The sequence below is a fragment of the Scomber scombrus genome, chromosome 6, assembly GCF_963691925.1.
Source record: "Scomber scombrus chromosome 6, fScoSco1.1, whole genome shotgun sequence".
Classification (NCBI taxonomy): Eukaryota; Metazoa; Chordata; class Actinopteri; order Scombriformes; family Scombridae; genus Scomber; species Scomber scombrus.
In genome coordinates this window covers 6,432,442-6,500,029 of record NC_084975.1, presented here as the reverse complement: position 1 = coordinate 6,500,029, position 67,588 = coordinate 6,432,442, and the positions used below count along the sequence as shown (strand labels likewise).

The 67,588-nt window shown below is 38.5% G+C and overlaps 4 protein-coding genes across 4 annotated transcripts; 1 reads left to right on the top strand and 3 right to left on the bottom strand.

Annotated features, from left to right (window-relative positions):
* Positions 1–318: 318 nt before the first annotated feature.
* LOC133982194 (calcitonin-1-like) lies at positions 319–2,687 on the bottom strand. The gene is made up of 3 exons (XM_062421136.1): positions 2,584–2,687; positions 1,424–1,558; positions 319–569 (listed from the first exon to the last, which is right to left on the bottom strand). Exons 1-3 carry the CDS (start codon positions 2,667–2,669, stop codon positions 380–382), a joined length of 411 nt encoding a protein of 136 aa, XP_062277120.1. The 5' UTR covers positions 2,670–2,687; the 3' UTR covers positions 319–379.
* Positions 2,688–26,212: 23,525 nt separating this feature from the next.
* psma1 (proteasome 20S subunit alpha 1) lies at positions 26,213–32,164 on the top strand. The gene is made up of 10 exons (XM_062420368.1): positions 26,213–26,273; positions 28,820–28,864; positions 28,965–29,066; positions 29,768–29,871; positions 29,960–30,048; positions 30,621–30,691; positions 30,835–30,964; positions 31,221–31,300; positions 31,527–31,631; positions 31,837–32,164. Exons 1-10 carry the CDS (start codon positions 26,271–26,273, stop codon positions 31,900–31,902), a joined length of 795 nt encoding a protein of 264 aa, XP_062276352.1. The 5' UTR covers positions 26,213–26,270; the 3' UTR covers positions 31,903–32,164.
* Positions 32,165–33,640: 1,476 nt separating this feature from the next.
* ric3b (RIC3 acetylcholine receptor chaperone b) lies at positions 33,641–39,727 on the bottom strand. Its single transcript, XM_062420813.1, has 6 exons — positions 39,610–39,727; positions 38,156–38,379; positions 37,771–37,849; positions 36,741–36,834; positions 35,960–36,090; positions 33,641–34,134 (listed from the first exon to the last, which is right to left on the bottom strand). Exons 1-6 carry the CDS (start codon positions 39,725–39,727, stop codon positions 33,641–33,643), a joined length of 1,140 nt encoding a protein of 379 aa, XP_062276797.1.
* A 2,546-nt stretch (positions 39,728–42,273) lies between these two features.
* LOC133981599 (rhombotin-1-like) lies at positions 42,274–53,605 on the bottom strand. Its single transcript, XM_062420375.1, has 5 exons — positions 53,521–53,605; positions 52,681–52,894; positions 48,096–48,221; positions 47,633–47,741; positions 42,274–42,968 (listed from the first exon to the last, which is right to left on the bottom strand). The coding sequence occupies exons 1-4, from the start codon at positions 53,540–53,542 to the stop codon at positions 47,636–47,638; spliced, it is 468 nt and encodes a 155-aa protein (XP_062276359.1). The 5' UTR covers positions 53,543–53,605; the 3' UTR covers positions 42,274–42,968; positions 47,633–47,635.
* Between the last annotated feature and the right edge of the window lie 13,983 nt (positions 53,606–67,588).

Here is a 67,588-nt window from a genome sequence, read left to right as displayed (position 1 = left end):
CAGGGTCTTTGGAAAGCCATCAAATGACTCCACGTACAGTACACAGAGATGGATGTCTGAACCGGCTCCTGAATTACATTTATGAAAACTGAGTCTGATTGTCTGAAATGATAGGGATAAATCATTCTCTGCCAAAAAATAAGGGGGGAAAGGAGATAAGAACTGAAAAGTTGTTTGCAGGTAAAGGTCATATTCTTCACATGTCAATCAAGCAGGTACAGTCAACATGCACTTGCCAATCCAAGAATGATAAGGAAGAAACTGGGATGAGGAGAGGGAAAGGACAGGAGAGGAGAAAGAGGGGAAAGGAAAGAGAAGGAAAGGGAGAGGAGGAGATGCGGCAAAGGTAGAAGAGGGGCTGAGGGGGAATGGGGAGGGCTTAGATGCTGTCAAACGTCTCGCCGTAGCTTGCATAGCTGTCACTCTCAGGCGCACTGCGCTTCTTGCCGGGCGTTCCTGCTCCCACGTTCGTGCGAGGGAACGTCTGCAACTTGTGCAGCTCCTGAGACAGTTTGCCCAGCACACAGGTGCTGAGGTTGGAGCAGCGCTTGGTTAGGTGCCTGTCCATGCTGTTGGGGAGGGGACACACAAAACACATGCAGAGAACAGGCTCATAGATATGGGAAAACATGCAAGCATCTATTTTTTTAATTTCTTAATTTTTCCTTCCATTCACACACTTGAGCAATTTCCTCACATGCATTTCCTTCTCGTGCCATCACAGGTATCAAACAGTACAAATAAAAATCCCCCCCTTCTAGCATCATGCTTTTTTCCCCCCCCATCCCCACCATTCAAAGAACCTGTCATCCATCCCTTCATGCGCCAAACCTTCATCCCCACCCCCCACCCCGGTCCTTCCCATCTCGTTACGTCTTTAACACCCACCCAACAAACAGAAACCAGTTGCATCCCACTGTCATGCAACTCCAGCTAATTGACATCATGCACACTTATTCGTTCCATTAGGCATACACTGTTCACATGCCCGGCAGGCAGGCTCAAAATAGTAGTCTGTTCAAACAAAGTCAAAATCAAACTCATCCATGCAGGAGCACGGTCATGACAGAGAATAGGGATTTTTTTTTTCTTTTGCGAATTCATTTGTTTGTTCTTTGTCTACTAAGAAGTACATACCTCTACGCCTGACTGAACCCAAGGGGGCTGTTAAAAAGACGCATCTTCAGTGGTTATAACGTGGAACCAAAAAATCTGGTACGTTCCCTAAAGAAAATTACACAAGAAGCCCCAGAAGGAGCTTTTCATTTTATCTTTTTTGTTTAGTCAAAAGAAGTTTAGTGTCACTAGTTACCTCTCCATTCTGTCATTAAAGTCAAATCCTTCATGGGCTGTTTCTGCGTGGGGAAGAAATGTTAGACTTTTTCTTTTTTTAAGGGTTCAAATTAAAAGGAGTCGTCTGTACCTGTTTCCTTCAGTCGCCTGCTGCTCCAGCTCCTCTGCCGTCATCTGCACAAACTCCTTGACGATGGCGTTGAGTAACCTTCGCGCCTCGTAATCCGTGAGCGTGACTCGGTCTGACATGGACTCCATACCCGGTCTGTGGCAAAGGGGTGAGCGAGGAGGTTTAGGGGTCAAAGGGGTGAAGGGAAAAGGTGGGGGCAAGGAAATCAGCATTAAATCCTTTGCTAGAATTATCACCTGCAGTTAAAAAAAAACGAGGGGTGGGGCAGTGTCAGGGTGGGGGTAGGGTTGCTGGTGGAGTGACTGGATGGATAGGAGGGGGTCAGGGGGGTTGGCTGGGACGTCACCAACTCTGAGAGGGATGACGTCTTAGTTGGAGGGCCCCCAGCCAACGCGGGGAAACAATCTGCAGAAAGTGCCTCATCTGAAAGAGGAGCTGATGTGCAACTGGCTTTAGATTTATTACAAAATCGATAGCTTCATGGGAACAGTGTGCAGAGTGGCTTGAATGGGGCTTCATATAAATATATAGACCTCATTTATCTCCCCCTGAGGTAAATTACACTTCTTCTTTTTTTCCCCACTTTTTCTTTCCACCTTAAACACTTAAAATGAGACATTATATATAATTAAATTAAAGATTAACATTAAGATATACAAACTTAAAGTGTATGGAGTTACATCATTTTTTCTAAAATAAAAATATGCATATTTATAATATTACATATATTAAAGAAGTCTAAAAAGCCCAAATTAAGCACTATATATTACTAAGATTAACAAGAATAATTATAGTTACAGTTTATACAGGTGTCAGAATTGTAGCCTTATATTTTTTGAATTCCTTTGCAGCTTTTTCCAACTATCCTCATCATCTACATTTCTTCTAATTTTTCTAGTAGCACAAAGATTTTTGTGATTATGATCTAGCAGAAAGATTATTTTTAAAAACCCTCAAACCTCCACCGGTGAAAAATATTTGCAGCATCTTTTCAACCCCTCAACCGCACCACTCTTCCCACTGGTTGCTTGTAATGTTACCATAAATTTAGAGATTTGAGTTCATGCTACATTTAAACAAATTTTAAGTTTCTGGAAATATATGAAATGCATGTCAGCTGAGAGCTTGAAGTGTAAAATGTGAACTTTAAAACATCTCACCTGGCAGGGGCGGCTTGTGAGCAGTACATCTGGCAAATGACCAGGGCGTAGGCAACGAGGAAAGCAGAGATCTTCAACATAACCATGGTCCCCTACACAGCAAAACAGACAAACCCATCAGCTCGATGTGCACAAAACTACTGTAATTTACACTCACCTATCCACAAAAATAGGTTCTCAAATCACCCAAGAATTCATCTACAAAGCAAAAACCAACATACATGTAGAGGATATACTTGCTAGAGTCTGGTCCTCTTTTGCTGTTGGGAATAAGTTGCAACTGGAAAACTGTCACTTTCCAAAGAGGTGAGCTCAACCCGACCCACATCTCAGCTTGTTACTCTTTAGCTCTGGTCTCCTGCTGAACATCCTTTCTTTTACTTCCACACAACACCCCTTCAAACCGAGCCACATAACAATCCCCCCTACTTTTCTTCTGCAAAATGCACTGTTCCTCCAAAACATCCAGCCGAGAGCACAGGACAGGTAGTTCTCGCATGTCACACACCGCAGGTCCCGGAGTGTGACATGCCTGTGGGTGGGAGCGTGTGTGTTTGTGTGTGTGTGTGTGAGTGAGGGTAGATGGGGGTCCTAGACTGTGCAATGCATGTTGCACTTGCTCTTGCTGGAAGAGGAGGGGTGAAAAGAGGAGGGCGGGGGGGCTGGACTCCAAGCTTGCCAACTCCCTGAGGGACCAGTGCATTAGTGTAATGAGCTAGCGGCACTCTCTCTCTCCCTCTTACAGTCACACACACACTCTCTCACTCACACACACATTTTCAAACCTGGTTCCCCCTGTCCATCTCTTCTTCCTCCTTCATTCGCTGTTCTTTATGTCAGCTTCTTCTAATTTTTGCATCCATTTCTGTCTATCTTTCGCTCTCTAGTTTTCTTTCCTCTTCTTTTCTCCATCTTTCTCTCTCTTCGGCCTTCAGGTAGCAGACTGATCCTCACAAAAAAGGCTGGTGGTAATACTGGTGACCCCTGTGGCCACACTCCAATCCCATTACCAACACTATCACGTCACTGCACTGTAACGCAGTTACGACTCTGTATCCATTTCCCTCTGATCGACACAGACATGCAAACAGCTTATCACAAACATTTAGAGAGAAACTGCCATTCCAACGCATCGCCCATCATTAAAAGTCATCACTTACCTTCAGTGATAATCACCCAGCAAAAAAAAATATATCTCTATGTATCTCTATGCAAAACACAATAAGTTGACTTTCTCCCAACTTGCAGAACAACTCTTGAGTCTGTTGCATGCAGCGCCAACGCACCAGCCTATATATCCCACCACTTGGATTTGTGCATTGACTGTGTAGGTGTTTAATTATCTGCCTGCAGCCAATCACATTGCTCTGATGCTACGGGGAACCAATGGGACGCCTCCCCTCAGTCTTGGCTCACTAATAAGGGATATGGCTTTGCGCTGACGTCATTCCTCAGTCACTAAGTGCTCCATTCACAAAATCCACCAGTCATTTGGACCATTTGCTATCCCCAATTTGCATTGATGTCATTAATTAAATAGGAGGCAAACCAAACTGGTGGCCATGGAGAAGCATCACCAGCAATAAATATTTTAAGAACCTTCCAAAAATGTTACATTGCATGCTATATCTCAAATGCCAAATCGATAAGGGCCCCCACACCCCAACACCACCACCCGCCAAGCTAAGCACTTGCAGGCGGGGCCATCTGCTGGGGAAGGATGTATACTACACAATGACGCACTCCCCAGGCTCTTCATTCATAATGCTGTTTGGATCGCACCAACTCAGGCACGACACCCACTATGCTTCAGCTCAGTATAGACCATCTAACACACAATCAGCTTACGTAATCAGCTTGTTATTGATTTGATTTGGAGCTATATGATGTGATTCATCACAAATAATGAACTCCTGGCACTTTACATATCATCTACCAAGCCATACGAGTCAACTCTGCACAGAGCATCCATGAAATTACTTTCAGGTTGCAAAGTATTGTGCATTTTTTATCTCCCACAACTTAAACCTTGTATTTTTTTTTTTTTACATAATTCATATTTCTTCCATCACAGCAGCCACAGTACAATCTAAGCTCTGTATGATAAAGCCGTACTCCTAACTACAGTGAAACATCAAACCATATTGAGTTAATAAAGTGATACCACAGTCAGTCCAGTAATGGTCACTGCCGCCTGGGCCTCCTCCCACACACTGAGAAAACGAGTTGTCCTCGGCAAAGACCAATCGATGACAGCCTCTGACAAGAGCCGTTTCTCAAAAGCAATTACACAACTGTTTGTCGTGTGCCATCGTCTCAATTCCCTTCCTTTTCATTAGTGTGCAGGAGAGCATGTGTGCGCGTGTGTACAGTATGTGTGTGTGTGCACAGGCAAGTGTGTGTTTGATGTGTGTACACATCCGTGTGTGTCTCTGTGCACTCAAAGTCTCTGCACAGTGGACAAAATGAATGGCTGCACAGTCAGGATGTGTGCTTTTCGATGTGTGTAAATCTGTGTGTACGTGCTAGATTATATGTCAGAGTAAAAGAAGGGGAGGGGTTGCCTCTCCTTATCTGCGTCATAGAGGAACCCCATTAGACAGAATGAGCCTTTTAGTGCTATTGAGCCACAAGGCTCACCCATGTCAGATGCTAAATCACTGCTGAATAGACAGCTCTGGGGTCTCAAGCTATTTCTCTGTACTTACATTGCTTTTCTACCTCCATATCTACTGTCCTGCCAGATGAAAGTATGACATTATGGGCCAGAAGTCTCTAACTTATTTGAAACTTTCTCTTAAGATCTTATAGCCTTTTTATAGATCTTTCAGCCTTTTGACATTTCTCTCAAAACTTAAAACATAGTTCTTTGAAGTACAGGGGAAGACCTGTACAACTAGTGAGTCATCAAAGACCATGAATGGTTTGCTATTGGGGTCAGTAATGAAAAAAACTTGAATTATTTGTTAACTAAGACAGTATTTCAGTAAAATTCCATCTCTGTAACAATTTCTCAACAAACTTTCAATGCAGCATCAGTTGTGTTATTGCTGCACCACAGTAGAACTTAACACATAAATGCTCAGTATAAAATAATGGAAATGTTCTGAAACTGTTGGTTTCCCCAATATATCAAACAAGGAAATTTGTAACATATATTTGTAATTGACATCAGATTCCAAGGCTGAAAGAACAATAATTTGTTCCCTCAATATTCAGTGTACAACTGACTCCAAAACATACTGGAAATATATCAGTCACAGAAAACCTCCTGCATCACATTTTTTAAAAATATCAACAGGCCAAGTGAACACAGCAGCTGTGAGCTTGGTGCCAAAGCTTTAGGTCCCGAGGGCTGCCTCTGCTTCAGCCCTTCATGTTTTGAGCCTATCCTTGCATATGTCTGCTCCTCCAAACTGGTATTTTAATGTAATGGAACTTAATTTGGAGTGGCAGGGGCAGGAGGAGAAATATGGTGCTGAACATAATCAGATGCATACAGGTTACAGGCATACAGGCATTAAAGTTACTTTTTACAGTGAGCAGAGCAGTTTCCATTTTTTCATGCTTTTTCTCCACATGTCAGCACACAAATTGGTCCATAATGAAAACAGCAAAAAGCCCAAAAGCCTCAAATTGGGTGGCAATACTTAGCACAATACAGAGCACACACACAGAGCTCTCCTATATCACAAACCAACTTCCATGTATTTTTAATATTTTACCTCTCTAGTATTTTGCATCTATAACTACTGAAAGGTAGCTATTAATGTGACTCAGGCAAGTCTGAAATGTGTTAAATTAATGTCTGAATCTTAAAATAAGGTTGTTCAGGTGTCGCTGAATGTATCCAGGGTTTCACAGAAACATCAGTACTGATGTTGGTGCGTTTCCAAACTGAGTAAGAGGCTGTGCACATTTATGCATGCAGCACAGCAGTGGTAGCTTCATTAACACTAGATCAGTCAGGATCTGATGGTAATTAATGATCTGTGTTCTGCTACACATCAGGTCATTTGGGATTGTTTGTATTAAAGCAGCCCTTACAACACATACCGAGCTTCGTTTTTCTTCTTGTCAACAAATGTGCAGAGCCAAACCAAAAATGAACTCATTCTTCTCACAAGCATTGTTTAAAAAGTCATTGGGTGAAATGTTCCTTCACCACAAGGTATACGGTTATATTAGCTTGTTAAGAAAAAACTCAGAAAGCTTATAACAGCGGCCATGTTTTCAGTCTATGAACAGTAGTTCAGTGCAAAGCAGATCTAAAAATCTCTTGACTTTATATTACATTGTAAATTTCTCAAAGAACTGAACATTAGTTTCTAAACAAATTACTGTGACTATATTCTGTGTCAAAGGTACGTGACACCCAGTGTAGCAGTCTAGCTCAATTACACGTTTTTAATAGTTTTAGGACAACAACAGAGGTCTACAACATAGAAAAATAAGATCTACAGTACCAGGCTTTGGATACACACACACTCAATATTTGTAAGTTGGACGTGTTCCTTGCTGGCTTGGCTCTGCACATGATTTGTTGACAGTTAGACAAATATAGAAATTGCTAGCCATATCCTTTAAATCAGAGATCATGAGTGCTGAACCTTCAAAACGAAGGTTAATATTTTATTTGTTAATTAACGAAGAATCATTCACATTTAGAACTGTGGGTTTGATGTGCAGTTGTTATATAACACTGAACGCTTAATTGAATAACAGATCAATGTCTCTGGGAACAAGGTGTTGAGGGCGCCATGAGAATCTGAATATTTCTTGATCTTGGGTTGTAATAACATAAAATTACAGTGGCAGAGATAAGTGCATGACAGTAATAGGACATCAGAGACACCCAGATACAATAACACATGCACCTCACCAGCTTTGCCTCGTTTTTCAACATGAGAGTAATTTGTAGTGACTGTACCTCAATTATTATTGGATTGTTTTGGCAATGTAACTTGATACATATGAATACTCTTCAACAACATACATATGTATCGGAGTATAGTGGCAAGTTTAAGTATCTTTATATTATCAGCTTGTATGAAGTGCCAAACCACTATATAGTTTTTGTTCATTGTGTGTGTGTGTGTGTGCTCTCGTTTTTCCATCCTGGTGGGGACCACAACCTGACATATTAAATATCCGTGGGGACCGATTCCTGGTCCTCACAGGCACAAGCATTGGAATCAATAGCAAACAGCCTCCTGATAGGCCTGGTGCAGTTTTTTTTGAAAAAACAAAAAGGTACCCACAGGGTTGTTTTCCTGACTTTGTGTGAACCCTAGAGGTCACACACAGTACTGCAGTGTACGAATTTCCCTGGTGGGCACCTTTTCCTGACAAAGTGTGTATGTGTGTATATTAGCATATTAGCTTCGTATTAGCATATTAGCTTAGCGATTAGCCCCCTGGCTAACTGGATTATTAGATGCAGTGTTAATGGTTGGGGTTAGGGTTTCAATCCAACATTCGTTCAAATACTGCATATGAATTGTACTGTGGCTAACAGTGATGTCAATTGTATGCTAATAGGTGTTAGCATTACGAGTCCCAACGAGGGGGGCAAAATTCAGGTTTAAAATTTATGTGAGAGTTATTGATATTTCAGGTCATTTTTTTGTTCTAACAGAATTATGATGACGTGGAAGCCACGTACATCACCCAGTCATGAGTCCCCACGAGGTAGTAAAAACGGGTATTTGTGTGTGTGTGTGTGCATGTATTTCTATTTTTGAAAGCATCCATTTCAGTTGAAAAACAGTATAGTGAGGACACTACTGGGTTGTTAGGACATTTTGGCCGGTCCTCACAACTTCAAAGGGTTAATTTGAGGTTTAAAGCTTGGTTTAACGTTAAGGTTAGAATTGGGTTTAGGTCCAGTTGAGGGTAATGTGATGGTTAATGTTAGAATATGGGGTTAGGGAATGAGTTATGTAAGTGAGGATCTTCACATACACTTCTGTACTAAAAGTCCTGTTAGAGATGTATTTGAACTTAAATTGAAGGTCTATGTGATCTTCTAGTTGGGTGTGTTTGCACAACCCTATGGCCTTTCAAAATCGATTGGACAGACACTTAAGCTAAAAAATAAGGTTCATGTTTCTACCTGACAGCATACAGTATGCGTAACATAGCATGTGTGAGCGCAGACACATATCCTGTATGCCTGCGTGTGGGTGAGTGTGTCTGTACTGTGTGTGCCTGCTTACATAGAGACAGTATGTGCACACATTTTTTTCAGAGTGGGTGTTCTTTTCAGATCATCAGCGTCACACCTTACCCCAGGGAGTTGAGCAGGTCATCCTGACTCCTCCAAAGTTTTCCCTGACTTCCTGAACAAACTTTGGAGCATCGAGTCAATACGGTAACCTTTGAAGCCAGCTGAGATCAACACGCCCACCCTAGTGTAACTTATTACTGGGGACACAGTGGCCACTATGTCTTCCTCTGCTGCTGCTAAATTATTGGATGTGCACAAACGTTATGGGATATGTCATCTTAATGGCTTAGCTCTACCAGGTCAATCAAGTATCTCATGTGTGAACATAAGAGAAAATACACACCTTCAGAAGTGAAGCTAACACACACGAATGCTGTTATTGACATTACTGGACATGTAAAAATGCTGTGCCATATGTCTATGTAATGACTGAGCTCATTAAAGAGGCGATGCAGAGTTATTTCTCATGTCCGACGTACACACACACGTACATTAGTCATACACACAATGGGATCATTTCACACTGTGCTGTGTGTCAACGGCTCAAGTTTGGATCGGGATGAATCTCATGTGGAAATGAAAGTTCAATATGTGCAAAAAGTATGAAGGTGGACTCTGAGTTCTACCTCTATACACTAGCATGGCTGTCCACTGGAAACCATGTATCTCCAAAATGTAAACTTTCCATTAACCAAGAAAACGTTACATATTAAGATCTGTATAATCTATTTTGAAGTAATTTAATGGATTTTAAAGGTTTTTTTTAGATTAGAGATCATAGGGAATTGTCTGTATTCATAATTCCCCCCCAAAATATGAAGATACATAGTTTTCATTGGACAGCACACAACTGCTGCAATAAAAGGTAAGTATTTACTGCTCTGTTTATGAGGTTGGCCGAACAGAACTTATATCTTATTTGGGGTGAGAAACAGTACAGTACAAGCTGTGTCCTGCTAATGTTGTGCTCCAAGATGCTCATCGACCATATCAAATTTATTGTGTCATAAAAAAAACAGTAGCTTTTACAATAATTGTTGTTTTCTCAATAAATTGAGGTCTTATGCCATTATAATATTCTCAAGATCTAATTTTTAATCTCAGCATTATGAGACAATGATCTGCTAATATTAAGATAATAGTGTATTGAGCTGCCAAAGATGTCCAGTGTGTACCCTTCTGAAGCCAAAATAATTTAGTGTTGGTGAACAATAAATGTCTATCTGTCTATCAAAATGTCTGCTGTGAAACTTCCTGCTCTCAAGACTTTACAATCAACACTGCTCGCAGTAGACTGCACACAGCAAAACTGATAATTCACTCATGGGTAATATAATATATACCAAACTGTGCAATACCAACATTTTCTATGTGCAATGGTTTTAAATAAACAGTAAAGTCTTTCTAATTATTACCTTTTCTTTTGTTACTGTTTACTTATTTATCATATCTTGCTTTTTTTTAATTGATGCTTCTTGTCATTGCGCTATGTCCTTTGCTGCAATAAGGGATTATCTTATCTTAAAGAGGTATATTTTTGTCTGTTTTACTTTTGTCTCACTCCAAACTTTACATCTTGTCATGCCAATTCTGACCCAGACCAGTGATGTGATTCCTAGCTTGTGAACCTTTAAAGCAAAGTTACAATTTACCTGTGAAGCCTTGTCACAGGATGCATTGGGCGTGTCTAATGGTGGTGACCAGTTTGTCCAAAAAACCCTCTTTGTCTTCTCAGATGGTTTTATTTGAATTATTATTAGAGGCCACATCACAAGAAACATCTATCTAAATCTTAAAACATGTCTAAAGATGAAAAAGAAACAATTTTGTGCTTGTGTTTTATGTTTTTTCCTCTCTTTTTTTGTTGGTTTTTGCTTTCCTATCAAAGTCAATCATGTCATGACCTTAGGATTTAACTTGCACCCACTTTGCTCACACCCGTTGGAAAGCACTGGCCTATAAACAATGTCATACTAAAGGCTCTGCTCTAGCTCCACAACATGTTTGTGGCCATATAAACATTTTATTCTGGCTTCAAAGTGACCAGTCAGACAATGAATGACCTCATACACCTAAACTGGAATATTGAGGCGACCGACAGTAGTCTCTATAATCAATTACGTAATGCAGCCACAATACAAGTGATGTTTGTTCAAGAGGCAGGACTCTCAGTATTTCTCGGCTGACAGCTGTTGTAATCGCTCTCTCCACCTACACAAAACAATGAGAGACAAGTAAGCCTGACATTGGATATCGGATCTTCAACGGATATTTGTTGCTTCACTTTCAATAACTTGTAAAGCAAATGATTAAAACCAGACAAATGAGTGTATCTGTGATTCCTAGAAAAGGAAGAACAATATAAAACCATTTGTATCAATACTTGAAGTGCCAGTGTCACCAACAGATGAACGGAGAAAGTTCATGCCTTTTTTCCCGGGCTTAATGAAGGATATTCAAGGAAATGCTGCAAATCATTAAGTAAAGTATAAGCAGCCACTGGACATTGAGGATTCACTTTATGGATGTTTTGTGTGGTCCCACTATGATTTAACTCCATGATACTTAATATAATATTCATTGTTCTTCATGTTACAGTTATGTACGTTTTATATTAAGTATTAGTAGTTCTGGTGATCAACCGGTGTTTATCTTTCCTAAATAATTGATTAATTATTCAGTCTATGAAAAAATACCAGTCCCAATTTTCCAGAATCAAAGGGGATATCTAGAAATGTCTCGCTTGAACCTACCAACAGCCCAAAACAGATATTCACATTACTATGCTACAGAGCAGAGAAAAGATGGAACACGATAAATGCTTGAAAATGGCTTAAACTATTAATAAATTATCAAAATAGTTGTTAATTATTTCTGCAATCGACTAAACAATGAATCAACCAATTGTCTCAGCTCTGACCTTATAACATGTCACTCAAAATTATGTACAAGACAATTGTCATATTAATGAAATACGAGATGAAGGACAAGAACAAGTGAAAGCCAGATCTCTCATCTCACAAGCTGTGATTATAACCAGTATTATAATGTCATACTTTTCCATGTTCAGAAACCATAAATCACCACTGGGAGTACAGGGAGTGTTGATAGGGTCAGAGCAGGGTGATATGATCTATGAATGGCACTGTTCACCGTTGGGCACCTCACAGTCAGTTAAGGCCAGACCAATCCAGATAAATCACTTCCTGAAGAGAAAGGAAGGCGAAACAGCACTTAAGTCATTATCCAACTGCAGCCTCCTGTAATGGCTCTCAATCTCCAAATCTAATCAGTGGCTTGCCACCACAAAGAAGGCTCGCCACCTGATTAAATGCAAGTTCAAGTGGTGGAACTCGTGTCACTTTGTGGTTTTACATCAAGGAATCGAGGGACTGTGTTTAAACACCTGGGATGGTGTGTTCACTGGGATTAGCAGGAACAGGAAGGATTGGAGGAAATGTCGTGTCTAACAGGTGTTGCACACTTCAACATCCGTTAAACTGGTGGGGCAAGTGGCTGGGAAAAGGGGTAAAGCTAACATTTTGGACAAGCCATTAGTTAAGGAAGCATGTAAAATGTCAAGGAGCAAGCAGTGTGGTCTAAGTTTCAAGGCGTTTGCTGTTATTCATTCCCAGACATTAGGGAGATTACATTCAATCGTTGAAACCTCAACGCATCAATCAGGGGCCTTCAGCATTGCAGCGTGGGAGGGAAGTTGGCCCCTGGCTCTGACATCACTGTCTGAGCTGCATTTGCTTGTATCCACTTCACATTCATTCAAGAAAAAGGAGCTAACGAGAAAAAGAGACCTCTCAGCAATCGATAGCTGGACATTTACAAATGCTGTGGACGGACTGAGCAACACAAAGAAGAGTTTGTGTTTCCGAAAAGTGCCTGTTGGAAGCCCTATTTATCATGATTACACGAGAATGAATGAAGAGATCTGACCAGCAGAAATGTAGTGAAATTGGATTTGAGTTGTTCAGCGATTATGCTTGCCAGCTCAACATAAAACCTTATGAGATTCCTTCAATCATTTATTTCATCCACTTACATTTTTTCTAATAAGGCTGGACCTCTTGAAGTCCTAGACGCTGATGCACACGGCTAAGCTAAATATGTAACATTTCAATTTTTTTTTTTTAATTACAGAACAACTCTTAAGCCAGTACAGCATCACTTGACAACAAGGCGTTGAAAAAAAGATAGAGTAATTGTAGCAGAGCAGTGTCCAAACATGTGCCATCAATAATACTGACTGAAGTGCCAGCTATAGACCTATTACACTGAATAATGGACCCTTCTCTGAATTTCTCTCCCTAATAGAAACTGTCCAATCATGGCAACCATTTCTGTACCCTGGATTATATGTTTTTTTATGCTCTAACATGAGCTGCAATTATTATCATGTCTAACTAGTACCTTCAGTTGTAGGCTAACAAAGAGTGCATCTTTAACTAACTACAGGTTAAATTTATATACAACTAGTACATCTACTGTGCAATATTTACCCACTTTGTTAGTGGCTCCTGCACTTTGTTGGATTTGGTTTTAAAACTCCAGCAAACCCAGCCAACATTACACCATAGAGTTACATTTGCCAAACACATTTGTTAGTCCTCATCATAAAAGCCCTTTTCTCACAAGCCTCTTCTCTCATAACATTAAAATGAAAGCACATGATTTGAAAAGGGGAAAATGTACTCTAAGCAGCCAAAAAGGGTTATGTTATAACTATAAATGTGTGAGGTGGCCTTGCTTTTACACAAGTTTGACCGCTGGACCATTTGCGTTTATTCGCTCCAAACACCCAATAGCCTTTAACAACTGTATGTTGGCTGATGTTAGCTCCACATATCGCTTGAAATGGACACACTGACCGACCGTGTCTGTGGCTTTGTACCTGTATTTGTGTCTAACTGAACTACCACAAACTGGTTCTTTCTATTATTTTTATCTCAAGTCGCTCTTCTTTTGTACTTATGTGTCATTATGTTTATGAAGCAGTTGAATAAAGCTCCAGGATACGTTGCAAGTTTAATTCAAGTTGAAACATTTTGGGTGCATCTTTGTGTCAATTCCACCTGGGAAAATTCACTTTTACTCACATTTTTCCACTGACTTTTTAGAACTGACCAGATCTACACTGCAATACAAGTGCAATCCAGTGATAGGACATGTAGCTTTAGCCTTCTTTGAACAATATTATGTTTGCAGGCATCAAGTGCATACGTAAGACCTCTTTACAGGGTTCTAATTTGAAAAGAGTCAGATGAAAATGTTAAATAGGCAACCAAAGTCAGTGTTTCAACTAATGGAGCTGGAGTTATCTTAATTAGCAAGCTAGCTAAAGCAATAGTTTTTAGCATTTCTGCCGGTAAATTGACTGTCACAAGAAACCTGTTTCTGTCTTACCTTTTCTGAAATCAACCACTACTTGTTTAAAAACTTTAAAAGAATATTGAGTGATAAACTTCAACATTATCATTGTAAACCACATATGAAAGGAGTTTGACAGGCGTAGCAACAGTGGAGATATTAGCCCCTTTAATTACACAACTTAACTAATATTTCAGGACATCATCCAATAACTAACTTGTGTGTAAACTGTTGATCAACTACACTTACGCAACGACAAACATAGCTAGACTGCCCTTTTAAGATACCAATCCCACTTGAGATTTTGTGCATTGCAATGATTACTTTTGCTTGAATTGCTCAGAAACCGTGGAGTGACTCAGGCTGGTGCCCTGTCTAAAGCTGGGCAGAGGCAAGCAGTTCCTCTGAAGTATCATAAGGAAACTTGGCTCTCATCTTTGGAGTCATTTCAGATTCAATCACACTTGATCAACTTGGACCGCATCCCGTGGTATTTATAGAAAGTTAAACGTTATGCGGTTATAAAGCCTGGCCACGAACCAAGAATTTGCCTTCTTTTCTGCCTCTGCAGCAAAGCTGAGAGATGGAAATTTTTGGCTCTCAGTAGTATGCTCAAGTTACAATGAAAGTGAGTAGGAAAATCTTCATCAACAGGCAAAAATATGAAACATGAGCGTTTTACCCAAATCTAAATCTATTCAGCAAATGTCTCAACCATCATCTTTTTTTTTAATCAGAGTGCACTTAAAAGTATTTTCTTGCATCTCTTGTAAAAAGTTTGTTTTGTCAGTGAGGCCTTTTTGCATTATCTTCTTTCATTACATCTTCTGTCTTACTTTGTCATTCGTCTTTTACCTTCTGCTGAAAAGTTTGCCACGTGTCTCGCCAAAGAGTACTCATCAGCCTTTGGAGAGCCTTGTTCTACCTTTCAGAGGAAACGATCTCAAATTGTGAACCATCAAATTCCTGACCCGTGAACCTCTTCTTTCCCTTGTTATGTCACCCTCATTGACGTAATTGAGTCTACCAGTTAATGGTTCGACTAGCATGGCAATGAAATTAATATGGTGTGTTCAACCGTTGCATTTTTTTGTTCTCCACCACCAGAAATTGTGACGTTTTTTCCAATCAGTCAAATGCAGTTAAAAGTGCCCTTCACTCATAAAAGCGATTGTTGTGACATGATGGGTCCTGAAGCACAAGAGGCCATTAAGAGGGTTTAATGAATAGATTAGCCAGAGCAGCCAGGTGTCTCCACACTTGATCACACGCCCACCTGAACGTTGCCATCAAAGTGTCCTGTGCACATTAGGTGACAAATCAAATAAATGTTTCACCAGTGGGCAGGATTATGAATAAAAACCTGCCATGTTCTTCTAGGCATAAAAACTTTTTTTAAAAATGGTAAAACATTCTTTCCTTATTATAAAAAAGGATTATTTGAAAAAGAAGACGTCCCTCAAGACATCCAAATATGTCTAGACTTGAATTTCATTGGATTTCCAAAACAGACAAGCCCAAACAGCCAAATAGCATAAATATCAAGCTGAGCTAACCTTTTGCTGTGACCTAGTATTCCTCCGTGTATAATCTTTGCTGGACTACCTCATCTGTGAATATTGATTGGCAGGTCTTGCCGTCCTCATTTGCCGCCATGCTTGGTTCGCCAACCAATGTTACATACTTAGACAATGCCAGAGTAAAGCTGATGACATAATCACATAGCCATGGCTCTCACAAATCAGTCAATGGCTTTTTATAGCAACTTGTACTCATTTTAATCCGACACACATGGCTATAGTAAGCCACAAGCGTCCATATAAATTCCACATCAAGCACACAAAGGTCACGTCACATGAAATTTAAAGCAGGGGGATATTGTAATTAATTCGAACAAAACCTATTGATTGCCTGGCTGTTGTCTGTTGCACTGCATATTAAGTTTCTAAGGAGAAATTCACTGGATTGCATAGGCTTCTTGAGCTAAGTTGAATAACTTCTTTAGCAATTCTTTACAAATGTTACAACCAAATTGTCTATTGACTGATGTTAAAAAACCCTGAATAACTGTTACATTATCCAAGTTAGCATACCACAGATTTGTTGGATACAGTCAACGAATAAAACACGAGAAAAATAAACTTACCAGTGGACCAACATGTTGGCCCATGCTCGCTGTTTCCCCAGGATAAATGGATGGTACAGCATCAGGCTTTCCTATGTTTTTGTGCAGCACTCTTGAAAATGGCAACTGCAAACTTGTGTTTTCTCTGGAAGTCTGACCGGGACATTACGATTTTTCCAAAACAACTTCACCAATTTCTCTCGATTATTCAGAATCTTTTGGTAATACATGAAGGCTCACTGTTTCTTCTTTTGTAAATTTGCAGCTGAAAACAGAACATGTCTCTGCTATTGTTTTGAAGAATTAAAACTTCAAATCAAAATCACAGTAAGTAGCAAACGGTTACATACACCTGGTTTTAAAGTAGCTAACGGTTACACTGGTTACACAACATGACGAAATTAATTCGTTTTCTGTAATAGGCTGTTTTTTGAGAGTTGGAAGGATGCTTAGGAAAATTTCTGGTGAGAGAGCAAGCTAAAAGAAAGAGATTTGCGGCTATTTGGTATGCTAATAGGTATTTTCCATTTTTACCTTGACACCATTTGAAAAGCTTGTTTAACTTACCTGCAGTGCTTTAAAGGATAAATTCACATTTTTCAAGTTTGTCAAAAGTATTTTGCACTAAAAAGACCGTAACTATGGAGGATAGCCATTTGTTTTCACCTGTGCTCTCTCTGTATCCTGAAGCCTCTTTTTTAAAACTTGTTTTGGAACAAAGAGTGAGGATATTGTCTCCCATCTCTTACATTGAAATCACATCAACATAAGGCATGTGAGTACTGAATTAAGACGGAAAAGTGTAAATCAATTCTTCAAATCAAATCAAACTTTAAGTGTACAGGTGCATCAGAGTACACTTAAAACCGCACCCAAACACAAATTTGGCGCACTTTCACGACCTTTCAAATTGGCTTGAGCTTTAAATGCTGTTACATGTAGGTTTAGGGTATACATTTGTGCCCACATGAATATTAAATTACACAATTTTATCAATTTATAGCTGTTCTAATTAATATTTGTATATTAAATATGGATGAAGGACTGTGTGTAATCTGAAAGTAGGAGCTTTTAGTAATAACCCTACTGAAATTATTACTGGACAGTGTTGCTCTCTTTAGATCTATGGAGTGTTTTAGTGTCTTTTTACAGCCTAAAACCTCACTGCTCAGATAAACCCACTCGTCATCTACCCAGCACCAAACAGCAAACAAAAAAATGTAACCACTTGTCACCTTCAAGACGTGGCGGAGACCAAAAAAGAGCTAAAAGCATGAACATTGGACCTACATTCATCAGGTGTCCAGAAACATGACTCTAAATTAATGCTAATGTTGTCACATATCTGCTGGATGTGTAAATACGCAACTGTCCACCATCTTCGACTTTATAAGGTTAACATGCCCATGTTGATTACAGCTTGTTGTGCTGCCCACAACTGGCCAAAACAAAAAATGAATATAGGTTGAAGTCTTGTTTTTTGTTTTTTTTAATTTGTCACTTTACTGGCCAAAATTCTCTTAATCAAATATAGTAGTCCCGGATGTATGTCAGTCTTTTAAATTCTTTGTCTATAATTTACTACAATCAATCAAATCATTGTGTTGTGTGACGTCAATGTGAAGCTCTTTGAACTGAAATCACACTGATGTATCACATGGCAGACTGGCTTTTGTGTCATTCATCTACTATGAAATACATCATTGTCTAGAAAAATATGATCTGGACCTACAACAGAATAAAAGGGTGACTCATAATGAAAGCGAGCTGTAAATCCCTCCCAACTTCTTCATCTTCCAGCACTTGCTTGTCACTGAGTCGTGTGTCATCACAGAAAAAGTCTGACAGTCAAATCAATCCTGAGGTTTGAGATGATTTGTGGTATCAGTTAATTTTTGGGGGTGGGCTTGGGCCGTGGGTGGCGGTTGCTACTGTCAAATATTAATTTAGTATATCAAAAAGATCAGTGCAGCGCTGTCTGACAGAAGACAAGACTCTCGCCTCCAGAAGTGACCACTTTAATTTAGATTTATTCCAAAAGTGCAGTGCTAGATGAGGAAATGTAATTAATGCTTAAGCGTTTGCTGGAGAGCCGCAGTAATGATTGGTTGTTTCCATTGTGTAGGCTTGGTGTCATCAGATGTTTCTGCATGCACTGACAAGAGAAGACAAATGAAAAAATCGTTCTAGTGCTTTATTCTTTAAATGAGGTCAGACAGAGTTATGATCAAAACTCAAAAATCTTTACATAACTGTATTTTCCTGCTCTGTCAGATGATGTAGAGATGTTTTTTTCAACTGGTAATGGAGGCAAGCTCTTCTTTGTCTAATTGTATTATAGTTATATGCACAGTCATTTTTTTCTGTGTGGTTGAGACTTTGCTGTGTGTTATATTTGCTTTAATCAAATCAACACAGTGAAACTCTTAAATGGAGCAGCACATTTAAGACTAAAAATCTGCAACAATGCAAACAGTCCTTTGTGGCTTAGATGCCCATTACAACAGCATATTAAATAGTGAAGTAGACTTTGGAGAATTGGAGAAACGTTACTATCATTGAATCTTTACCAAAAATGTTGAGTTCATTGTGGGGCTCGTAGAGGAAATGCCATGTTAACTAAATGAAAAAGGTGACATTCTTTATTTTGTTTTGTTGATGTGGACCTACAGATGTGTCCAAAATTAATGTGTCATATTTATATCGGCCATTTATTTATTTAGTTTTTATTGTATAGGGACACGTATGCATGAATTTATACCACATACAATCTAAGTCAGTGATTCTCAAACACAATTTAGACCCCAATTTGATCAGATTTTGTTCCAGGGTGCCGCATCTGATACGACTTTTGCTTTTAGATGTTTTATTGCAGAAAATGTACAAAACTCCTGACTAAAATAGTTCATCATGTCCTGTGTTACTTATGAGTGGAATTATAGCGAAAATTAATTATTCCCTTTTTGGAACTCCCCCAAGGATCCCTGGAGGTCCCTGAACCTCACTTGGAGAAGCAGTGGCCTGAGCTACTTGGCAATGCCCTGTCCCTAGGAAATGTCAGACTCAGCTTGCAGACAATGCTCATGTCAATCCCAATAAATAAAACTTCCTAATATCTAATGCTGCCCCCACATGAAGATACATATGCAGACCATTGCACCAGATTATTAGAAAAACAGCAATAAATAAAACAAAACCAGCTGAAGTCTGTTGCTTTAGACTATTTGACCATAACAGATTTATGTCTCACAAACACAATTATCTGGTGAACAGAAATGGGCTGATATTAAATTTCTAAGGCAAAAGCAACAGCAATTTTGTGAACTGAATCAGGCCCCTGAGTTATTTTTATGACTATAACCAGACTGTAAATTGATGTAACTCTGTCCTCACATATTAGTAAAAATAGCATCTGCCCTCAGATAAAGTCAATAGACAGTTTCATTAGTCAATTTCATCTTTAAATGAGTTGAGAGAAAAAACAAATCAAAAAACAAAACAGACAGGCCTGTGTCTTTTTAATTTAATTAAACTTTAATTTAAATGACAAACTTTGTGTTTGTCATTTGTCTGGTTATGCTTTTACACAAATTAAATCCTAATGGATAAATAAAGTTATTTTGAATTTAATTGAAAACTTTAAAGAAAAAATTGATCCATGGTTGTGGGCGAAGTGAATTTGGTCATTAGTTTTATAAGTCTCCTGTACCTTTTGGACAAGCTGTATTCAGTTTACCTCCTTTTTACTTTACTATTTTAATCTCTTATTTTCACAAAAGCCCTTCGAGGGACGAGTGTTGTAATTAGCATCCATTATAAACTGTGATACTTGCATCGGATAACTGTTTTAGCTTGTCTGTGGATAATCTCTTGGAGGAGTTACATGAAATATCAGGGGATCATCAAAGTCATTAGGAACGTCATAACAACAGTAACCAACAACTAACCAAAAAGTGTGTGAGTGAGTCTTCAGGAAGAGCTATCAGTATTTAGACAAAGTTTTATAGGTACAGTTCTGAGTGGCAAAGGGCTTTCCCTGCAGCTAATGTTGTAGTCAGTGGACATCCTCTTTTAAGAGGTCTTGAAAGCCAAACCATAAAGGATTTATTGTAGAATTTATTGTATATCTTAAAGTTTTGCAAGCACTGAGCAAACACTGAATAAATGTATTATTGAACAGTAATCACTATATATGTTTAAATGTGTTCCTGTTTCAGCCTTTCACCTGCCCAGTGAAGGTACTGATGAAATGAACTCTCAAAATCTCACCTTGTTCTGTCACATCCTGCTTTTTACCACTTATAAGAATTTATGTGATTAGAAATATCATATGGCATCAATAGTATTAGTGTTTTGTTTGGGGGGGGTCCACAAAAAACTTTTTAAACTGCTCTGCGAGTTTCTCAGATGCAATCAAAACATTAAAATGATGGATTCTGGTACTCCGGCACTGGTGTGGGAGCATTTCCTGGCATTAAAACAATGAAAATGATGGATAGGAAATTTTGAATCATTGTTAATATAATGACTGAAATCAACTGCTTCCAGCACTGCATTTGCGTCTGACAGTAAAGAGTGATTACTGCTTGACGACAATTTGAATCACTCAAAGGACAGCAAGCGTATATATGTATGTATGCGTGCATGTATGCATGTATGTATGTATGGCTTGTTGGCATCAGGTGGTTTAAAGCAGACCAGTTTGTGTCATATTAGGTATTCTACAGACAGAAGATGAGGTATGTATGCACTTTATGAAAAAGCTTCTACATTAGTCTATTCTTAGGTTCATGGACTGAGCAAAGAGACTATCTATCTAGCTGCTTCTGATATTATTAAGTGCTCCACAATGTACAGCTTCTTTTTTTTTTTGAGCAAGAAAAAGCCTCTTCAGCCATTTGCCACTAAAATGCTGCATAAGCTCTTTCGTCAACACCAGGAAACTGACGGCAGTAGTGAACAGGATGTCTGCAAGACTCCCACATCACCTCCCCTCTCTCTCACACACCCATCGCTGCACACCCCAGGCCTTTAGGAAATGTTAAAGTCAATGACGACATACCATACAGTATTCGGTCCCATAAAACTTATCAAGAGAGGGGAGGGACTTAGATTGCTTTCCTCCGCGTGCTGTGCGGATGGTGACCTCTGACCTGCCTTGTTATAAGGTAGCTGCCAGCTTAATCCAACCTTGGCAGAGCTGCCACCTTTCTCGCCCATTAGTCCAGTCATTTTCAGGCTGAATCACATCACTGACCTATTTTAAGCAGCAAGAGGTGAGACTTATGGAATATGTAGCCACTCCGGATGCAAAATTAACTGTATATTAAATAGGTACAGCTAGATTGCACCTGCAAATTGTTTGTCATCACAGGAGTGAAGGCTGCAGCTCAGTTAAATGCCACAAAGTAAGAGTTCTGCATTCATTAACGGAAACAAAATCTAAATAACTGTCTGCACTGGTGCCATCACATCAGGATATTATTTAAAGAAATGAAGTAAGTCTCAATCTAAGGTAAGTTCATCATGGTACAAACAGCAACACTTCACTCCTTGCAGGGTGACAAACAAACTGAAAACCATGAATGAGTAGAGGAGCGGGCACATTCACACTCATGCTCGCTTCTACTCCTTAAAACACCTCCGTCTCTATCCCTCTATCCCTCTACCCCCCCTCCACCATGTGCCAGCGCAGAGTCCACAGTGTGGCTTGGACCCATCACACAGTGACTCAGGCTGCTCTCCATTTGAAAAATTAAACGGGGGACTGTTTGGCAGAGTTAAATGAGGCCCCCAGGAAAAAAACATGCTGAGCTCAGCAAAGCTCCTACAATCTCAATCACAAAGGAGGAGGTTGGCGCACTGATGTAATGGCCGCCGCCGTGCTGCCGCTGCCTTGGCAGAGGAGGAGAGCTCGTCAGCATAGCCCTACTAATTCACCCCCTCCCCTCCCCTGCCCACCAGACCCCCCCTCCCCCGGATCAAGGGTACATCAGATATCATTAACAGAGAAAAAAGGCGAGCAATGGCTGGGCTTAAAAACCAGACGCAGGGTGAGACGTAAAGGAGGATGAAGCATCAGTGGGAAAGTAAAGTATATTTACAGTCCTTTAGTACAATATTATGGTATTTATTGAGTATTTCCATTTTATGCTGCTTTACATTTCTACTTTACTACATTAATTTATAGTTTTTTGATTTCTTTCAAATAAAAGTTTACATACACAACATGATCAGTATATAAAATATGATGCATTATTATAAATTAAACTAATAGTATTAGGAAATAGTTTAAGTTAAACTCTTCCAACTATAACAGCACTTAAAGTAATGCACATGTTAATGCATCAATAATAATAACCCAATAATTTAACACTTGCTGGTCCATTCTGCATATTGACTTTTTTTTTGCTAATACTGTTGCATTCAAGTTACATTTTGAATGCAGGACTTTTACTTAAAACTGGAGTATTTTTGGTGTATTGATACGTTTACTAAACTCTGAACACTCATACAACTTGTATTTCTTTGACTGTAGAGAAACACACCTTCAGAAATAGAAAAAAGAAGTATGTGTTTGGTAGAATCTGAGGGTCACATTAAACTAGAGGACAACTTCCTGACACTCACCTATCAGCATCACCTGTAGAGCCGTTCCACAACCAAGTTTTATCCCCTACAGTATGAAAAAGAAAACAATGGAAACATTTAAAGGAAATGGTTTCCACTCCGGACAGACATTTTAATCATAACATCTCGTTCATTTTCCCATTTTGTACCAAGAACCATTACTTGGTGGTTTTCAATCATAAGTGGATTCTGGATTATTGTAATTATTTAAATTGCACTAATACAACTTATAATAATAATATACTGGTGGAAACTAATACAAAGGTCCAATACAAATACTGAATCCAAATCTTTACAAGCATTATCTATGGAGCTATTTCTGGCTTTTATTCATTTAAAAACAACAATTATTTTGATATTTTCAGGAGTATTTCAATGACACTCAGTCTTTAATAGTATACAGTAGGCTATAACAGCACGATAAATGTTATTACTACAATTTTTGAGGTATTTAAGGTGTTTATTGTCATTTTTAAACTGAAAGCCATTTTAAGATACTATTCATTAATGTCTTGAAGTAATTTTAGGGACATTTAGAAAACTCTTTCTTAAAGGACAATTACACAAGCATTCACTGCTGGTTGAAATGTGTTCATCATCATAAAGAAACACATCATAACACATATTTTTAAAACATAATACTATATATAGCGTATGTCATTAGATGGATATGACTGGTAGATAAACAATGAAATCAAACTGTCTCATACTTGAGAGGGTTACAGGAGAATACCGTCATTTATAATTTTATTTTTGTGGCCCAAGACCAAGAATTTGGAGGTGCCTTAAAAAAAATCCTTGCATTTATGGTTCATTGGGAAGTGACATCAGCCGATGCTTCTTAGATTATAAATCAGATGCTTTCTATCAAGCTGGACATGTCACACCAACATTAGATGAATATTATAGCGCGGCTCACTGTGCATAAAGCAGTTTTTAAACCTAATTCTGCTCCGAGACCTCAGCACAGTCCAGTTCATTGTCTCTGGAGCAGAGACAGATCTTTCACTCCACTTTAAAGGTCGGGAGTTAATTCTCCAGCCTCTCTCTTTTTCTCCAGAAAGAGCAATATTGACTGAATTGCTTTGTGGCTCAGAAATAACACATGTGAATTATTAAAATGCATTTACCTTTACAGACATGAACGGCTACTGCCTGCGTTCCCATGATTTCGAGTCTTAACAAAGTCTTATCTTGACAATATGATTACTGTTGTTCTGTTACATTTAGACATGGTTGCTTTTTATTGTTTTTATTTGACCTTTCCTGCATTTTCTTGTTTTTATTGTTGCTGTATATCCTTCTTGGCAGACTCATTTATTTGTTGTCATTTGACTTTTTCATCATTTTACTGTTTTTATTGCTGTGTTTCACTCTTGCCAGACATGCCTGCAAGTTGCTTTATTTGATCTTTTATTATTGCTGTGGTTGTTATCATATATTGCATATCCTTATAGCCTACATGAATGTGAACTCAGGGCATTGCTGTAAAAGGACTTAATGCTCAGTCAATTTTCTCTGAATAAACATGATTATAGCCTATATCTATTACTTATTTATCAAAATGTATTTTTTCTTCAAGCCACTGTGATCAATATTCTGCTTTTAAATGAGATCTTTAGGGATTTGACTGAAATTATTTGTAATATGCTGCAAATGACACAACTACTGTTGTTTTCCAGGACACGAAAAAGTCTTTGCAGCTGTGTAAATTAATCACAAAATGCACTTAAATTGAAACTGCACTGAAATAAACTTGCAGCATGTCAGTGTTAATCTGCCTGTGCCTTCATGTTTGTATAAAAGGCGACAGTGCAATCAGGTTTTTCATTATCTTTAATGTCCATAACTGGTATTAAAACACATGAAATGACATTAAAAACCACACAAGAGTACACCCACTATTGTCGTCTGCATGACAAATCTTTCTTCTGGAGCTTTTGTGTGGGGGGGGAGAAAAAAAATCGCTTTTGTGGTCCTTGTCAAAATGTTCACAGCCACTGACTGTTTATAAAGATTTGTGTATAAAGATTTATATACAGTCAACGGACACAGCCAAATACTCCTCCAGTTCACTGCTGCCGCCTAGTGTTCATGAAAAAGCACTGCAGCTGTAAACTCTGCAGGAAACAGAAAGAGGCACTTTAGCAGGAAAGTCCCCACACAGACCTGCACCCGGTTCCTCTAATACATGTGATAAAGAACTAAGTACTGTTAAAAAAAACACACACACACCTTGTTTTCATTATGTCATAAATGTTAGGATAAAGGTAGTAAAATACATTTTTTAGGGCTCAATCTGTGTAATGATCACATGCTTTATTTTAAGAGAATAACAAACAAACCATGCAACATATCTTCTCTTTACCCTTTTAATTTTCATCAAGTGGATATCTGTCTTTTTGGCATCAAATTCCATCTTTGTGTTTACTCGGACAGTGTTTCCCTGTTGAGCTGCAGTAACAAAAAGAGGGACTGTAACACTAAGAAGACTGTATCATGGAAATATATCTCTTTAATCGGACTAATTTGGACGGCTGAAGCGTCTTATTATCCTAAATTTACACAGAAAAAGGACGGAGGTGAAGTTTAGCCTGCATCACTTACATTGTAAGTGCATTATTATAAAGGGGTCTTCTAATGGTCAGTATTAACAGGATGAATTATTAAAGCAAGAAAAGACTATTTAAACGTTCATTTTGGCACCTGACTTGAAAAACTGTGAACACTTCCTTTTAAATATGACTTTATTTATCATTTATATTTGTTTAACATTCAAGAGGATTCAAGGATTCAAGGAAGCTTTATCTGTTTTTTAGGTATTTAGGGTATTTATTGTCATTTTTAAACTGAAAGCCATTTCAAGATACTATTTAGAAAACTCTTTTTTAAAGGACCATTACACATGCATTCATTGCTGGTTGAAATCTGTTCATCATCATAAAGAAAACTCATCATAAGGGCTCTTTTAAAAATATGTATTATACTATATATATTACCTCTGTCATTAGATGGACATGACTGGTAGATAAACAATGCATTCAAACTGCCTCATACTTGAGAGGGTTACAGGAGAATACTGTCATTTAATCATTTTAATTTTATTACACATTACATTTGAAGAAAAAGAAAATTTACTTTACATATAACCATTTTTTTACAGCAGAATTGCACAATAATGCTCATAGAATGTCACTTAATCGATCACTGATTTTATAATCGGTGCTCTTCTTGTTTCCCCTGTGACGGCTTGTCCAGGAAAACAAGTCAAGCGAAGAGCGCAGCGCAGACGGAGAGCGGCGACACACTTTTCCTACAGCAGACATGGTGAGTCTGAATGAATTTAGTACATTTTTACTCCATATACCAACATACGACATGTGTACACAATTACCAAATCACACAATAAGTTTAATGAGCGACAAGAATCGCAGTAAACATGGATAGTTTGCTCACATGAAGCTAACGTTAGCATGCTAACTTCTGGCTGCACTGTGAGTAAGCAAAACACACAGTTAGCAGTGCTGATGCCGGTTTAATCTTCTTCCCCCAAAAATACACTCTTCACATCTGATGTTTGTTAGATATCACATTCAATTATCTTCAAAACCAACCCAGTGCATCCCTCTGTCAGAGCTGAATAATGTAGTACGATTGCGTCGCTGTGACTATAATTATTTGAGTGGTTTAGTAGTTAGCATGCTAGGTGGCTAACTTAGCAGGGAGGCTTTTAGCATCTTGTTAGCTTTGAGCTCAGGTGCCTTTTACTTTCGATTTACTCCCAGATAACTTCATATGCGCTTGACTACAGACACATTAATTAATTTGTGAAGCCAACAAATGCTTCAATTTGCACTGTATGTCCTTTTAATCATTTTAAAGCAAATCATTATGCTGCAAACTCATATTTAATGCTCTATTCTAGTCTAGTTTTTATTTTTATTTTTATATATTTCTATTTTTCTGTTCTTTGTTTTTATTTATTATTAGTAGTAGTAGGGTTTTTTTTGTTTTTTAATTGTATATTTTAATGTTTCCAATTTTTACTATTATTGGGTTTTTATTTATTTATTTATTTTAATTGTATGTTTTTTGTTTCCAATTCTTACTGTTTAAATGTTTGTTTTTATGTAAAGCACATTGAGTTGCCCCTGCGATGAAATGCGCTGTATAAATAAAGCTGCCTTGTCTAATATCAGTCATCGGTCACTGATGATTCAGCAAATTAACTTGCAGTTTTAGAAAGTATTAAAACTTTCCCAATTCAGAAGGAAATATTGTAATATATCTACTTCACTACATTTCTTTGACAGATTTAGTCACTCTTAAAGTGGAGATTTCACACAATGGATAATATAAGAAGTTTTAACTCATTGTTAAAGATGATGATCTTAACAGCTCCAACAAATTGTGATTTTCCCCTCTAAACTTCTCACATGGTTTCATTTTAATAAACCAATTCCAATAAAGACCACTCAGATGCATTTATAGTGACCCGCTGGAGGGGCCTGACCCCTAGGTTGGGAACCACTGGACTATACTAGCTAACTGTATATAAAGTACTGTAAACTAGCTCCACCTCCAGCAGCTACAACAGTAACATGCTGCTCTAACACTGATGCTTCACTATTAATAATCTAATGATGTCATATATCAAACCAAACCACTACTTTTACTGTAATACTGCATACTACATCACTCATGATACTTGTGTACTTTTACTGTTATACTGCATACTACATCACTCATAATACTTATTTACTTTTACTGTAATACTTTAACTACATCACTCAAAATACTTGTGTACTTTTACTTAAGTAGGATTTTTTCATGCAGTACTTGTAATGGGGAATTTTTGCATTAGCGTGTTGGTGCTTAAATACTTAAAGGTATAATATGCAGCATGATTTTTGAAAACACACATCATTCAAAGTCGGCCCTTCGCCCCGGCTTGAATAGAGAGAAAGAGAGCAGCACTAGCGAGAACAAATCCGTGAATCAGATCAATAAAAAGTTACTTTTCTGATTGTGTAACTGTTTCTGAAGCACAAAATTGACACGACCACACCTCCACAAAACCCTGCGGGAAGATGTCGCATTGCCGGCTTTTGTGTAAATGCAGAGTTTTATCCTCTGCTGTGCGTGTATGTGACTCCCCCTCGGTCAAGAAGACACACACACACACACACGCACACACGCACGCGCACGCACACACACACACACACACACACACACACACACACACACACACACACACACACACACACACACACACACACACACTCAGCTCTTTATACATCCATGAGACAGAGAGCAGAACAGAGGGGAGGGACGTTGACATAGATGTAATCTGGTCACTAGTGTACCATTATACACACCCACTGCCCAAAGGTTGACTCCCAGAAGTGTCCCAAAAACAGCACAGTAGTAGTTATAATAATAACAATAATAATAATTAGAGATAAATACACTTCCACACACTTCTGGTAGATCATAAAAAAAAGGGATTAGTTTTATGAGTGCACACTTTTTTAGGAAAACGTTGCTTAGTCTATCTTTCAAGTAAAGGCTTTAAATTCTTATTCTACCACTCATATAATGCTTGTAAGTCCATTGCATGATGCTCTCTAGTAAGTGGGCGTACAGAAAAGCAGGTTTTTATCAATTATTCAGTCATGTTAGTAATTTAAAACCTCCTTTTAGAGCAGCACAAGCTGTCAACAGGTAGAGAGAGTCGCGTGTGCTCGTCCGTAAGAAATAGTCTCTAATAGAAGAAAACTACCGACAATGCAAGATAATTATGTAAGCTCAGCTGTTGTGTTTTATCATTATAATGTTTCTTTGTAATCATTGTTGTTTTTTTTAATCTTCAGTTTCGCAATCAGTACGACAACGACGTGACAGTATGGAGCCCACAGGTACGTCTGCTCTGCCTTTTTTCTCTTTCTCTAAATGTGTGATAAGGATATGTGAAAGCTCAGCGTGTTAACAGAGTTGTTCATGTTCACGTGTGTCTAGGGCCGCATCCATCAGATCGAGTATGCCATGGAGGCAGTGAAGCAAGGATCTGCAACTGTAGGACTCAAATCCAGAACCCAAGCAGTCCTGGTTGCACTAAAGGTACAATTCTATATTCACCTAATGTTTTCATGTCTGCTCTGATAACATGTTTTTGTCTGTACTGTTAATTAGCCTGGATCTTTTCCAGATATCCACCTTTTTATAAATGTATAAAAATGTTACGATCAGTTTCAGAAAATATACCAGTTTACCTAAAATATCTTAAAATGTCCCATTAAAATGTATTCTCAGTGATGTTGTAGTAGATCAGTTACATCTCTATAAATGCATTTCAGAAGCTTACTTGAAACAGTCGATCATGTTGAATAAAACATGGAGCATTATTCAGATGGTTTAGAGGTGACAGCTGATTTTTAAACTCTCATTAATAATAAATTAAAGCCCAACGTAATGCCTTTTGTTTCACTTTTTTGGGCATTCTTAGGTAGGTAGGTAGGTAGGTAGATAGATGGATAGATAGATACTTTATTGTATCATAGCATAGCACAGCATATGTGAAAATAAACATGTATAACTATATGTAAGTATATATTACAGATGCATAAATATGTGGATGTATAATAGTATATATAACAGTAAGGTGCTGCAGTGACATGTAGCTTCTGCAATATTCTTGTCTTATCAACATGACCTTTTTAAAGATATTTTACAACACACACATTTTCTAGGAAGGCAGATCATTGAGTTCATTTAAAAGAAGAGCAGTTTATCACAGGATTGTTGTGTTTTCATGTCTGCAGAGAGCCCAGTCTGAGCTGGCCGCCCACCAGAAGAAGATTCTCCATGTTGACAACCACATCGGTATCTCCATCGCTGGACTGACTGCTGATGCCAGACTGCTCTGGTAGGTCACAGATGCCTTTTTGTGGTCTGGATGAAACTGTGGATTAAGGAACGTTGTTCACATGATACTAACAACTTCTTTCCAACAGTAACTTCATGCGCCAGGAGTGCTTGGACTCCAGATTCGTCTTCGACAGGCCCCTCCCAGCATCACGTCTAGTCTCTCTTGTCGGCAGCAGTATCCTCAAAACTGTTTTGTTGTAAAAATGTCATGGTTTGTTGGTTATTATATCACCAATATGAGAAAGTAATAATGAATGATGCTGATATACTTTAGTAACCTGTAAGTTTATCTACTTTTAGGGGAAAACGGAGGTCTAGATAGTTGTGGATTTTTAAAATGTTAAATTTACTGCCTGTTGTCATATTAGCTAGTAACTGAATAACTGAGCAGGAAGACTCCTACCATATGAACACAAGCTGTGCTCTGTGCACAGTTTACAGAGGTCGATTATAACAGCAATCTGTGACAGTGAGGAGCGATTAACATGTTAACGCTGACAGTAATATGTATATTATATTTTTATATATATTCTGTCTGTAAACATTCATTTTTACTTAAGTACATTTCAGAGTCTGTACTTTCTAACTTGTACTTGAGTAAAGGAGTTGAATCAGTACTTTTTTTTTTTACACAAGTATCTGTACTTCTGCTTAAGTACAGAATGTGAATACTTTTGCCACCTCTGACTCCTTCTGAAAAGTAAAACTTGTAAGCATGGCAGCAGTGATCCTTGACTGAACCTTCAGAAACCCAAATCCCAACACAGAGGTATGGAAGGAGGCCCTATGGCGTTGGACTCCTCATTGCTGGCTTTGATGTAAGTTTGTTGAAATACCTTTTTTTATTATTTTATTTCTACATCTATAGGATTCTCTCTTGAGGCTGTTGTGAAAGAATAAATGTTGGAGAATAAAAATGTGATATTACCTCTTATTTCTTTGTTTATTTTGTGTTACCCAGGACATGGGACCTCACATCTTCCAGACCTGCCCGTCAGCCAACTATTTTGACTGCAAAGCCATGTCCATCGGAGCGCGTTCCCAGTCTGCCCGCACCTACCTGGAGAGATGCATGGACAAGTTTGCTGACTGTAAGATTAGATTCTTTCTTTCTTTCTTTTTCTTCTAGTCTCATATTCAAAAGAAACCAGTTGTAACTAAGAGATCTGTAGTGGTTTGCAGCTGAACGTGAATGATTAGTCAGGTTTTTAGTTCATCTTTGGTTGATTAGTGTGATATTTTTGTCATGACACCATCAGTGTTCTTTAGCTTTGTCACAGTACTGAACACTCTGTTACTTTCTGATCAGTAAGTGGAAATGGACATGCATTTTATTTTGTTCTGCAGGTAATCTGAATGATCTGGTTCAGCATGGCCTCCGTGCTCTCAGAGAAACCCTCCCCGCAGAGCAGGACCTCACTACCAAGGTACGCCAACTCGCTCCACAGCTGGCAGATGTGATACTGTACAAATATAACCGTACAGAAGATCTAGCATCAAGCATCAGATAAAACAGCTTCTGTGCAGTTAACAAAGAGATGTGACACAAATACTAATACCAGAGCACAACACAGACTTTAAAATGAGATTAGTGGGGTTTTTTAATGTGATAATATGAAGGCAATTTCAAAGGGAAATGTTTCCATCTTTCAGAATGTTTCCATCGGCATCGTGGGGAAGGATATGGAGTTCACCATTTATGATGATGATGATGTTGCTCCCTTCCTGGAGGGACTGGAGGAGAGGCCACAGAGAAAGGTAACCAGCTAATTCAGTCCATCGTACTTAGTTTCATTTGAGACAAAAAATAATTTAACTCCTATCAGGTTGAATGACAGGAGAAAAAAAAAAAGTAAGTGCATGAAAGGACGCACCTATACAACACAAGACATATATGTATTGTATATTAATTTTAGTTTTAGACCCTGAACTTTAAGTGCTGATGAACATTTCTGTGTGTCAGGTCGCCCAGCCTGCAGATGAACCAGCTCCTGGAGAGGCAGCCAGCGACGAGCCAATGGAGCACTGAGGCAGCCCCGTCACTCCGCCGGCCAACCAATGATATACCTCCTATCATCCGTGGGGAGGTGGGGGGCGGGCTCGAACCCAGACCAACCTGACACTTACCGCAACTCAACAGAGCAATTTTTAGAGGGGGAAAAGATGTTGTTGTGATGTGCCACTTGCTAAACTGTTAATCCAAAATATTCTCTGCTAACATCAATCCATGTGATGTTGCTTTTGTATGAGTAAAGTGTACCATTATACAAGTAATAAACTCTTTTTTTGAATTAAGCTCGTTGTTTTTCATTACAGATTTTTAATTCAACTCGCAGCATTTTCAATAATATAACTTACTTATACTGGGAGATGCTAGAGGAACAAATCCAACTAAAAACATTGAAGGAAATGGAGAAAGTTAATGATGGTTACATTATTTATTTTAATAATCAGTAGACAGACTGATGTGCTTTTTTGAACAGTGAAGAAATAAATTATATAAAAGTAAAAACGTTTAGAAGTTCAAACAGCAGGTCTGTTGAAAATTGAAATAATTAGTGCAGAAGACAACATTTCTCCACTTTAGACTTATCAAGATGTCTGATAAGTCTTGTCCCTTTTTTCTCCTTCAGGTTAGTACAGTGCATTAATTTACATTAAGGTTATCAAATGAACATACATTGGACCTAATTTAAATGTATTTAAAGCATGATTTCATAATGCAACTTTGATGAAGACCACAGGAAGCTCAAAAACTCTGACGAGGCACAAACGTCTCGGCAAATTAGTGTTTGAAATATGGTGGAGAAAAAAAATCCCTCAGTGCTTCATTTTTGGCTCACCTGCATTCAGGACATATAAAGCAAAATATATAATCACAACATTTCCATCCACATTGCATTTTTTCTCTTGTTCAAGTTTGAGCACTTTTTTTCTGTCGTATTTTAAATCATTTACTGAACATCTTTCGAAGTTTTCTGATTCAGCTCTGTTTAAAAATGTTCCACCCAATAGAGCTGATTCTTCCTGAGAGGAAAAAAAAGAGGTTTGACACACCCCACCCCCCAAAAAAATAAAATAAATACTGTTTTTCACAACCAGCAGGAACATGACAGTATGTACTGATTGACAACTACTGTCCAAAAACCCCAGAAAATTTCCACATCTGAGAAGCTGGAATCTGAGAATTTTGACATTTTGACTCAAAACTATTCCTGAAATAGTTGGTGATTAATTTTCTGTTCCCGTGGTTCCCAAACTTAATGTCATGGCCCCTAAACTGACACAAATTAGGCCACGGACCCCTATTTGATAAGATCTTGTCCAAAGGTCCCATTTCTGAGAAGATTTTTGCTCTTAGATGTTTTATTTTAGTAACTGTGAAATAGTCATTGTGTTACTTATGGATCAAATTACAGTGAAAACAAATTACCCCCTTTTTTTTCTCAGGACCCCCTGCAACTCCCTAAAGGACCTTGGACCCCACTTTGAGAATCTCTGGAGTAATCGTTGCAGCTCTAACGTACAGTGTAGTTTTTCCTTTAGCAGCTAATTAATGAAATTTATCTCGTGACGTACATTGACCAGTTTACAAACATTGCCTTAAAACGTTCTCACTTATGTACTTCAAGTAAAGATAAACCAGGCTGGTCACTCATTTTCATGCGATCACCATCTTTCATGCTACCGTCCATGTATTCTAATCAGTCCGGATTACAAAAAGCTGCCCACAGAAACCAGGCCCAGGTTTTAAGGTTAAAAGCAGTCTAGTGTGAGTCTTTCTTTGCTCTCCTCCTCTTGTTCCTCCGTCTGACCGTGCTGCTGGCAGGTTGTGTCTCCTCCGGCCGGGTGAGGTCCTCGATCTTCTCCTGCTCCATCATGGTCGTCATCTTCAACGTGAGCTCCAGCTCCTTCAGGACCCCCGCCAGGTCCTCTTCTGGGACGCCCAGATCGATTTTCCTGCCTGCTTCCTTACGTTCATCCAAGTTCTCGCTCTCATTCACGCCTAAATCAGCCTCTGTCTCCACATCCTCCTCACCTCCTGCTGTAAATTCTGTCACAGCATCTGTACTCAGACTCTCCTCTTCTTCAGCTTCTCCTCCACTTGTAACATCTGCAGGTATGTTTTCCACCAGGTCGGCCCCTTCAGTGTCTGTCTTCTCAGCCTCTGTCTCTGACTGTGGGCCGTGGTGCTGCTGGCCGTGCTGACAGCAGCAGTTGGAATGTTCTTCCCAGTACTGCTGAGGCTCCTCCGGATAATCTGTGAGTAAAGTTAGAGACATTTAATGAGCAGCATTTCTTTAAACTACACATCTACAGCATGTTATGGCAATCAGTGCTCTGACTCTTCGACTTGTGATACCACTAAAATGTCAAATCAATATATATAAGGCTGCTTCTTGTTACTGCAGTAGCTGAAAGTTGTATTTGACCCATAAACTACAAATCATGTGTTCTCCAAGTGTTTAGATGGTTTCATGTCAGTACATAATTGTATCCATCCATGCATTTTCCAGTGCTTATCCAAGATTGAGTTGTAGTAGCATTAGGCTGAGTAAGGAAACCCAGACATCTTTCTCCCCGGCAACGAACTCCAGCTCCTTCTGAGGGATCCCAAGGCGTTCCCAGGCCAGGAGAGATAAGTAATCCCTCCAGCATGTTCTGAGTCTGCCCCTGGGTCTCCTCTAGAGGGTTGCGGGCACATATTTTAATTTTATAGTTAATTAAAATTAACTTGCAGACTTCTAAAAGATGCTTACGAAAGATAAAACTATATAAAGAACGTCTTGTCGCCTTTATTTTTTTGGTAGAAAATGATGTTATTATATTAGTGCAGCTGCAAGCAACTGTAAATCTCTACATTTCCTCGCTGTTGCACTTAAATACTTGTGAGTCAGCTGTAGAAAAGCCCCAAATTAAGAAATTAAAAGCTAGAAGACAAAGCAAACATGATGAAAAAAAGATGAATTTGGTTGTTTTATGCATCTAAAATGTAATTGTTAGATCACAGAATCAACCAAGTGACTGAAAACACCAAAAAAGAAAAAATGTAAAACTGTCTCCGCTCACAACTGCATGACCAAACATATAAAAAATAGTCGAGTGAAAGTGTTTTTGTGCCGTTGTAACAGTGAAACACTGGCTGGTAAGCAGGCAGTAAATCATTTTAAGAAGTTCTTTGAGAAATTTACAATGTCTGAGTCAGAGTCTGATCGATACGACAAGTACGAATATACGTCTGACGCACGCAAGAAGAAATGGTGGAATGTGACTGATTCATAGAAGTATTCAGACGAAGAAATACAGCAGAGACGTGCTGAGAGGGAGAGACTGGGGGCAACGAACCAGGCACTAACGTTACCTCAGTCTGGGTTGTAAGCACTGATATAACTTAAAGGTCAAAACTTAGATTCTTTACTGCCTCTGGTCTCTGACGGTGTAACACAGGCTTCTTGGCTTCTTGTGGTCCGGGCATTTCCACAACCAGGTACATAGCACTTAATTTTCTAACACTAACTTCATAAAATTTTAAAGATGTGGGAATACAATCTATGTTCGATCGTACAAAGAACTACTCTCCGGAGACTGAGAACGTGATCGCTGTTTTCAGCCATTTCGAAAAAAACTAGCATGCCCAAACTCTTCAGGCTGAAGGAAAGTGTCACTTAAGTGTTTTTAATAGTTTTTGGGCAACAATAGAGGTCTACTGCACAGAGGAATAAGATATATCAGGCTTTGGCTTTACAATAATTCGAAGTCAGGATCAATTCATTGTTGGTTTGTGATCAGATAAGTCAACAAAAATCACCAAGCTTATCCTTGAAGGTGAAAAAAATGGTGAAGTTAAAGAAGCAAGAGACTAATTGTGGGTCTGAAACTGAAAAACTGAAACAGGAAGTGAACTCCAGTCTGTGGCTTTAAAAGTTGTAGACATTACTAAATGAATCCACCACCTGGATCTCCACAGCTTTTGTTTCACTTCACTAAATAAACAGCACACTACTTTACTACCTTAGATATAGATCATGTGCTGCAGTATTATCCATATAAACTGAATGTATATATCTCAAACAGACTGGCCTGACCTTCCCAGCTGTCTTGGGCCTTCTTCTGTGGCGGCATCCCCTCCATCAGCTGGCCCTCCTGCATCACCCGAGTTATCTCCGTCAGCTGCTGCAGGAGATTCTCCTCCTGGTCCGCCGTCACGCCCTTCACCCTGCAGCACCCACAGAAAAATGAACACTCCTGAAAACTCGAACACATCCTTATAATTTCTTAAACTGTGGAATATATAAAAGTCTGTAATGACAGCTGTTATTGGTCCCTTTTTTCTACCGTAGATTTACAGATTTAACTCTTTTTTTCAGCAAATTTCTTTGCTTCTTTATTTATGTAGAATTGAGTACAATGTGGCAGTTTTGGGAGTTGATCTATTTCAACTTTTTTTATTAACAAAACAGCTAAATATTTGTTAGGATACTGTCAGCGCTTTCGAAAGAACAAATACTTTCACAAATTCCAAATACAGGCTAGATTGCGCCACAGGACTAACTAATAATAACATGAATTAACCTTTTTTTAAACCATAAATAACAAGAATCAGAATAATAAAAGGATAACACATGAAAATGTTAAAAGCAAACTGCATAACAGATCATTATATGAAAGTGAGAGAACAAATAGAAGAACAGCACGAGAAGAGGAAATTAACTCTGCGTTCGTACTTTAGTTTATGGGAGTGTTTTGTGTGGAATAGATTATTGTAATTAAATCAACAAATGGGTTCAATCGAATCACTCCTGACAGGAAAACAGAGGGAGAGGGTTGACTGATGAAATGAGTCATTCATAAAAGGCACACACCCACCTGTCAGGGCTGTGGTGGGCGTTGGAAACAATTTTCTCCATCACCAGCTCTGTTTCCCGCAGCTTCTCCTGCAGCTGGGCCAACTCGAAATCAGCTGGAGGGCGAAGAGTTCGAAGAAAATCAAGAAGAACACATTTTTAAAAAAGTTCTCTGTGACTGCAGAGAAAAAAGTTTGTTTTGAACAGGAGTGAAATTGACGTCTAGACTAATATGTGCAGTTTGTTTCTCACTTTGTTCAGAGATTTAGACACAAGCTGAGCTCAAAAGTACAAATTTGAAAGCCACACACAAGTATAAGAGGCTGTGGTCATTAGAAAATATATATGACTTGTCACCATTCATTTTCTGATGATTAATAGGAATCAATATGCCAGAAAACAACCAACATTAATTTATTTCTCATTACGTTAATGCACAATGAAGATAAATGTGCTTGTCAGCCATTGAGGCTACATGAGAGTTAATGCAGATGTGATGTACTGAACACAAAGAGCTACAGAAAAGCTTTCATTTATTTTAAAGCTGATGGTCTTTGTTTCATGAGCTCAGGAAAGTGGACGTTTTTTTCTAAAAGGTTTTACCCATATAATCTTTTATAATGACAACTTTGCGGTTTTATTACATCAAAACCAACAATCTTTGTTTATTATATTTGCCCTTATGTTCATTTTATTTGCACTCAAATCATGATTTCAGTCTAATCTCATCGCCTTTCAGAGTTATGTTTTTTTATCACTGGACCTTTTTTATTTTTCTAACTGCATTGGATAATAATGAGTAAGATTTTTTTTATAAAAGTTACAGCTACAGTGCTGCAGTGTTCAGAAAATTACATTACATTACATCCATTTGGCAGATGCTTTTGTTCAAAGAAACTTAGAATAACTAAAGAAAAACAAGAGTTAGATGTCATCAAAAGTGCATTTGTGTCTATTGAACAGCTAAAGGTTTGTTCAAGAGGCTACGATGCATGTACATTTAAGGAAAATAGATGTAAGGTAGTCAGCTGTTGATGATGAATGATACTCACTGATCTTTCTCTTCGTGTTCTCTGATCGAACTGTAGGAAACCTTCCCTCTGACGGCTTGTTGTTTCCCTTCGACGTGATCTAACAGAGAGACGATATCAGGGTTAAAACTCAAAATACAAACGTACAATGTGTCTGTGTTCAAAGTACTGAAAACCTCAAGTTCATGTCTGCCAAACATCATTCTTCTTTTCTTTACGTAAAATATTGTTAATTGTTAATACTTTGTGAGCAGGTTTTACTCCAAAATGCATCTGAATATAATGTAAAATCTTTAAATTCAGGACTGTTAACACATTATTGGATTGAAACTTCTCTCCTTTCTACACCGCTTCAGTCTTCACAGTGTCTCATTCAGCAGCTGTTACGGATCCTTCAGTGTTTCACCTTGAACAGTATGTAGAGAATGTAGAGTAAGATCCCGAAGCCGTACACAGGGATGATCTGTCCTGCCAGATTGGATTTGCCAGCTCCTCCTAGTCCCGTTCCCGTCCCTGTCCCCGTCCCCGTCCCCTTGGCCCTGGCCTCGGGGTTGTGAGATCTGGAGCTTGCGGCCCTCTGGCTTCGTCCCTCTGGGACCGCCTGACGGTGCATCATCGGAGGGAAGCGACCTGTATGTGCAGGAAGGCGAAGACACGATTTACAACATGACTGACAGCAGACAGTCAAACACTCTGAATTAGAAGTACTAAATGAATATATATATATGAAGAATGTATGTGATTTATAAGATTCATGTGGGGCTCTGGAAATTATTATGTGACAATATTATGGTGAATTATAAACTAAACTGTCCTCCATCCATTTTCTTTACCACTAATCCTCTAGAGGGTCACAGAGGAGCTGGAGCCAATGTCAGGTAAGGATAAGAGGAAGTGTACACCCTGGAGTCCAGGGTCTGGACAGTCGCCAGTCAGTCACAGGGCTAATATATTTCACAGATAGAGACAAGCATTCACACCTATGGGATATTTAGAGTCACTAATTTACCTAACGTGCATGTTTTTGGTCTGTGGGAGTTGACAGATATTACCCACCCAGGCACAGGGAGAACATGAAGGGCCCCAGCTGGCCGGTGTGTTTGAACCCAAAGCCCTCTTGATGTAGGGCAACAGTGTTAACTACTGCACGACCAAACCACCACTAAATTTTCCTTTGGTATTTTATACAGAGGCCAAATACAGTTGTGCTTGCAATTGTTGTTTTTTTATGCGTTTAATTTATTTTTAAAAAAACAAGAGGTTGATTTTTATTGTATTTGATTATCAGGTGTATAGATAGATAGATAGATAGATAGATAGATAGATAGATAGATAGATAGATAGATAGATAGATAGATAGATAGATAGATAGATAACAACAAACATTTTAAAAGAAAGAATCTGCTAAAAAATTAAACAAAAATGATAGTAATAATATAAAATTCAAACTGAATTGTTTTTATTTATATATATATATATTTATACTATTTCTTAAGAAAGATATATGACGTATTTAAACATGATTTGATAAAATTCATATGAACATAATAAATGTATATATAGCTTAATAACTCTTTAATTCATTCCATTTATGTCTAATTTATTGATAAATGTGGATTAAAATAGACTCATAGTGTTTTAAGCGCCCTCTTCAGGGAGGAGAATGTAACTGCAGTGGACGCTGATGCCCCTGGGATGCACTGTGCACATTTTTGGCTTCAAATACATAAAACATAAACATTATATCACAACATGCATGAGCTTATAAATGAAAAGCTTTAACCGTCTATCAGAAAGGCCACCAAACACCGAGCTGGAGCCATCTGAACCACAAAGAGAAACCCCTTAAAGGTGACGCACCCTCCGGCCGCTCAGCATCCTTCTTCCCGCGAGAGAGCAGCATTTTGGGGAGCAGCAACGCGACGCACAGCACGAGACACGTCGCGAGGGTCACCTTCTGAAATGTTGACATCGCCATGCCAACAGATGCACGTAGAAAAAACAACAACAAACAGCTGGATATGTTCAGGGTGAGACTGTGGAGAAGACAGGAGCAGGTCGCTTCTCATCCATCGGCTGAACTTCCTTGTTGATTAGAAAGGTACGATTATATTTCCTAGGATGGCGAAGGCATGACCCGCCCTCCTCTGCATCTGATTGCCCTACTCTCTTACTCTAACCAATCACATCCCTCATCCTAAAAACTAACCAACGAAGGCAACGAGCACTAGCCAATCAAAGGCAAAGTAAGGCGGGTCATGACTTCGCCATCCTAGGATAAAAAACATTGCGAACGGAAGTGAGCCAAAGCTGCAACTGATACATTTCACCACCATGTGGCGCCAAAATACCATATTCTTTCATTTCAATGCTAGAGTACTACAGGCTGATAAATGTGATGAAGATCCCTACCATACATTGCACACATGGATTTAATCTCAGGAACATTTATATATTGCAGATTTATTGACACAGAGATTGTTTACTGTATATTTTTTTCATTTTTATCACTTTCACCCCTACACTGCTACCTTTTTTCCTTACTGTGTCAATTTGAATTTCTTCTAAGGGGGATCAATAAATGTACATCTTGTCTTATCATATCTTAAATACTCTGCTTGGAGCAATAATGTGTGTCTGATATGATTTTCCCCTCAAAAATGTCCAAATTATACCATTGTTAAAATCCTTAAAATTGCATCTACTCCTTCTCCCTCATTAAAAAAAATTACAGAATCAATGAATATGAAGATATTTTTCATCCCAGAAGTTTAACTGCTGGACACAAGATGTCTCCTGTAATTTACAGTTTCAGTTTCATTTTACAGACACTTTTATGCAAAGCGACTTTGAGGGTTGATACAACACAAGCAGGATTTAGTCAGGAGAGAGTTAAGTGTCATAAAGCTATAGTTAGAGTCCAGTAGGATGTAGGTGCCGAAAAGGCATTGCACAGAGGCAATGCATAGAGTGCATATAGGTAGATTTTTTTCAGTCCATTTGCAGATAGACTGAGAGTTGGGTCTTTAGTCTTTTCCTAAAGATTGGGAGGGACTCTGCAGGTCGGATTTAGTTTGGTAACTTGTTCCACCACTAGGAAACTACAGAAGAGAAGAGTCTGGATAGTAACTCAGGGCCTTGTTGTGGTGGTTGTACCAGGCACCTTTCATTAGTTAGTGTAGTGTAGTGTAGTCAGTGGGAGGGAGCGTAGACCTGAATAAGGGAGTTCAGGTAGGCGAGAGCTTTTCAGTTGCGGCTGTGTCAGGGTTTTGAATAAGAATTTGAATTTTTTTTCCAACTCTCACTGAAAGGCCACTGTCAGTGTTTGTGCACTGGACGATTCAAGTTTCCACATCACACTTTCATAAGCTGAATATTGAAGCAGGATTGACCTCTAAACTAGTTGTGATATCACAAATCAAGGCCGTAGGCTCGCTCTTTAAAAACTTTGTAACATTTTCATGGAGCACAGAGGAACGTTCCACCTTCAGCAGATCAGTGTGAAAACAGACTCTGCACAGTGAAGCTCAAACAAGCTCAAACAAGAAGAAAAACACATATTTCAGTGGAGATGGACTTAAAGAAAATTGCAAATGATCTCACTTACTCAGAACAAAAAATTCTATCCAATTTTTTTGTTTGCACAATGTCAGTGTTAATAAAACATAAAAGGAATTATCTTTGCCAACATATATAATTTCTATGTCTAAAATGTTGCCTGTTTAATAGTGGTGTGAACCTATTTATAACGTTTGTAAAGAGACAACAGAGAGAGGTGAAACAAAACAGCTATAGACTGCAAAACTTTAGTGGATCTGTAAAGTAGTTAAAACTTTTTGCTCTCATATTCAGGTTTTCAGTGTTTCTGTTGCTCCTTTTTAGCAGTCCTCATGCTTACCTGAGCAGGTGGTACATTCAAGTCACAGTTGATGAGGCCGTAAAGCAAGTCACAAGTAGAACAGAAGGTATACTTATTTCAAGTTTTAGTTGTTTTGTGTTTCAGCTTCAATGTGTCTGATCATAAAATGTGTTAATTTATTGCATGTAATACTGCCTTAAATTGTTGCCCCATCATCTGACAATTACCACCCTTTGCATAGCATGTCAGCACATCCATTAGCTATATTCTAAGTTTTATTCAATTTTCTTCATGTTGAAATCTCTCACTGTGATGCAGCATGCCATTTTCTCCACAGGAATCATTACATTTTTTTAAATCTCATGTCTGATTGTTTTACTCTAACACCATGTTGAGTCAAATCAATCACTGATCATGCTGTTTAAAATGGCAACATATCTTCAAACATGGATCACTGGTTTTGTTGTGGGTATGTTGACCAAAAATGGAGATTAAATGTGAAATGTCTGTTTTAACTTGATAACATTTGATACCTTCATACCAAAGATTAGCCTGATCATGTACAGTAGCTTCACAGTAACTAAGCCTTCTTTTCTTTTATGAAATGAAACGTTGAGATTGACATAATCTGAGCACACAGACATAAATAATTATCACACTGAAATTAACATTCAGTTTATTCATTCAAGAAAAAAAAACAGCTTGGTATCAGAGTAAAAACACAACAACAGCCGGCTTGAAGTCCAACGCTGTTCCGTTCTGTCTTCAGAGACGAAGAGATCAAGTTGATCCTCCACAGTTGTTGAACTGAACCAAATAATATTTGAAAAGATGTGTCAGTTTGTTTTAGGGCTTCCTGCATGCCAGGTGGGTGGAGTTCACCACAAAGACAGCTCAGCGACTGCCAGAGCGATTTGACGATCACAGGGAAGGTTAAAAAGACAACTTAGTATTTTTGTCTGTGATGGATGACTCGGTTGATGATTTTTGTGGCCTGACTGGCTTCACTCCATCCATCTACTGTTTCAAGTTTGGTGAACAGACTCTACGGATTATTTGCAAACACTAGTTGCTCTATGTTTCATCACAGTCCACATTAAGTGCTCTGTCCCTTAGACAACGTCCTCCTTGTCGTTTCAGTCCGTCCTGGTGGACCTCTAGTCCAACTGATCAGAAATATAATTTAACCGAGCAGCTCCATGTTAAAGAGTTCAAACACAGGCTGCTGGAAATGTGTCCCATCCGTGTTGTTTTTTCCACACATGCTGGTTCAGTCTGAAACAGGAAGCTGATGAGGACTGTGCTTCTGTGAGCTACTTCTTTCATAGTCCAACTGGCTCACAGTCGTCCTGTTCCTCATCTGCAGAGAGAAGAAAGAAAATATGCAGCAGCTGCAGGTCACTCTGTGTGTTTTTGAGGTTTTGGGGGCTCAATAAAAACATATGATCAGCTTTATATAGCCACTAATTGTGGTACAATAACAGAAAAGTGATATGTCTTGTAATAAATTGTGGTGCTGCATTATGACTAAATGGTTGCATTATTGGCTACCAGCAAAGACTCACAGTAAAATTTTATTTTATTTTTACATCTTTTGGTAAAAAGTAATAAATCTGAATTTTAATAAATCTTTTAAAGACAAATGAAATACTATACTAAAAATATGATGCAAAGGTCCTACAAAAGCTTTAAAGGATCAATCTCATGATATTCAATATTTCTAAAAAAAAAAAAAACATCTGTGAATTGATATTTAAACAATAGCCAAAGTCTAATATACTGTATCTTAATCTTCTGTCTTTTTTTCAATCAATGACACACACCATTGCACTGGGTGACATGTCCCTTCATTACCATGAACACACGTACTGTAGTTTATGATTAATCGATCCCAAATACATCATCTTGCTGCTGGAAACACTCAATAGAGCAGCAACATGTATTAATCTGAAAGTAGTCCTCAATAAATGCACTATTTCCTCCAGTTTGAATAAAGTTATTTATTGACTGGGGTTTTTAGACCTGGGGTTGGGTTTGGGGTTAGAAGGGAAATCATAAAATATTTGGAGACAGACAAACATATAAACATATAAAATCAAGTACAATGCTAGATGTACCTTTCACTAGTAATCTAACACTGACTTTATGAGAAAGTTAAACCACATTCTCCAAATTTTGATAATCTCTTTGAGGATTTAAACTCTTTTATGTGCACCAAGAAGCCTTAAATCCCTTCAATTATACACACTGTGTGCCTTGGAGCACATTTTTATACGGCATAGATAATAATGAGCTCACATTGTTGCCTGATGCCTTTTAAACCACAATAAAAATGTCTAACACAGTTAAGCGAGAGAAAAACGTCTCTTCCACTTAATGTATCAGCAAACTCATATTTTTTAACCTTTATGATGAGTTAAGACTTGTTCTCAGCACCACTTCCTTTATCGGCAAATGATAAAATTAGCATTTTACTACTAGTATTTCTTTTTTTATCTTATCTTTTACAGGAGTGTTGTGTGACCAAAAATCAAAAGGCAATTTGTCAAATATGGCTTCATTTCATTTCATTAAATTTATCTCACATATCATCCACGTTTGGCATGAACAGCATGTCAGATACACAAATATATAATTCACGAAGGGCGAAAACCAAGAAAAACATCCATACTGTATAAAAAGCACTGGTCCAGTGGTCACATTTATGTAAGGTCTTTGACAAATGTTGAAATAAATCTCCAAAAAAATCCAACATCAACAAATCTATTTGAGTCTTGGGAAACCGTTATAAAGAGTTAGAGCATTTTGGAAGGCAAACATGCCTTCACTGTAGCCATTTTATCAAAATTATAGAGAGAGTTGAAGCCACATTTCTAAAGAGGCCTCCCATTTTAAAACAATCCAAACTAAATAGGAGGCACATGTTTAAAAGACACCTCGTTTCTCGCCTCAGTTAACAATAAAATGGATTAAAGCCGCATGTGTTAGGCCTCCAAATGATCACATTTTTGACTTTTGAAAAAATAAAGTGATCTCCTGATGTTCAAAGTTGTTTTAACATGAACTCTGGATGACCTAAAACCAACCAAAGTTAAAACTCTTCCAGAGTCCATCTAGTGTCCAGTGCGGTGTTATGTATTTTATGAGCTGCAGTTTTACTGTTAGTATCTTAATGGTAGGTTGTGCTGCTGATGGCTTTAGGGAATGTTTTTGAACTGGGGCAGATCCTTCATAATTGTGGATTCTGTGGTATTTGTTGCACTTGCTTTCAACCTTCACTCGACCGACCCATCTGCCCCCGCAGCCAACAACGGCTCACACGCCCTTCAAGAGGCTCGATAAAGGAAAGTCTGGTCCCGCAGGATTTAGACTACAGACCTGTGCAAACGTGCAGGCAGCCACACAACTTGCAGTTAAAGGTGTTTGTCTTCACCACTGCAGTCTGATTAAAAACTACAATGACGGTAAAATCATTTGGCCACACTCTTGTTAAGCAAATGTACAAGACAGGAAACAATTCGAAACCTCACTCACAGCTTTCCAAAACACAATTTTGATTTTGCCCTTGAAGCTTTAATCCATTACCTTCCTAATGTTATAACTACAACAGAAATTATGCAGAAATACTGAAATTCACTGAAAATGAAATGTAACAACCAGGTGACGAGAACAAATATGTTCTTGATTGAAGTGATGAAGTTACACGAGGTGACAGAAAAGAGTATTTGCTTTTGGACTGTTTTGCCTACTTGTTTCTGTAGTTGATGTGATTGTAAATTACGATATAACAATTAAATAAAAAATAAACGTAATTTTGTAGCAATAGTTCTCTAAAAATTCTGTAAATCAACATGAATTAGTATGGTAAACTTAAGTAATGTGTCACAAAGGTCACACTTGTATTACCTGCACAACATTCCCATCAGCCACAACTGTACTTTATTTAGTGCTAATTGGTTAGTATGCTAACCACTGTGCCTGAGAATAACCAGCATTGTTTGTTTGGTGACTTTTAAAGGTGTAGTGTGTAGAATTTAATGGCATCTAGCAGAATAGACTTGGCAGAAATTAAATATAATGTTTTTAATCAGTGTATAATCACCTGAAAATAACAATCATTGTGTTTTTGTTAACTTGGAATGAGCCCTTTATATCTATAAAGGGAGCAGGTCCTCTTCCACGGAAGCCGCCATGTTTCTACAGTAGCCCAGACCAGACAAACTAAACACTGGCTCTAGAGAGAACTTTTTTGTTTTCACTGTCCGTTCTCCCACATGTTTAGAGGGAGAGGGGGATGGAAGAGGTATTCAGTCAGTTGCAATCTCTAACCTCACTGCTGGATGCCACTAAAATTTACACACTGCACCTTTAAGACCTCTTCAGCTTTTTTTTAAGTGCCTCACAGACAATCTTGTAACTTTTTGAGCTGTTGCCAATATTCCTGAGTGAATGTGCTCTCATGTAGTTGTGTCTCTCTGGACTGACTGAGCTCAGTAAGTGGAGGAAAGCAGCAGCAGGTTCAGTCGACCAGCCAAGCCAGAAACATGAATGAGCTGTGAACTTATCAATGATTCCCATTGTTGAGGACACATGTTCAAAATCTCAGACAGTGGGGAAAAGACATTCTCTACCTTTATAGGATGACTGTGTATTCTAAATCATTTGGTATGTATTTTCTAGAGTGGAAAGTTGACCTTTTCCTGGCGTTGTGGACGACTCCTACAGGATGTAGCATTTAGCTTCAACTGAGGCTCTTCAGAAGTGCTTCTCATTACAGAGTTGTGGAATTGCACAGGAAATGATGCAGGTTTCTGTTTTTCGATTTAGATAAATTCTAAAAATGATGTTGTGATCCCTCAGCATGAATGTTTTTGCTTGATCCTCCTCGATCTATAAGCTGTGACTTGTGACTTAATACGATGACTTTTAAAGCTGCGCTCATCCATTTTTTGGCCAATAGGGGACAGAAGAACTTCTTAACAACATGACTCCGGCATATTATCATGTTATGAAGTTTTGGCAGATAACATGTTGACATCCTGCAGGTTAGCTGCTGTTTGATTTTCTTCACCAGCTCGTTACTAACTTGGTCTTCTGACAGGAGTTATACAGTCAATCAGAGCTTGTTTGCCATTGTAAGCGACTTTCTTTTTACATGTCAGTATAAAACAAGACTTCTAGCACATTAAACGTCTTACTAATATCTACGCTAGTATAGGTTTAAGTCTCTAGTCTAGTCATATTTGGCAACCACACCAACAACCAGTTTGGTTCAAAAGTAAATCAGCAGTTTTATAAAGGGTGGTGGATACGTTGACAAATTTGGCTCTCAAATTTCTTAAAATGAAAAGATATTCAAATGTATTAAAGGCCCAGGGTGTAGCATTTAGTGGCATCTGGTGGTGAGGTTGCAACCAACTGATAATGCCTCCCCTTCAACCTCCTTTTACAAGTGTGTAGGAGATCCGACAGTGGCCACATCATGAATAACACGATAGACCCTCTCTAAAGCCAGTGTTTTGTTTGTCCACTGTGGGCTACTGTAAAAACATGGGGACCTGCTACCTTTATTGATATAAAAGGTTCATTCTAAGCTAAGGAAAATAGAACAGTTCTTAGTTTTAGGGGATTATACACTAATTAAAACAAATCTATGACAATTATAGTCCATTTCTGCTAGATGCTACTAAATTCTACACACTGCACCTTTAAGTCATTTCCCAATTATCAGACAGCAATCCATTTTGCTTAAGCTGTCCTCTGAATTGGAGACGTGTTTATCCAACCATGCTAAATGTCTTAATACAGACCTTTTCAGAGATAATATTCTGAAACATATCTTAGCATGGATTCTCTTGCTAGTGTCAGGCGCCCCTGGTTGGAAGTCTAATGTCTACATATGGTCATATTTGGGATGAGCTTCTGAGTTCACTTGTATACCTTCCAGATATCTGAGCGCATGGTTTAGTTCCAACTGTCAGAACGGCTGTCGAGGACTGTAATTCATCGACATCAGAATATTACCTCTTATTGAGGCTGCCTCTCAGTGCTGCCGTTAAGATGACCTCCTTCATAGTCCAGCTGGCACAGGATCATGTTGTTCTTGAGGAAAAACTTGTCTCCCACGCAAAATCTGCGGAGAGACATAAAAATATGGAACTGGGTCTTGGGTCTCGCATGAGCTGAAGTGAATCATGAGGTCCCAAAGGAGCATTTCAGGCATATTTTCAGCATACACACTGCTATGGTAATCAGAAAATTAATCTTGCATGATTGCTGCCTGATTAACTATCCAAGTGATATACAAAGTCTTTAACCCCTTGAGGTTTTCAGCCTGCGCAGTAAAAATTTCATCACATTCTGATTACAATGCGTTGGTAATACGCTCATAATGACCAACGAGTTCACCTTCTAGAGTGCACTTGTACACCTCCCAGATAAGTCAACTGAATTTGATCTCCCCGGCTAATTGCTCCCCTAATCTTACCTCTGGCGGCAGAGCTGACAGGCGAAGCAGTCTAAATGGTAGACGTTGTCTCTGGCTCTCATCACCATCTCAAAGGCAGGGATCAGCTTACTGCAGGCTGCACAGTTCCCCGTCACCCCAAAGAGCCTGCAGAGAGAAGGAGGGCGACAAGCAGACCTGTAGTCTGGACCCACTTAGATGCATTTCAGACAAGAGCTAAAAGGGAGGGGGGGTAGCCTAAAATAAAGGGAGGACAAGCCTAAAAACTAGTACTTAGTTCAACAGGCCCCCGACTCTGAGTGTCACGGATGTTGCTCATGAAAATAATGACTTTAATAATCTCTGTTTTAGAGCGACAATCATTTCCTGTAACTATTTCTGCCCCTAATAATGCAGCACTCACATCAAATTATAGAGATGCTGCCAAGTGAGACAAAACATTAAATCAGCCTCGTAGTTGTAATTATGATTATGACAGAAGAAAGACACTTTACAGTTTACTACCATAGATGACAAAGAAAAGCAGCACATGCTGACATTTTAGAGGCTAAATCTAGACATGTTGGTTGAAAAATGACATAATTCATCAGTCATTAAAATAGTTGCTGGTTAACTTTATGTCCATCAACAAATTGATTCAATTATTTTAGCACTTCTATAAAAGGGTGTCAACAATTCTTTACAGCCACTATTGTAAATAAAATCCACTTCCTATATATCTTTGAATGTATATACTGTCTGGTCAAGTGTTCCCTGCAAAAAATTTAGCAGCACTAAACGTATTTGTTACGATATTTATGCTCTAAAGTCGAGTGGTGCATTGTACCTATAGATTTACAGATATCTAAGAGCAAATCATCACATACAGTTTAATTGACATAGTTTCTCAAAGTCTGTACTCAAGTACCTTTTTAAAAATCTACTATTTAGTCCTACATTGAGAATCATTCCCAAGCTACTTATCAGCTGTTTATTAGTTGCCAGTAGGCTCCTAATTTGTCCCTTATTTATTCCTTGAAAAATAAATCAATCAAAGCTGAAGAGTTAAAAAAGGAATGTGAGCAAGGTCACAATTAAAGTGAAAAAAGCTAATTTAGCCTCCTTTTCCCACTGGTGTATATAGTGTGATTAAAGGCTTATCAGGGCAGGTAACGATCCCTGAATAATGGCGTTAACTTCATTGAAACAATGTTCTTTGTTTTCTGCCAGCGTGGTGTGAAGACAGAGTTACTTCTTTTTTCTTTATTTTATCAATCTACTGCTGCTGCTGCTGCTGCTGCTGCTTCAGGAGACTTCATTTGTTGAGACATTTTTGCCACATAAGAGCTGCAGCTCAGCAGCCACTTAGTGTTCAGAACATTAAATATAAAAGCTTTCACGAGCTGGATATAACTTGTTTCACCACTGCATTAAATCTGCAGAATCTCAGAGATTCCCTGATATGAAAATGCCACAATTTATATGAAAATGTCACTTACTTTAAGAACTAGATGGGTGTTTTTTCCCCCATCATTACACTGACGTTTGAGGAAAGTACTTGAGAGTCAATTTATTACACTGTGAAAATAACAATTCATCCAGCAACATTTGAACCGTGTCCTCAAACTACCTGAAAACAAACCCTGTGTTGTTTTAAATGCTATGTGACTCAGTGCTGACCAGCCGCAGATTGCCTCACCTCTTATTCACCTCTAGAAGAACGAACATAACGGCCTGCCTGACACACATGAGGATAAGCGGCTGCTGTTGATTTCCATATTCCATTAGAGGCCAAACAGAAAAGGAGGTTTGGGAGGAATCGTTATGAAAAAACGACATCGGGTCAGAGGGAGGGAGAAAAGCGTCAAGCATGAGTATCCCAGAGCTTCAGTCAACAAATGAAAAACGTCATCAAACGAGTGACCAACGCAGGAACAAAAGCGAGTCCTAATTAACAGAATGTTCTGATCTAACGAGCCTGAGTCCTGAGCAGGCACCTGGTGGGTTTTTTTTTCCTTCTTAACGAGAGTACGAAGCTCAATGCTAATTCTCTACTAATGGTCCAATTAAAAGAAATCACATGGTTTTAATCCTGCTCTTCAAAGGCTTTTGGTCTGCACCCTCGCAATGATGAGGAAAACAGGAGGCAATCTAGCCAATTTAACTGTCAAAAGGGGTTTTGGTCTCTTAAGTGCAGCACAGCTAATGAGAGACTTAGCTCCAACCAAATCCAGCTGGATTGTACATGAGACTAACACATGAGTTCAGCAATGTGGCTGAGATATCAGGAGTTCTCCTGCTGACCTGACACCAGACGTCGTTATTTCAGGCAGGAAAATCAGGGGTATATAGCTCTCAGAGGAGCTGTTTGAACCAGGTTTAAGTCTGTTTAGAAGCGGTGTCATCGAGATTCATGGTCAAAAGATTGTAAAGGTTGAAACCTGTTTAAAATCCAAGTATATTTAAAACATAGGCTACTTACTTATATACTCATTGTGCATCACGGGCACGAGACATCTGGTGATTAATAACCAGTCGAAGGATTTTAAAAGGAGTTGTTCAAGCAATCTGAAACATTTATCTTTATCTGGAGAGTTCAGAATGAGTGTTTGAAGTGCTTTATAGTCTGTTAAGTGTTTCTATATAAACTCCTTACTCTATTACATAGCAGAGAAAGGCTTAGAGACACTTGAGTATGGGGTTTCCTTGATTTGGAGCAATGTAATTGAAGCTGTAGCTTAACATTTTGGGAAATATGCTTACTTGTTTCATTGCCAAGAGTTAGATGAGAAGATCGACACCACTTAATATGCTGCTGGAGCCAACAGCTGGTTAGTAACATTTAAGACTGGAAACAAGAGGAAACAGCTAGCACCTTTGGGTCTGTCTAGAGGTAACAAAATCTGCCTACCAGCAAAAGCTCACTAATTATAACGTTATATCTCGTTACAGCTAAGGTGTAAAAACGACAATTTGCCACTTTACGAGGGGTTATGTGCCGGGCGATTTCATGGCTGGGAGCAGAGACTTTAGAAAGTTACTGGTCTTACATAACATAACACATAACTCCTTGTAAAACTGCAAATTGCCATTAGACAGGGCCAGTATTTTCAGTCTTTATGCTAAGCTATGCTAACTGGCAGCTGGCTTTACCTACATAATTAGAGTGAAGACGTCAGAGTGGTATTTGTCTTCTCAACAAATTCTCTGCATGAAATAGCCCGGCACATAACCCCTCGTAAAACAGCTTAAAATGGTTGTTTTCACACCTTGATCGTAACAAGTTCTAATAATTAATGAGCGTTAGAGGCGCTGGTAGGCAGATTTAGTTACATTCAGACAGAGTTATACCTGTTTCCCCCTGCATCCAGTTATATATGCTAAGCTAAGCTAACCGGCTGCTGGCTCTAGCTTTACATTTAGTTGATGAGAAAGCACAAAAAAAGGAAGCAAATTTTAATGATTAATTCCTCTCCTGGTATAACTGTGACTCAGTGAAGCCCCCTCATCTTGGTTTTGCATATTTCTGCATTACCAAATGTTCACATCTGTTTTCTCTGTTGCTCCATCCTCTCATTCCTCTTGCTTTTAACTGTTTATTGTCTGATAAGTAAAGTAAAATTGGCATAAAAGTGTTCATTAAATGTTCATTAAAAACTTAAAGATACTATCCACTGTACTGACTTTCAGTGTATTTCTTTTAAAAAGACTTAAAACATACTTATTCTGTTATATTAAAAACTGTTCATTTTAAACTGTGTAAACTCACTGTTAAAGTTGACTGTTGCTTTCTTGAGTTGACTACAGCTCTTGTAACTCTCTCTACTTTCAAATAAGTTCACAAGAAAGTATTATTACTATTAGTACAGTGGAAAAGCAGAAAAGTATGTATCAACAGCATCCAACATGATGACTCAAAGCAGATTCAAGTAACACCCAAACATAGATAAAACATGCTTGGACTCATATTCTATCTATTTAATGAGGTAATTGTGATTAATGGGCTGTAAATGTGTTCTCTTCTTTGCACTGTGTGTAGGAGAGCTACTGGAAGTGAGAGTGAAATTCCTCAAACGTGTCAACATACTCGGTCAATAAGGTTCTGATTATGGGCTTTTGTAAGGAACGTGTCGCAGCTTCTGAGTCGTCAAGTTTCGAGGCAGAAAACAGTTGATTTGTGAAGTACAATTTGGCTGTTTGTATTGACTTCCTGAGTTTGGCTTTTGTGTGTTTTTATAGCACATGCAGTCATGTGTTTGTACATTTTTTCAGGCACTGCTAATGAGCCTTGATAGCAAAGGAATCGTATCTCATGCCCACGTCTGTCCTCGGGGAAGTCACAAACCCACACTTTGCCCACTCAAATTCCTGAATTGTTTCAAGCAAATAAACGTCTCTGTTCCCATAGCAGTCCTGTTTCTCCGAAAACCATTATCATTATTTTACTTGGATGCTCATTCTTTTAACCTTTTGTTTATTTGACATACAAAAAATTCTTCACATAAGCTCTAATTACAACAACAGTTCTCCATTTGTATCAAAGATGCCAAAACCTTTATAAAAGACATATAATGTGAACGTTTATCTTTCCCCTTTGACACTCCCTATCCATCTTTGGCAGCCTTACCTCAGGTAGTCCCTGCGGCAGAGGATGAGGTTGGCCCGGGTGTAGAGGGTGGAGCCCACGCGGCCCAGGCGGCAGTCACAGCAGGCACACTTCAGACAGTCCTCATGCCAGTACCTGTCCAACGCCTGCAGCATGAAGCGGTCCCTGATCTTCCCGTTGCAGCCAGCGCAGCCTCTCGGCTTCTCTCTGGATTGGAGGGACACGAGAGACACACCTGGCAGGAAACAGTCCAACAGGTAGAAAATAATGACGAGGACAGAAACAGAGACAGTTGTTAGTAAATGTGTGTAAAGAAAAGCAAATACAGAGAAAATACAAAACACTCAAGAGATAAAAGATGCCAGAAAGAAACATTTAATCATTATAAATTCATTGCTGAATGTCACAGACACTACAATAAATGCCAGTAAATTACAGTGATGTCTATTCCTTTAAACAATAACCACGTAGGTCACCTTAAAGCAACAATTACTACAAATATGTGCCCATATTGGAATATTATACAATTATCTTGGGCAAAAATGCCTAGAGTATCAGTAAAGTGATCATTAGGCAGACAAATAAGCTTCAAGTTCAGTGGTTTTCTGCTATGAAGGACTAGAAAACAGTCAGCCTCATTCTTAATCTTCATTAAAGTATTTCACAGAGTTGACTGTGAATTGTTTTAATTGTCAAACTGTCTGCAGTGTTTCATTTTAGTTGCTTACAATCCTTCCTGATCCTACAATATCTCTCTTCGCCTTCTTTTATAATGAACATAAAGTTAAAAAAAGAGGAAATATGTATTCATATCAGTGCACACAGCAGACAGTAAACGTATCTCAGTTCATCTGTACTCACTCTCCTCCTTGTCCAGCACCATCCTTCTGGCAAACGACAACAAATCCAACTACAGGAGAAATGCCACCCAGGTTTTCTCCTGCGTGCAAGATAACACTAATGAACAAAGAGAGGGTTTGACACTAGATTACACTGTCAACGCGGAGTCGCTCAAAAACTTCAGCTCCGCTCCTCATTGTCCACGGAGAGAGACACGGACCATAGAGTCGCTTTCTGCGTCTGAGGCGTTAAGAAAGAAAAAAAGAAGAAGAAGAAAAAAAGCCAGTGGATGGAGGAAAACAGCGTGCACGGACCTGGGATCACCTTGCCGACAGGAGAGATGTCCTCAAATGAAGAGTGGCTGAGCCTTATCTGGGCTGATGTCAGAGCATAAGCATTTCTGTGTATGTAAAGGCTGCGGCTGCTCCTCTCAAATGAGCTCTGCTGCTCTGACTGAGTCTCTCTCTCTCTCTCTCTCTCTCTCTCTCTCTCTCTCTCTCTCTCTCTCTCTCTCTCTCTCTCTCTCTCTCTCTCTCTCTCTCTCTCTCTCTCTCTGGCTGCAAAAAAAAAAAAAAAAAACTCCCACAGTCAAATGGTTTTTTCAATGCTGCGTGCTAATTATATAAAGTCATTATGCTCAGATCTGATAGTAACCGCCCCCTCCCTCTCTGAATCAATTATTCAATAGACAGTCACACACCAGGACAGCCCGGGCCTGAGGTGTTTTAGAATGAGCTTATTCAACTCCAAGGACACCAATTATCTCCAGGGCGCCCTGTAGTCAAAGCTGTGGCTTTTCAGCACGGCAGATGCAGCTCCTTGTGCGCGTGCGGGACTGCGCGCGCGCGCCAGTAAGTGTGTGTATGTGTGTGCGTGTGTGTATCCTTCATATGTTTACTTTTTTTTTAGCCTTGAGAAGCTGGACCCTCTTATATGAATGCATTATAGAATTCACTTAACTAAAAGGAATATTAAAGGAACATTATTAGAATATATTTAGCTATAAAGTAATTACAAACTCTGTAGTAAAAGGATGATATACTGCATAAGAGACATCATAAAAATACCATAAAGCAATTAAAGATCACTATAAACTCAATAGAGCTACATTACAGGTCTCTTCAGGAATATAGGTTAATTATAGGAATATTAGGCTATTATAATATGTAAAAACACTACAAAAACAAGCAGTTATCTGTCTCTTTAATACTGGTGGTAGTTAAATGAGTATAAAGTAGCTATAAAGTCATTACAAACTCAGTAGTACAAGGATGATATACTGCATAAGAGACACCATAAAAATACCATAAAGCAATTAAAGATCACTATAAACTCCCAAGAGCTACATTACAGGTCTTTTCAGGAATGCTCTCGGATAATTATAGGGATGTTATAGGAATGTATAGGATTAAAAAACATTTAATAGTAGCTCTTCTGTCATAGTAGTGGATCTATATGTTAAGTAGATACATATTAAAGGTTTATAATAAAGCTGGCAATTTTCTATATTTTTCTGTCATCAAATCTCATTTTCCAAAGCCAAAAGCAACAATGAACTGATCTACTTACAAACCAAAGCCTGATATGTATTATTCATCTGTGCTGTATACCTCAGTTGTTGTCCAAAAATGATTTCAAAAACACGTCAATGAGCTACAGCATTGCACTGGATGACATTTGCCTTCGTCACTGTTATAATCCTGTGTCTCCCTAATCTGCTGCCACTCTCCCATTGGCTCCCTCTCTCTCTGTGTGTGTGTGTGTGTGTGTTTGTGTGTGCGTGTGTCTCTGATTATGTGAGTGGAGACAGGTGTGCTGGAGTCAGAGCAGAGCCACACCAGCTGCACCTCATCACTGTTATCAAGCTCTCTACAAATACCCAGTTCTGCCACTATCACCCTTCCAGATCGTTGTGTTACCATGCTTCAAGCTACTCAACCTGCATTTATCCAGTTTCCTGCCTGTTGTAACCTGCTTTCCCACGCCTAACCCCGTTCCCTCTCTCGTGCAGTTCCGTATGCTCTGACTCCGGCCCCTCGTCTTTTCAGCCCTGCTTCCCTGCCCTGGATTCCCACTCTTCCCAGTTTCCAGCCCAGGCCTCAGCCTCAGACTCCCAGCTTCCAGCCCAAGCCCCAGTACTCCAGCTATCTACCCAAGCCTCAGCTCCCAGTTCCCTGCTTCCTAGTTTCCCAATTACCAACCCAGGCTTCCCAAAGTGTCTGCACTTGAATTCAGTATCTCTATCCGATGTAACAGATACAGTTTGGGCACATTAGTTTATTTTTGCTCCAAAGAGTAATGACATTGATTAAAATTGTAACTCTCAGGAGAGTAGTTCTGTGTAAGGCAGACGTCACTGAGTACGTATGGGAACACTGTTCAGTTAGCTTGTACTACATATCACAACCTCTTGACTTTGAGGTTAAAAATAAAATATAATGTAGTAAAAAAAAAAGTCAAGAGGCTTTTATGTTAAAATACTATAAAGCAGTTATACTATGAACTGAGTAGACCTTTATATTCCTTATATGTGATTAAAACATCAAAAAGATGCAAGGACACGCACATTTTCCCCAGGTTGAAAATGTTTCACCTTGAGCAAAAAATTTGCACAGATCACGGGGCTTTACGAATCTGCTTCATGACTACTACAGAAGACTTTAAAGACACCAGTAATGCAGGAGACATGTATAGACTGATTATATTTTACCCTTACATACTGTTCATATTCTAACTCATTATTAGTTTCTACACCAATTCACATTTATAAATAACCCATCAGTCATTAATACATGTTTGATTCAACCTTAATGAAGAGTGTATTTTATTTATTTATAGAAAAAAAGACATTTAAAATCACTATTATTATGTTATAGAATATAAAGAATACAACATGTTTGAATGCTGATTTTGAAGTATGTTCTAAAAACAAGTCAAGTTTGGACATTTGCATTATAAAAATGTGTATCAGCTGCACAAAAGTTAAACAAAATGATGCATTTTATTTCTATTTTTTATATTCAGCGTCACATTAAGAAAAGTCCACCTAGCAGAAATGTGTATATGGTGTTTTTACAGCTCTCAAATGTATGTAAGTATGTTAAATGTACAAGATTTCAATTTTGGGACTTAAATGTTGAGACATTGTTAAGACAGCAAGCTAAATTATCAGCGATAAATGGCATTCTCTGTCAGATCTGTATAACAGCAAGAAAAGCTGAATCCGTCCCATTAAATTTAGGCCATCCTCTCCTTAGGAAACTTGACGTCCTGCCCTTTGGTCAGAGACAGAAGATGCCAAGAAGCGTGTGCAGTAAGTGCCTTTAATTCTAATGTGCTATAAACTGCCTCTCTATTCCTCACACAGCTTAGCACCCTATTTGTTTGCGATCTTATTTTATTTTAACTATTGACCTCACTTCTAACGTACATAGTTATTGTTCGACTTGTTTGGCAAAGGAATTTTTAATATCTTACCGTAGGTTTGTTTTTATTGGGTTTGTTTTCATGGTTTTGTGTTTTTATGCTGCCTTGCTTCAAACAAAATTTCCTCTTGAGGGAAAATAAAGATCTGAACTGAAGTCCCGGTAGGAATATTATAGGAATATACTGTCACTTTTATTTATGTACCACATTTCATACACAAGGGAATTCAATGTGCTTTACAAATCCAAAAGAATACAAGGACAATAAAGATTAAAAATTAATAGAACAGCATGCAATTAGATTTAAAAAAAAGTAAAGGAGAGAAAAAAGGCAGCATAAAGGAACTTATAAAACTTGTGAAGTGCAGCATTAAATTTTAATTAAAGGCAACAGCAAACAGATGTGCCTTCAATTTATATTTAAATGTAGTTTTACCACACAGCATCATACTGATTATTAGGCTCAAAGACTATTAGCCTATTGAAATATGAATATATGAGATGTAGAACAGATAAACTCACTATTAGACGTACCACAGAAAGTGAGTCCTTTTTATAGGAATACAAAACAGCCTTGAAACTCACTGTAAGTCTCTATATTGAGGATTTAAGAATCAAAATAGCAGAAAGTATGGTAAAGTCATTATCTAAAGTTAATATTGAGCACTACATACACATTGTTAGTCCCTGTAGATAGATTATTGGAACATTATAGTGGATTATAGTGATTTTCAATGGGGGTTTCAAGGCCAGCAGCTACTCACCCCAGTCCATAAACAACACTGCAGCCTGCTTCCAAATAGATCATCCAGCCCTAAATCCTCCTCATTAGACGCTGTGGCATAAACAACTGTTCTAACATGGCCCCTGGATCAGGTCACCCTAATTAACCAGCACCATCGACTGACTATTCTCTCATTATCCGCCCTCTCATCTGATCGCATATAGGCCGTCAAGACAGCTAACGATCAACAGACTAATTAATCAGCTGATGAGGTGCAAGTGAAGCGCTGGGTTCCCTCTTCATTTGTGAGACACATGGGAGCTAATTAGTTCAATTATTAATGCATCTAATTAAATAGTTTCTCTGGGTGATCATGGTTACAGTCTCATCCTCATATTGGCTGCGGTGATAAATGGATCTGAGGTGCATTAGACCCCTCTTGTCCTTATTTTGACATACATCAACACCAATGCAGCTTTTGGCCCGGACTAAACATTACAGGCTATTCACAGGCCAGGGGCCCATTAGGCTAATTGCACTAAAAGCAGTCTGTGGCTGGCATTAAAGGTGAGATGTGGTCAGGGCTCTAATTAGCAGTCTGTGAAAATAGGGAGCCTTTTTCGCCATCTGCTGCGGCCTGCCGTGCCGTCATCTCTCCTCTGTGTGAAAAGGGCAGAGACAAATTTAGGCGATGTTTAGAGGAAGGACTGTTTGTCAGATACAATGCCATGAGAGGCTGGGTCACTGGGAGCACATTGCAGACAGTAACAGCTGAATTTAGGGGAGGGAATACCAGGAAAGTGCTGTAATTTGTGGCTGTCTTTGCACGTAAAACCACAGCCTGCTGTGTCTTGTTAGACTTTAGACAGTGAACCCATTTTTTAATATCTTCATCTAGTCTACATTTCCATAATTTTCTAACACATGCATTAATTAGATATTTTTCCCTCACTGAGGTGAAAAAAGTTTGGGGTGTTAAATCTTAATTATAAAGTGAAAAAGCTTGTTTTCCAAAAGAATAATTAATCTGTCAGTTGATTCCAGTTCACTTGATCAACAAACTCAACTGACTAATTGTGTTTTCTAGATCTGCAATTATAAAAAAAAAAAGAAAAAAAGAATCAATCTCAATCCGCACAAACAACAGAAAAATAATTGACAGTCTATTCATTGTTTTAGTCATTCTTTAATGAATGAAATGCCAAATGTTTGCTGGCTCCAGCTTGCAAATAATGCAAAGATTTTTTTCTTTTCTGTTTTCATATATTCTTATAAGTTGAATATTTTGGGGTTTTGTACGGTTGATTGGACAACACAAGACATTTGAAGACGACATCTTGGCTTGTATTTTTCAGTATTATGTGATGTTATGAATGGATTAATCAGGACAGTCAGCAGATTAATCAAAAATGAAAACAATCAATAGTTGAAGTCCTAATGTTTTCATTCTTTCTTTCTAATACATGAACTCAAATCTGCCTGCAAAGCAGTATGGTGAGTGAGTGCATACTCTGGTGAAATAAACTACACTTATTTGTTTGACAAGGAAGCCACAAGGCCACACATTCATCAGTGATATGAAACTTGACATTTCTTGCAAAAATTAGGTAACGAACAAATTAAACACATCACATTTAGTTCAAACCATTATTTAAATCTCTTTTTGTTGTTTTTTCACTCTGGATTTCACATTATCATATAAGCTACACAAACAAAGTGGTTTACATGTTGCTGATTGAGCTGAGATCCCCAGAGGTTCAACCACCCGGGTGAAGATTGTTTCACTCCCTGTGCTGTGTGGGAAAACTGGAGGAAGAGAGGCAAGCGTTAATGACGTGCCTTTCAGCAATGCATATAGTCCACAGTGAAGCTTGGGTGGTTTTACTGGGCAGTTTCCAGTTCAGCCCTGGGAGATGTGTATTGGCCAGCAGTGTCCTAAAGGTTACAGGGGCTCATGACCTCAAGTCACCAGGTTAATCCCAAGACTCCTAAGTCCATGCCACGTTCATACAGATGGTAGAGAAAGTTTGAAGTGGGAACATCTGCAGCAAGACTGCTTTAGGCCACATGATGAAATGTGTTGATTTCATGATGAAGTCCGTCTTCATACTACAAGTGTTGCTGAAGTTGTGACCACTTTAAACTTCTTTCTTTCTCCATTCGCCCCGAAAGTAGGTGAAGTTGTGCCAGAAATTCCTACTCTTGTTGAGAAAGCTTGCCATATTTACGACTTGTTCATGTCATGGAAAATTCAAGACAGGTGTTTGACCACAGAGTTTAATATACATTACATTTACAACATAAATATGTCAATTAAGTGAAGCTTTAATTACATTTCATAGCAGACTCTTGTAGGCGTGAGGTGTCCGTGCTTGTTTTTTTAGGCACCACTATAATGTTAATTTCTAAGTCTCTCATATATTATTGAAGAATTCAGAAAATGAGTTTCCCCAGTTGTGATTATGACTTGGATGTTGATGTGAATGCTATTTACATATGAGAGACTAGTAATTACTTTGGTATAACTACATAAATATAAGCCACTGCTGAGGCATTCTTGAGTATGGTCGTAAATGTGTCATTATGTTTCAACCAAAGTGCTTTCTGGATGGTCGAGCAGCATCTGAATTAACTTTCAGAAACCAGCCATCAGATACAATGCTCACTTCATGCAGTCTGTAGCAGATCCACCAGGTGTTTGAAGGTGAAACCGAAGGCTGGGTGTGACAACGATTTCTGTCATTTCTCATGTGGACAACCAAGTGCAAGGCTTTCAAGAAGAGACCGTCCGAAAGTGATCGTCATTCTCTCTCAGTCTGACAGATTACTGTGTCTCCCCTCCTCTTTGTGAGGGCCAGCTTTTAAACCCACCTTCAAATACTGCCGTTCAGAACAGATATGAAAACTTTTGTCTTTAGATGTGTATGAATTAGTTCATATCGAGCATACTGACATCTTTTATGGTGGAGCAGCTTAACCCTCCTGTTGTCCTCGAGTCAAGGAAGGAAGGGAGGGAGGAAGGAAGGAAGGAAGGAAGGAAGGAAGGAAGGAAGGAAGGAAGGAAGGAAGGAAGGGAGGAAGAAGGAAGGAAGGGAGGGAGGAAGAAGGAAGAAAATGAGGGAAGGAAGGAAAGAAGGAAGGGAGGGAGGAAGAATGAAGAAAAGGAGGGAAGGGAGGGATAAAGGAAAAGAGGTAGGGAGGAAGGAAGGAAAGAAGGACAGAGGAAAGAAGGAAGGGAGGAAGGAAAGAAGGAAGGAGGGAGGAAGGAAGAAAGGAAGTAAGGAGGGAAGGAAAGAAGGACAGAAGAAAGAAGGAAAGGAGGAAGGAAAGAAGGAGGGAGGAAGAAAGGAAGGAAGGAGGGAAAGATAGAAGGAGGGAGGGAGGAAGGAAGGAGGGAAGGACAGAAGGAAGGAAGGAAGGAAGGGAGGAAAGAAGGAGCAGTCAAAACAGACAGGGTCAATTTGACCCGGGAGGACGACACAAAGGTTAATGTGGATGTGTGTAACTGTGAAGTCTCCCTAGTAATAAATAGGGAAAGGTAGAAATATACATTATATGTGTTGGATGGGTGTGACAAGCTGGTTTGTAGTTTTCATTTCAAGTCAAGCTTTATTCATCTATTCCTCAGTATTAAAAACGCAGAAAAACATTGTTTATTATAGAGATGATATTGATGATTAGGTGTTGTGGAAGGTTTTTGGTGCTTGGACTCTACAGGGAGATTTTGAATTGAGGGACTTCATCCTGAGCAGCAGCAATATATGTCCCATGATTGAGGTTGATGAAGTGATGCACTGATGAGTCTGTGAAGACTCTGCGGTGATGAGTAGGTGATGGGTCTCGCAAAACAGCACCAAGAAAGCACTAAAGCGGTGAGTGAGAAAACACATTTAGCTGCAATATGAGAAGCCGACAATGAAGGTGTGTCACCGTTCTATTGGTTAAATGTGACCAGGTGATGTGAACAGCTGACGTTTTAATTAAAGCCCCAGGGGAATGACAGCAAGGAAATTATGAGTGAGCTGTGTGAGGGATCAGAATAACAGAGGGTTTAAGAAATAAAACTACAGACCTGAATGCCAAAAGAACTTAGAAAGAGGTCCAAATAGTTAAATAGGATTTAAATAGAGTTGCTATTTCACTGCAGATTGCCTGTGTTCTTTTTCCTCTACTCCTGTGGTGGCTTTAAAGTTAACATAACTCTCAGGCAACATGATTTTGTGCTTGACGTCATGTGCTTATGTGCCAAAGTTTATACACTGAGAGAAATGTGAAAGGTAGGACTATATAATCAAAAGAGGTTGCCAACAGTCTTTTAATACTTGATTTTTAAAAGTATCTTAGCCAATTTCTGTGTAATTTGTCTATTTCTTTCAATGGTAAGCTATTATTAAAACTCCTAGGGCTTTTTTCAAATAGCTTCTTGATCATTTGTCCATTTCATGTTAATCAGGTCATGAAGGTCTTTGGACACAATGTATAAATCCTTCACAAAAGTTCAAAAACCTGCCACATATACAGCACTGTATAGCCCTTGTCATGGATCATAAAGCATCTCTGGTACTTTCTGACATTCTCGGGCAATGTTCCTCTGCTGCAGATGTATCCTGCCGCATTTGAAGGGGACGTCTTTGATCTGTCAGCGTAAAACTTGGCAAGACAACTTCAAATACAGTTGTGCAAGCACAAACCTCTCCAGGATTGGAGCACAATGTGATGTAACACGACTCTTCACACCTTCTGTGTCGGACTATAGGATTTAAAGCGTGTCTGAGGGTGTGAAAGGTCTTAATTTGTGGTGATTCTCAAGAAATGCTGCATCTGCTAAAGCAAAAAAAAGTTCATGTTGAAATGGCGTATAATTGTGATTAAATTACATATATATTAATATTTCCAGAATCAGTAAATCACATGAAAAACATTGTCGTTCATTTTTGATTTGACTTCTTTGCTGGAAAACACAAGCAGCCACGAATTTTCTTCTACTAGTAAACTTGATACGCTTAGATTTCCATAACTATTTAGAATAAAAGGGTTCAAATTATTTTGCATTTTGCATCATCAGGAGAGATAGCTCTGTCAGTTCGTGTGCAGGCTACTGGCTCTGTTCTCTTCAAGTGACCCAGTAAGGCACCACAGTGTGTCAGTGAGCCAGCGAGCAACAATACAAGCACCCACAAACCAAAGCAGTGAAGTGGAATTCAGCTCTAATTGTACTTTGTAATTTTGTTTATTTATTATTTACAAAATGTCAAATTGTCCAGCATGAAAAGGGCCTGTTAAACTGACAAAACACAGCTTCAGATTGTGATATTGAGTGCTTTAGATTCTCTTATTTTATGGGTTTTAACAGCATGAGTACAGAACAGAGTGCAGATACTGACAGCAGGATATCACATTTAGTGTAAAAGGAGACTGTAAGACACTGTGTGGACTGTGAACAATTCATATAACATATGAAAAGGATTACATGTCCTTCCACAATACATCCTTAAAACAAGCTGCCACATTCATTCAGTGTTTAATAAAACCAGATGATCCAGATGTAGCTCATCAAAAATATTTAATTTTTTGAGCTTAACAAAAATGTAACTGTGAATTTTATGGCATATTTCCCAGAAGATGATTCACATTTCTCAGAGAGTGGATATCTCATTTTAGAAACAAACTTCACATAAAGTATATGCTGTATATATATCCAGCAAGCAATCACTGTGTGCACTCATGCAGTGCGGCACACAGCACACGGTAAAAGAAAAATGTCCCCTAGGGCAGGTCAGACATGTCATTTTAAAATCATATTTTCTTTTTCATAGGAAAAAAAAAAAAAAAAGCTTCATTTTTACATTTCACGCACAGGTCCCTTCATTTTATACTAATTTCCTGGAAAGACATTTCTAATATACTGTACAGGTATGTAATGGATACTTGTTAGAGCATTTTACAGTAAAGGTGCAATTTGGTAATTATAAGAAAGTTGAACATCATATTTGAGTTCATACTTAGTTGTTAATTTCGGAAATGTGCTCATTATAGAGTTTTTAAGAAAGAATTTAATGTGCAAATATATCATTTAACACTCAAAACTACAAACTGATGTATCTTCCATCTGTTAAAGAGTTATTACAAGTTTAATTTATTAATATTTCTTGCAAATTAACAACTATGAACCCCAAATATAATAACCAACACTTTTTTCTTTACTTTGAGTACTTTGTACTTTTGTACCGAATTGTTACACTCTTCCTCAAAAATGTCCTATATTAACTGTTAAATACCTGAAAACTGTTCTCAAAAAATGTAAAGGGACTTAGTAGAAAATTAAAGGACATGTAAAATAAAACATTACATAAAAAAGTTTCAGTTAAGATCATTTCACCTGCATCTCAAACAGATTTTTGAGTTTGTTTGAATTAGAAACGTCATCACTGATGTATCTTGTCCATATATCTATCTAGAATGAGATTTTCAGTCAGCACTACTTTTAACAACTTTAACTACTTTTTCTTTTTGCAGCCACAGACAGGGATGTGAGACCCGTGTGTGTGATGTTGTACAGAAACTGCTCCTGCTCTAATGTGGACCCACGTCTACAGAGGTTCAAGTCTTGGGAAGCCATCCAATCCCCTGTCAGTCTGACTGAACTGCAGAGTTTTAGATTGGAGTGAGGATGTGCTCACCAGCTGTGAGATTAAGGGGAACTGATCGATGGCCTTTCTGATTGGCTCTCGCGGTGTCCCAGCAGCATCCAATCCTCTTGGTTCGGATGGTTGTCCTCAGCTGAGCCAAAACCAATTCTTCCTCCACACAGGGGCCAAATAAGATCACTGACCTGAAGCTATAAGGCCACGCTTGGAGGTTCTGTCTCCATCCGTCTGCCCATTTCTCTGGAAAAAATGAGACTGAGGAGAAGAAGAGGAGGAATCAAATTATAGTTTATATGAAGTGTATTTTTCACCATCACAGATTTACACACTCATACACATATTATAAAATGGAAATCTGCAGCATTTGTTTCTTATTTATCGTATTTATCATGACATCTTCGTCATTAAGTGGTAACGCCAGAGGTTTTTCTGCACTGCTCTTCACAGAAATTACCTGTCAGTCAAACACAGTCGGTGGCACTGTGATTTCTTTTTTTCCCCTCAGATTTTCTGGTGAGTCTCTGTAGGTGGAGCTCTTTTCTTTTTCTGTCCAGCCACACTGGTTACATCTGCTCCTGCCAACTATTGCACATAGATTTTTCTGTCTGTTCAAAGCAAACGGCTGTTGCTGGCGCTGTAAAATGTAAAATGCATGACTTCCTGCACAGCAAAGGATTTCTCTTTTTTTTTTTTAGAAGAAAAAATATCTTTTCTGAACTTATAAAAAGAATAAATCTCTCTGAAAATATCATGGATCATTAGTTTGAAAACCAAAACCAAAATGCATGAACTTGAAAAGGTACCTCAGTGCGTTTAAATGTGTAAAATGTGTGTGTAAGTGGAGTAAGGGACTATGGAGAGCAGTTAAAGAATAATCTGAACACAGAGAGAAATTATATTTGACAGAAAAGTCTTTGCTTCATTCACAGTTCCCACACAACAGCGAAAAAGATCCCTGCAGAGACTCAGCTTTCATTTGCCACCTGTGCTGTGATGATGATGATGATGATGATGATGATGATGAACAAGAAGAGGCGGCCATGCTTCCTGTTTGCTCCTCACCAATTATGTCCTACTTGGATGTGTGAAAGAATCACAGAAGAGACAATCAGAGAAAATTACATCTGAGATTTCACCTCTCCTTCTGAACTGCACCAAATGAACATGATGCTGACTTTAATATGTCAAAAAATGCTTTAAAACCAGATGTAAGAATGTGTTTTTTTTCATCTGACATGCAATGCACAGTAATGACAAAGTGTTAAAACCACAAAAGTTTAATTGATTACAGTTTTTTAGATGTTTCACATACAACTAATGAACAAGCTCTTTATTGTTGCCATTACAACCAACATTGACTACCTGTGTGCCCCTAATTTACTGCACTGTCTGTGATTCTGAAGGGACCACCAATCTTAATGTGTTGTTTTAGTCTCACTGCTCTCTGTGCGCTATATAAAAGCTTTTTAAAACAGAGAAACAATGCATATACTTTCGTACAGGGCATGCCTGAACAGTTTGATGAAAATCATGTGAATCAAATGATATACATTAGAGAAACCATCTGGGATAGGTTTGCTTACTGTCCTGAGAGCCAAAACTAAACAAGGAGGAGCATCATTCAGTTTTTTATGCAACTCCCAGAAAGCATAAGGTGTGCTACAAATCTCACTTTTTTAAATCAAGGCTTTTCTATTTGCAATTGCCTTTTATTAAATTAAATTTGAGACTATTAATTCATATCTTTAACTGCACTTTAGCTGTGCTGTTATTCCCATGTCTTTATACTGTCTTGTGTTTATTCTATTCATTTATTTTCTATCCGAACTTGCCTTTCTTTTCCTTTCATTATCTGCATGTCAGACTCTCTGTCTGCTTCCATTTAATTGTTCAGAGATCTAGCTTTGCAATTTAAATTGATTGAGTGTTTAATAGATTAGACCCCCTCGGCAGGAACTCATTAACTACAGAAAGGGAAACAAAAGAGCTCCCTATGAATGGAAGTCAAGTGCTAAGATCTGTAGATAATGTGCTGCCATCTAGTGGGGACATTTGTAACATGACCCTGTTTGAGAGGCTAAAAATGTTATAACAATGGTGATTTTCATACTTCTATTGCACAACTACCTCCAAACCTGCTATTTTTAGTAGTTACACACAGGAAATTCCTCTTTCCTTGAGGCTTTAGAGAAATGCCTTCTCTCACGATCATCTAATTAAAGTTAAGCTTGGAGCGAAACAGCAGCCGCTCTGAAGAACTAAAACAGGCATCTTATTAAGCAATGTTTAACTTTAATTTCCTCTGGAGCAGCCAGTGTTTTTACAGTATTTATAAAAAGGAACATTCATCTAAAAAACACACTGCATACATGAACTTCATTTTCATGATGCGTGGTACATTCTTTCTTGATATCATCATGGTGATAAAACTGGATATAAGAAGAACAGCACAGACATTAAAAGAGTACATAATTGGTATGTGTTAGATAGTTTTATGAAGTTTGAAAGTCTTGAGCTCATGTTGGCTTTGAATTCCTCTGATACTACTAAAATTAAATTAACACAAGAATGATTAAATTAACCAATTAATATATACAGTACACAATACTCTTTACTGTACCAGATGGCATGGTTACATACATTTCAGTAATGATTAATGAATTCAAATGATGCTTTTAGTCATGGCTTAGGTGCATGAGCCATTACAATCCACATGTAATATGTCCTTCAGCTATTAACAAACATCATGGCTTCCAAAGAAAACAACTACTGTGAGAAAAATAGAAATATGTCCTTAAAGAGTTGATTAAATAGGCAATAAAATGTGAGAAGCGTTCTGCACAACATTGAACAGAAAGGAACATTTTCCTCACATTACTCTGCAGACATATACACATATTAACAGTCATGATACCGTACAATAGACTGAACCAATCACAGAGCACAACTGCAGTGAATACGGCTTGAACGTGGCATCTTCAAAGATCATATCTAATGTTGATATTTTCACTCAGCATGCCGCATATCAGTAGGAACATTTAGTAAATCAGAGTTCACACTGTGAGCACGTTGATGAGGGAGTTTCGAACTAAATTGCAGTGTTGAGTGAATGTTCAGCACGTGTGTTGGTTTAAGAAAGTTGGCTGGAGTTTCAGTGTCACTGGCTAATCGACAGCTAATCAGACTTGCATGCCTCCGTGTTATGATTTTATGATTTTGTGTCTTGAAGAAGGAAGAAGAGTTTCAGTCTGATGAATGAAAGGAGAAAGAGGAAGGAGAGAAGCTGATTACTG

What these genes read in the sequence shown, in the direction of transcription:
- LOC133982194 (XM_062421136.1), bottom strand. Translation starts at nt 2,669, where the DNA reads ATGGTTATGTTGAAGATCTCTGCTTTCCTCGTTGCCTACGCCCTGGTC. An exon ending in TCACAAGCCGCCCCTGCCAG is followed by an intron (nt 1,559 to 2,583) that starts GTGAGATGTTTT and finishes CCTTTGCCACAG; the next exon opens with ACCGGGTATGGAGTCCATGT. An exon ending in CAGGCGACTGAAGGAAACAG is followed by an intron (nt 570 to 1,423) that starts GTACAGACGACT and finishes CCTCCCCAACAG; the next exon opens with CATGGACAGGCACCTAACCA.
- psma1 (XM_062420368.1), top strand. An exon ending in GCTGATGCCAGACTGCTCTG is followed by an intron (nt 29,872 to 29,959) that starts GTAGGTCACAGA and finishes TCTTTCCAACAG; the next exon opens with TAACTTCATGCGCCAGGAGT. An exon ending in AGCAGGACCTCACTACCAAG is followed by an intron (nt 31,301 to 31,526) that starts GTACGCCAACTC and finishes TCCATCTTTCAG; the next exon opens with AATGTTTCCATCGGCATCGT.
- ric3b (XM_062420813.1), bottom strand. Translation starts at nt 39,727, where the DNA reads ATGGCGATGTCAACATTTCAGAAGGTGACCCTCGCGACGTGTCTCGTG. An exon ending in GGATGCTGAGCGGCCGGAGG is followed by an intron (nt 38,380 to 39,609) that starts GTGCGTCACCTT and finishes CTGCACATACAG; the next exon opens with GTCGCTTCCCTCCGATGATG. An exon ending in GGCCCAAGACAGCTGGGAAG is followed by an intron (nt 34,135 to 35,959) that starts GTCAGGCCAGTC and finishes CTTTACTCACAG; the next exon opens with ATTATCCGGAGGAGCCTCAG.
- LOC133981599 (XM_062420375.1), bottom strand. Translation starts at nt 53,542, where the DNA reads ATGGTGCTGGACAAGGAGGAGA. An exon ending in TGCCGCAGGGACTACCTGAG is followed by an intron (nt 48,222 to 52,680) that starts GTAAGGCTGCCA and finishes TTCTCTCTGCAG; the next exon opens with GCTCTTTGGGGTGACGGGGA. An exon ending in TGTCAGCTCTGCCGCCAGAG is followed by an intron (nt 47,742 to 48,095) that starts GTAAGATTAGGG and finishes GTCTCTCCGCAG; the next exon opens with ATTTTGCGTGGGAGACAAGT.